This window comes from Cryptomeria japonica, chromosome 9 (genome assembly GCF_030272615.1).
Source record: "Cryptomeria japonica chromosome 9, Sugi_1.0, whole genome shotgun sequence".
Taxonomy (NCBI): domain Eukaryota; kingdom Viridiplantae; phylum Streptophyta; class Pinopsida; order Cupressales; family Cupressaceae; genus Cryptomeria; species Cryptomeria japonica.
This window is the reverse complement of record NC_081413.1, coordinates 320,667,294-320,739,382: the sequence shown is the minus strand read 5'-3', so window position 1 is coordinate 320,739,382 and position 72,089 is coordinate 320,667,294. Positions and strand designations below refer to the sequence as shown.

At 35.7% G+C, this 72,089-nt stretch overlaps 1 protein-coding gene across 2 annotated transcripts; it reads left to right on the top strand.

Moving 5' to 3' along the window:
- The first annotated feature begins 22,337 nt into the window (after window positions 1–22,337).
- LOC131029748 (ultraviolet-B receptor UVR8) lies at window positions 22,338–64,271 on the top strand. Of its 2 annotated transcripts, XM_057960392.2 has the most exons (9): window positions 22,471–22,606; window positions 51,036–51,080; window positions 52,086–52,279; window positions 52,471–52,518; window positions 60,526–60,598; window positions 61,017–61,188; window positions 62,888–63,319; window positions 63,466–63,657; window positions 63,752–64,271. In XM_057960392.2, the coding sequence occupies exons 2-9, from the start codon at window positions 51,074–51,076 to the stop codon at window positions 63,834–63,836; spliced, it is 1,203 nt and encodes a 400-aa protein (XP_057816375.2). In that variant the 5' UTR covers window positions 22,471–22,606; window positions 51,036–51,073; the 3' UTR covers window positions 63,837–64,271. The 2 variants fall into 2 exon arrangements, with proteins under 2 accessions (XP_057816374.2, XP_057816375.2); XM_057960391.2 differs by lacking the exon at window positions 51,036–51,080 and having other exon boundaries at window positions 22,338–22,606.
- The last annotated feature ends 7,818 nt before the right edge of the window (window positions 64,272–72,089 follow it).

Genomic DNA, 72,089 nt, shown 5'->3' with positions numbered 1-72,089 from the left:
TGGTAATAGAAAGTTTTTGCAAAATTCTAAACTCATGAAATTGTATCAGCCATTTTGCAAAATTAATGAAAATTACTCCAGAGTTGTCTCCTTATTTGTGTTTTTGTGTCATATGAATTGAATGTTAAGGATTGTTCAATTTGTCTTTACAATTTAAATGTGAATGTCTAACATGTTTACAGGCTTCTTTCAAGGAAAGGATTAAATTCTGTAGTCATATTACTATGATGTGAAAATGAAAATAAGCTATGTATAAGTAGAATTATTGGTGTATTTCTAATAAATGTTTGTCATGCATGAATGTTGAGATTAAATGGTGTGAACTGTGTTTGGTTTCATGAATACACGTCCTCTGTCAATTGACTCCTATTACCCTTGGATTTAAGCACCAATCCTTTGTGAAGTTTATTTGATTTTACCAACCATCCTTTCATCATCAATCATTTTACATTTCTATGTTTGTAGGAGTAGGACTAGGTTAAAATTCATTCACAATCCAACTAAATACTGAAAATAACTATGGATGTAGCCAATCTCGAGTTAAATGTAAGATCCATGGTTAGATTTATTGAGAAATATCTGCTATGCCACAATATTTGTTTGTTATTGTCTTGCTTTGTTAAAATTGTGTAGGTTTACCCACCTTGGTCTAGCAAAGCCAAAAGTGCAGTTGACTGATCAGTCTTTGGTTGTCAAGTCATGTAAGTTGGCCACTTATCCAACTATTTGTTGATAGAAGATAGGGTAATTCTTAGAAATAGTTGGGTAATCAGTTGGAAACACAACACAACACAACAACTCAAGTTTCCAACATAACAATGATTCAATGGTGTCAAAATGATAGATCTTCAATTATAATCAATGGTCAGAGTGTAGTTTCTGGATTCGATTGTGTGTACTATTTTTGACTCTCTTCATCCTGATGATGGATCATGGAGTGTGATCTAAAACACCTTTAATTTAATGCAAAAATCTTACACACAATCGAATCCAGAAACTACACTTTGAACATGATGGATCGTGGAAATCTCTTAGAATTGATATAATCAATGGTACGTGGAACAAATAATATAAAATGAAAATATTAAAACATTAATGATTCTAAAATTGAATAAAATGATACTATACAAGAAGGCATTGCAAGTAATGAATTATAAATTATATCTAGACTTCGTGGTCACATTATGCCGATTTTTGAGATAGACGTGTTGGGTAAGAGATATATACATAAAGAGACAAATATGTTGAATTAATTTGAAGATGAACGATACATAAATCAATCTATAAATTTCATTACCATCATGAAATGTAGTGCTTTCCTCATTCATAATGATTTGTCACAATTTGTGAAATATAAAAAACTTGGCAATAAATATGAAAAAGTAATTAACATTATCATGTCAGACTACTAGAAAAACAAAAATCAAAATCCCTTGTTTGTGATAACTTAAGGGGCAACAAGAATAGATAAATCATATGTGATAGGTGCTATAATCGAAGCCCTTTACAATGCTTCTATCCCAACTCGATCTCCTCTAATTCTACTTTCACCAATTGGAGTTACAATATTCAATATAGGAGCATCAACTATTCACTCAAAATCAAGAGTCCCAATAAGAGATTTTAAAGAATGGAGGGAATGAGACAAATAATTTTCATAGAGGAAATGACACACGTTGGATATATTTTAATTGATGAGATGGGTTTTATTAGTGAAAAATTGATTGAGAATATAGATTCTCAACTACGTCAATTATTTCCTAAAAATGCAAATCAAATCTTTGTAGGTATGTTTTTCATTTAAATGACAATCAACATATTTTTTACCTTTAACAAATTTACTTCATATATAGTTCATTTTCATGATTATGATATATAAATCTTTTTTTTTTTTAATATGCTTGGTAAAAATTTTAACGTGATCAGTAATATTGGCATGACATGCCCTTCGGCTCCATGTGAAACACTTTTGACCCAGAGCTATGAACCGGCGAGGCCACGAATGGGGGACCTCATTGTCACACTTCACTTGATCAAACCTGCAAGCTCAATGTCCCAACAAAAGCACAAGGTATGTGAGCTCAGTGGCTCATAAAGGATTTGAACCTTGGTGGTCGCTTCACCAACAAAGTGTTTGAACCACGACACTACACGTCCAAAGACATGATATATAAATCTCAATACAATTAATAGTTAAGAATTATTTTCAGGAATATCTATGATCTTGGTTGAAGATCCTAGACAATTACCTCCAATTAATGTTAAACCACCATATCAAAATGAAGGAAGAGGTACAAGTTATTATGAGAATAATTCAACGCCATGGTCAATTTAGATCACATTTTCAAGCACAATGGAGAAAATAAAATCCAGCAAAATTTTTGTCAACTTCTAACAAATATAAAAGATGAAAACCCTACGATTGATGAATGGATATTGCTAATGACAAGATCTAATACAACAATCAATGAATATTTTGACAACATTGTTCATTTGTTTTTGACAAATGATAATATCCATAGATATAGTTCAAGAAAAAATTACACTCATTAAAAAATCTTTTTGCATGAAGCATTACGACAAGAATTGGAAGTGTTATTGCCACAAATGGAGGTATGGATGATGAATTCAATATGGACTTATTATTATGTAAGAGTGAAAGGATTATGTTACCATCAAACCTTGAGCAAAAGTAGGTCTTTTAAATGGAGCTCCAAAACATATTCAAAAAATTGTATATAGACCTAGAAATGGATGACCTCAACCACCAACATACACATTAGTTCAATTTGACACTTACCCAAGAATTTCATTTGATGATTAGCATCCATTTGTTAGTTTCAATAACAATAATACAAAGAAGTGGTTCCATACCCATTGAGATTGGCTTCAACATTAACAAGACATAAATCTAAGGTTTGAATCTTCAAAAGGTCACTATTGATATAGGAGCATCTCAAAGAATATGATTGCCATTCGTGGCAATTTCTAATGTAAAGTGTCTACAAGGACTAAGAATTATTCCACCATTCACATATACAAATATGAAAAAGTGAAGAACAACAAACAAATTGCTCAAAGCTTTAGATAACAATTAATGTAAAAAATATACTTGTGAATTCAATGCAATTATCATTTTTAAACACACTACCAAGATTGTCACAAATATTAAGAATTAAGTGGTCAAGTCAAGTTTATTCTACTTACTAAAACATCCCAAAAAAAATTTCTCCAAAAACTGCAAATAAATTATATAATTATAATATCATGAAATTTTATTCTCATTTTTAGTACCCGTTGTAGGCAATACTATTGCATTCACTGAAGTGCTTTAATCAATTAGTTTGCACCAATCAAAAGTGATTATTATTTTTGCTTTAAAAAGAAACTTGGATTTTGTAAAGTTGACATTTATATTTTTAAATTTAAGATATTATAAAAATTATTTATCTACATTATGATTGGTTTAAAAAAATTGGTGTTATAGGAGCAATTTTTTAGGAATAATAATTTTTTTAGGTTTTTTTTGGATTTCTTTCTATTTTAAAAACTGAAATGTCTGTTTTAAATATTTTTTTCATTTTTTATTATTTATAATATTGTAAATAAAATATTTTTTCTAAAGAGACATATAAATTTTAATAATTCTTTTTTATTTGAAAATATAGACAATAAAACTAATTATAAGGACTTGATTTAGTTTAAATTAAATTAAATTAAATACAAATATTTATATTATAAAAATAAACATAATTATTATATGTATTCTTATAATTATATTGTATATATTTTTTGAAATCATTCTATTTTTTAATACTTTTTGAAAATCAAATTTTTTTAATCATTTTAATATATACAAAATAATTTAATAACTTTTAATCATTAATTTAAATATTTTTCATTAGGTTATTCAAAAAATGTTTATTTTCAATTTTATAATTATTAATAGTTATTTTATTAAAACCAATTATAATTAATATTACATAAATATAAAAAATAATATAATATTACACTACAAATTAATAATTAAATTTGAGATTAATTTTATTATTATTATTATTTTATCGATAAAAAGATCGAGGCTAAAGAATTTTATTAATTTTAAAAAATAGATAGAATTACATTTACACCTCCATTCGGTGTGGGCACTGGTAGGAAAGAATGGAGGGAAGAAAACCTCCGGTCTAGCCCAGATCCCTCAAGGATTAGAAAAAATTAAGAATGTGATACAAAATGGAGATACAAGATCACAAAAGGAACTTGTCCAAAATAATGAAGATTGTCTATATAAATCCTCTATGTAAAGTTGAGCATCAGATTGCCCATTTCTTGGGGTGATGCTGCCATTTGTGGGTGACAATTCTTGCTATTCCTAAAACACAGGGTTAAGCATGCTCTGCTCCATATGCTGCACAAAATCTTGAGAAAATCTCTCACCAAAATGTTAGGAAAAGGAAAATCGAACAAGTCAACTTATACAATATATCATACCTGCCTGAATGGTTACCCTGTTAGGATACACAACTCAAAATATTAGTCTAAAAAAATCTCCAAAAATATAATGCAAGAGTGATTACCCATCGGAGAGCATAAAATCAATAAATATTAACGAGGCAAATTTCATAAGTATTCCTGCAAAGAGATCGCGGGGAGCTACCATCTTAAAGAATATACATAGGTTAACAAGATTACGAAGCTAAGTTAAAGCAACCTAGAGACATTAAAGCCTGAAAGCTTCTTAAGAACAAAACAAGAGACAAAACATCAAGAATATAGGGGACCAGAAAGGTAAAATAGAGACGAGGATAGCTAGGTAAGTGTTAGTCCTAAAAGAAAGCAATATCTACATAAATAATAATACCTATATATCCGTGATCACATATATCTAGGAGTGAGATATGCCAACACGTTTATATACCTATGCTCATTAATGTAAGGTATTGCCTCCTTCTAGTCTTAAAGCTTATCCTAGCAGAGCGATGATGAACTTCAGAAAAGACTCATCGAAGACAGTAATTCCATCGACAAAAGATAACGAGGAGAGCGAAGATGGTTTTCATCGACAGGAAAAGGTCTTCGAGGAGATAATACCATCGGTGTAACATAAAAAGGGCTCACCGAAAGGAAAGTTCTCATCGAAAGAATAATGTCGATCAGAAAAAAGGAAGCTACATCGATAAAGATATCAATGAGGAAATAGGTATCGAGGACGCTAAAAGGCATGCCTCCGATACACATGGTTTCACCGATGTGCCTTTATTGGTGGAAGATGATAAGGGAGGATAAAGAAAGGCTTCGGTGAGACAATAGATCCATTCATCGACAAGGCATGATGATTTCGATGGAAGAAGTGTTTCAGTGGAAAAAAGGTCATCGAAGCCCAAGGTTTCTTCGACATAAAAACCCAATGGATATCAAATAGGTATCGGTGAGGAAACAACCATAGTGACCGAATACAGTATTTCAATGAAAGAAGGATTATCTGTGAAGTTAAATCATAAAAGCCCCCTATTGTTAAAAGAAATTGTCATTTTCATTAATACCATGGTAGCCCACAAGTCATCAAGTGGGTGTAATAGCATCCTATTTAAGATATTCGGGTTCAAATAATATCAATGAGATCCAACGATGTCTCATCGCTATAGAAGGGCCATCGAAGAAAGGAAGCACTGATGAACTTCAGAAAAGACTCATTGAAGACAATAATTCCATCGACAAAAGATATCGAGGAAAGCGGAGATGGTTTTTATCGATGGGAAAAGGTCTTCGAGGAGATAGTACCATCGATGTAACATAATCACTGAAATGAATGTTCTCATCGAAAGAATAAAGTCAATCAGACAAAAGGAAGCTACATCGATAAAAGATATCGATGAGGAAATAGGTTTCGAGGAAGCGAAAAGGCATGCCTCCAATACACATGGTTTCACCGATGTGACTTTATCGGTGAAGGATGATAAGGGAGGATGATAATATCGATGAGACGCAACGATGTCTTCATCGATATAGAAGGGTCATCGAAGAAAGGAAGCGTCGATGAACTTCAGAAAAGACTCATCAAAGACAAAAATTCCATCGACAAAAGATATCGAGGAAAGCGGAGATGGTTTTCATCGACGGGAAAAGGTCTACGAGGAGATAATACCATCGGTGTAACTTCTCACCGAAATGAATGTTCTCATCAAAAGAATAATGTCGATCAGACAAAAGGAGGCTACCTCAATAAAAGATATCGATGAGGAAATAGGTTTCGAGGAGGCTAAAAGGCATGCCTCTGATATGCATGGTTTCACCGATGTGACATTATCAGTGGAAGATGATAAGGGAAGATAAAGAAAGGCTTTGGTGAGACAATAGATCCATTCACCGATAGGGCATGATGATTTCGATGGAAGAAGTGTTTCGATGGAGAAAATAAAGGAGGTCACCAAAGCCCGTGGTTTCTTCGACATAAAAACCCACTGGATATCAGATAGGTATCGGTGAGGAAATAACCACAGTGACCAAACACAGTATTTCGATGAAAGAAGGAGTATCTGTGGAGTTAAATTATAAAATCCCCCTATTGTTAAAAGAATTATCATTTTCATTAATACCATGGTAGCCCACAAGTCATCAAGCGGGTGTAATAGCATCCTATTTAAGATATCCAGGTTCAAATAATATCGATGAGACCCAATGATGTCTCATCGATATAGAAGGGCCATCGAAGAAAGGAAGCATCAATGAACTTCATAAAAGACTCATCAAGGATAGAAATTCCATCAACAAAAGATATCGAGGAAAGCGGAGATGGTTTTCATCGACGGGAAGGTCTACGAGGAGATAATACCATCGGTGTAACATAAAAAGGACTCACCAAAAGGAATGTTCTCATCGAAAAAAAAATGTCGATCGGAGAAAAGAAGGCTACATCGATAAAAGATTTCAATGAGGAAATAGGTTTTAAGGAGGCAAAAAGGCATGCCTCTGATATGCATGGTTTCACCGATGCGACTTTATTAGTGGAAGATGATAAGGGAAGAAAAAGAAAGGCTTCGGTGAGACAATAGAGTCATTCACTGATAGGGCATGATGATTTCGATGGGAGAAGTGTTTCGGTGGAGAAAATAAAGGAGGTCATCGAAGCCCGCGGTTTCTTCAACATAAAAACCCAATGGATATCAGATAGGTATTGGTGAGGAAACAACCATAGTGACCGAATATAGTATTTCGATGAAAGAAGGATTATCTGTGAAGTTAAATTATAAAAGCCCCCTATTGTTAAAATAAATTATCATTTTCATTAATACCATGGTAGCCCACAAGTCATCAAGCGAGTGTAATAGCATCCTATTTAAGATATTCGGGTTCAAATAATATCGATGAGACCCAACGACATCTCATCAATATAGAAGGGCCATCGAAGAAAGGAAGCGCTGATGAACTTGAGAAAAGACTCATCGAAGACATTAATTCCATCAACAAAAGATATCAAGGAAAGCGGAGATGGTTTTTATTGACTGGAAAAGGTCTTCGAGGAGATAGTACCCTCGATGTAACATAAAAAGGACTCACCGAAAGGAATGTTCTCATCGAAATAATAAAGTTGATCAGACAAAAGGAAGCTACATCGATAAAATATATCGATGAGGAAATAGGTTTCGAGGAAGCGAAAAGGCATGCCTCTGATACGCATGGTTTCACCGATGCGACTTTATCAGTGGAGGATGATAAGGGAGGATAAAGAAAGGCTTCAGTGAGACAATAAATCCATTCACCGACAGGGCATGATGATTTCAATGGAAGAAGTGTTTCGGTGGAAAAAATAAAGGAGGTCACTGAAGCCTGAGGTTTCTTCGACATCAAACCCAATGGATAATAGATAGGTATCGGTGAGGAAACAACCATAGTGACCGAATACATTATTTTGATGAAAGAAGGATACATGCATTGAGAGTGCTTATCTGTCCCAGATAATTCATGAAAGGGTCCTGGGCCGCAAGAATGTGAGATAAAACCTGCATGTGTGTGTGTGTGTGTGTGTGTGTGTGTGTGTGTGTGTGTGTGTGTGTGTGTGTGTGTGTGTGTGTGTGTGTGTGTGTGTGTGTGTGTGTGTGTGTGTGTGTGTGTGTGTGTGTGTGTGTGTGTGTGTGTGTGTGTGTGTGTGTACCGATGAGAGGCTGAATATGAGGATGGATGACTGAATCAAGGTGAGGGTCTGATAATGAAAGTTCAGATAATTATATACAAAAATATTAGATGAGGGGACTCTCCTTGGGCTAAAGGATGGAAGACTAAATGGGTATGAAGGAGAGGAATAAAATCTATGATTGAGATTTGTGTTTTAATGATTATATCCAACCATGGATTGAGCCTAACTACCTGAATTAAAGTCTGGGAGAACAAATATATGGGCATATTTAAACTGAATGTTTGTCTGAGTATCTATACATAAATACAGGAGCAGGAAGAGGAATAAATAAGGGGGTTAAAACAGAGTCTGGGCAAGAGAAACATAAGGGGATGAGAGGAGAAACATGCTAACGACCACTTAGGACACGAAAACAAAAGAGGGGTTGCCTTAAGGTGGCACAGATAGGAGATTGATGTCATCGACTCCCAAGTTGGCCAACTTGTCCGCTCTTTTATTTCCCTCCCTATAAATATGATTGACTGTGAACCTATCAAAATCTCTGCATACGTCAAGAGCTTTTGATAGCAAAGTATGTAGTCTCCAATTAGGCATACTACCTTTCCTCAGAGCATTGACAATTATAGCCGAATCTCCTTCAATTTCCAAGTTCTTAACTCCTAGTTTCCTACATAAATGCAGACCCTCCACCAGGGCCATAAGTTTCGCCCAATTGTTGGTGTTGATGCCAACCGGAGAGGCAAGGGTTGCTAGTTCCTTGCCTTCCCAATTATGAACAACACATCTTATCCCTACTTGCCCTGGGTTGCCACAGGATGCCCCATCAAAGTTTAGCTTCACCCAACCTTCACCTGGGGGCTGCCATCTGCATGCATCCCTTGATCGAAGACTTGTAATAGGACCATCTCCTACAAAGGGAGGAAAGGATAAGCCTTCCCATCATTTTTCATCTTTTCATCCCAATAAGTGTTAGAGGCATTCTTCAATGTGCCTGATGACAGTCAGTTGTTAATGAGCTCAATGTCACTAATCTCTAGGACATTGTTGATCACTTTCCCTAAGGAGGGGTCTATGTTGAACATAAAAACTGTAGACTTGGCCAGATTCACCTCTTGAACCGAGGCTAGCATATTCCTTTGAAGGCGCTCACTTCCCTTACACTTCCCTGCCCAAAAAGCATCGTGTCGTCGACAAATTGCTGGTGGGTAAAGGGAGGGAGGCCGTTGGTAATGGGGATTCCTTGGATCCAACCTTCCTCTTTGGCCTTAGAGATGGATCTACCTAGGGCTTCAACCATGATGATGAAGAGGAAGGGGGACATAGGATCTTCTTGCCTGAGCCCTCTTGAGCTGGTGAAGAAACCTTCTGGGGAACCATTAACCAAGACCGAGAATTTGGGGGTGGATATACATTCAAAGATTAGGTTGATCCAGGATTTGGAAAATCCAAAGGCCTCCAAGCATTTGCATAGGAAGCACCAATCAACTTTGTCGTAAGCTTTGCTTATATCTAATTTGACTAGCATACTTGGGGCCCTGTTGAGCTGGACCGAATGAATGGCCTCTTGGGCTATAATAACCCCATCATAGATTGATCTATCTACTACGAAGCCAGTTTGTTCTTCACTAATGATAATGGGGAGAAGATTCTAGAGTCTAGCTGCTAGGATTTTGGTTAAGAGTTTTTACAGAGTGTTGCAATTGGTCTGAAGTCATTAAAGCTTTTAGGATTCTCTTTTTTGGGGATGAGAGCTAAGAAGGTATTGTTGATTTCTTTGAGAATCTTAGCAGAGTTCCTAATACCTTCTAAGGCATTCGTGATCTCTATCCCCATAAAACCCCAACATTTTTGGAAAAAGCTAGTGGGAAAGCCATCCGGGCCTGAGGCCTTGTCAGGATTCATCTTCATAAGGATATATTTAACCACCACCTCAGAGAATTTATTTGCCAGGATTTTGTTGTGGTCATCGTTAATGAGTTTTGGAAGATTATTGATAATATTGAGTTGGCCTTTGAGGTTGGAACCTTCAATATTGTTTAAGATTTTATCAAAAAACCTTGTTGCCTTGGAGGCAACATCATCCGATTCAGACAGGATGGAACCCTGGCAATTCTTAATTTTAAAATTCGATTGACCCATCGCCTCTGCTTAGTAATATTGTGGAAAAACTTAGTATTTCGGTCCCCATCACTCAACCAAGTCTCCCTCGATTTTTGTTTCCAAAAGATCTCTTCATTTGAGAGTGTCTTTTCATACTCAAAGAGTAGAGCCTTTTCTTTGAGGAAGAGATGTGCATCCATCCCCTTCTCAAGAACCTCAATGTTAACATTCTTAAGATCATTTTCTATGAGGAGTTTTTTTATCGAAAATATTTCCAAAATTAGTCATGTTCCATTCTAAGAGCTTCTTTTTGATAAGCTTTAACTTGCTTGTGATAATAAACATCTTCAAACCAGAGAAAACAGAGCTTCTCCACCAGTTCTCAATTAAGTTAAAAAAGTTATCATCTCTGAACCACATGCTCTCAAATTTGAAGGGACATTTTTTCGGGGAGTGGTCAGATAATAAGATTAGTTGGAGTGGGAAATGGTCAGATCCTGCTAAAGGGAGGGGTTCTGCATTCAGGGTAAAGTTAAGCTTCAAGAGCCCTCCATGGATAAAGAACCTATCTAGTTTCTCAACAATGTTATAGAAACCAAGCCTTCTGTTGTTCCAGGTGAAGGCATTATCTATCGTCTAGATTTCCAACAGGGAGTTCCTATTGATCCAATGATTGAAATCTATAGCCACTGGAGGAAGTTTGTTGCTACCTCCTCTTTTGTCTGCTACCTTAGTGATAGCATTGAAATCTCCCCAATGATGCATACATCATTTGGGAAACTTCCAAGGAAAGACTCCAATTCCACCCACACCCTAGCCTTATCCCTATTTTGGATAGGACCGTAAACGTTAATCAATTTGAATCTTAGGTTATTTTTATAACTAACTACTTCTCCTCCCATCCAATTTTGCTTAATCTCTATAGGTGTAAACGAGATGAATCTAGAGTCCCAAATGATGGCTAAGCCCCCTGAGGCCCCTGTTGCAGGGGAGTGCTTTAGCTGTCTAACACCTAGTTTTTTCTCAAAAAGGGCTATATCAGAGGAGTTCATTTTGGTTTCTTGGATTAACATTATATCTAATTTAGAATGAGAGATGCAGTGCTTTAAGATGTGTTGTTTGTTAGGGGCATTTAGACCCCTAACATTCCAAGTTATGATTTTTATGGCTCTGTGGGGAGGAACTTCCCCTCCCCTGCATTAAAAAGAGTAGATATTTTAGACTGACCCTTGGATTCTCCATCTTTTGATCTTAGTTCAGCAAGGGATCTCCTACCTCTTCTCTTACTGTGTTTAGCACAGTCAGGAGAGTCTTTGCATCTATCAGAGCTGAGAATGCCTACAATATTTGGGTTATCATTTTCTAAGTTATCTAATGCTACAAAGAGTTCATTTGTTTCTAAGTTGACTCTAGTAACATCCACTAGATTTTTGACAAGGAGATCCCTTTGTCTTTCCAACTCCTCATCATCACATATTTCATCAACCAATAGGTCCATGAGGTCATTTACTACTTCTTCCCCTACAAAATTGGCAATGATTTTAACTTCCCTAGCCACTCGATCATTCTCAGATTCTACAATTGGATCAGAAACAACCTTTAGAGATGGAGGGAAAACCCCTGTCTCCTCAAAGCCCTCCATACTTGAGACTAGAGAGATTGGTTGACCCTATAAGGATGCCAATCCTAGATTCGGGGAAAGCCTATCCAGCTCTGCTGATTGCTCAGAGGCAATTAGTTCCATTAAAGGGGGAGACCCCAAGGGACTCAGCCTCTCTGGTGGAATGAGAGAGCTAGATGATGACAAATTTGTCAGGCCGAGCTACTCTTTCTAGGGGATAACCTCATTGATTTCACCATCTTCTAGATCTCGATCCCCTAGAAGAGAGTCAGCTATAGGTGAATTTATAGTTAGTAGTGAAGGAAGAGGGGAGCGAGAGGGCTTAATAGGGGAGCTATGAGGATATAGGTTAGAGGTAAGATGATTAGGGTTAATATCAATCTTATAGCCCTCTAGGGTAAAACCCCCTCCTTCCACGAATCTGAATGGAGTGCCATTAGACTTGAGCGATGATACAGGGAAAGGTTTCTTGGAGGGGATCTTCCTTGGCATAGAATCTTTGAAAGGACCATTATAAAAGGGTAATTCTAGGGTTAAACAAGATTTATCACATTTCAGATTTATAGGCTCTAAAGATTTAATGTTAATATTCATTTTAACAATTAAGAGTTGGTTAAAGAAGCTTAGGGCTGATTTTTTGACTTCTACAAATTTACCTATTTTGTTGCCTATTATTCTTAAAAAGTCATTATTGCATAATTCTACAGGGAATTTATCAAGTGAAATTTCTCTATTAACCATGCAGGAATTGAGTTGAGATGGGAGAAAGAGAGGTTGCCATTCCCAGCAATCAAACCCTAGACCTTTAAATTTTAATATATCCTCATTAAGAAATGAATTTCCAAGATTTTGATTACCACATTCAATAGCTAAGAAATTATCAGGAAGGATGTCAATTTTTACCTGGTTATTGAAGGAGGATGACACCCAGTTAGCAATTTGTTTCGACGAGATCCCCCAGCCTTTCCACCGAGCAAAGATCATTCTATCGCTGCGATGCATTTGATACCTAGCCTGAGTATAATTATCAATTTCAATGACCAACCTGTTAGGAGTAGCTGGGGAATTTGAAGGTAGATTCGACATAGGGTGCTTAATTTCCTTAGAATTGTGACGGCCAGAGGTTTCCATATCCTCTGATAATTTGCCCAGGGATTTTCGTGGAGGAATGTAGCGAGCAAAGGAACTCTTTGGCTGGTTAGGTTTTACAAAACTCTCCTCCCGGCAATGATTGGAAATCCTTTTGAGGTCGTTTGGTTGCCCTAATGCCCTTCTACAGCTAACCAAATGCCAATCTTGATCCCAGCCTTTGTAAAGAGGAGGGGGAGCCCTAGCCACATTAACCAAAGAGTATTTTGTTTTGCAAAGAAGGCCTCTTGATTGCGGGTCCATGAAATGACCCTACCAAGATCCTCAGTCTCGGAGTTATTAGCCAAAACAACGAATTGATTAGCAGAACCTCTATAATTTCCCCACGGCGGATAAGAGCACTCAAAAGAAGATGTCGATGCATTGCATCTCTTTTTCGCATGCAGAGACATATTTTTTCGCTTCATCATACACAGATTAATTTTATTATTACAATTATAATTGTAATTTTTTAAAATTAAATAAAGATTATACTTTAAGAAAAATATATTTTTCATTATAAAATGTGTATTGTGTTATAATCATTATGCCAAAACCATTCCCTATATGAAGTGAACCACCTACTTATTGAAATCAATGGTTCATTAAAAAATGTGTATTATATTATAATCATTATGCCAAAGCCATTCCCTATATGAATTGAACCAAAAACATTCTTCTTCTCGATTTTGAACCATTGATTTCAAAAGTAGGTGGTTCAATTCATAAAAATATGCATTTTAATATTATCTAATGATGCATAAAAAGCTATATTTTATTATTATCTAATTTTAATCAAAATATCTTTTAATATTATTTATTTTATTAGAATATTCTATCTTTTTTAAGTTTAAAAAATAAAATAAAAAATATAGAAAAAGAAAGAATCAACTTTATTTAATTCTATTTTTTCTTTTTTTTTCGATAAGTGTAAAATTATTTTAATTATTTATGTCTTTTTATAATAATTAATTTAATCTATAATTATTTCTTATTAAAATTTTAATTATGCTTCTTTCATATTTTGGTTTATCTGGAAGCTTAGAAATGAGGAAAAATTCCAAGGTACTGATAGGACTCTTACTGGGTTTTTTAAGAAACTCGCACGTTATAAAATTGTTGTGCAGGTATGTTTTTTGATGAATGTTGAGAGGGAGAAGCTGTTGTGTTTCCTCAGGGATGGTCAGGCAACCATGTTCATATATGAGATGAAGGATGGCTTTGAATGGGCTAGAATTGTAGAGAACCAGACTGCATTCGATGAGGCTCTAAAGAAACTGATCAAGGAACTTAGGGACAACAGAGGTCCCTACTTTGATAAGCTCGAAATGTTTACCCAGGTCCTGGAGTGGAAGAAGGTGGTGTGGATGGAAGGGCCACAAGGATGGACAACATGGATGGAAAACCAGGATGAGATTTTGCAATAGGTGTCAAGTAGCCTCTAGTTGATGTATATGGTTCACTGTATATACTCTCTCTCTCGTAACTCTTTTTTTTTGTAGTAGGTTGTCTTTGTTCAATCGGATAATCCCACTGGTTAATGGGTGAGGCTTTGCCTCCCATCCTCGTTTTTGTATAAACTCTCCTTATTTTGGTCTCTCAATATTTAATATAAAAAAAAAATTAATTATGATAAATAGTTATATTTTAAATTAAAATCTTTTTTTTATTAGTATTTTCTTTTGATAAGAATATCTTTTAATATTATCTTTTTTTTTATTAGATATTCTATTTTTTATTATCTATTCTAATTCTTCCACTTCTTTTAAGGATTAATTATTTTATTAAGTTCAAATTATATTTTAATTATTTGTGATTTTTTATGGAATTACAAATAATAATTAAAAGATATTAGAATTTATACATTTTGTCTTACTAAAAAATTATTATTATAGAGTAATAATATTTGAACTTTATTCTAATTTATATAATAAAATAAATTTCAACTTAACACCTAAATTAAATGTTTAGAGGGAGAGAGCAAAAATGAGCAACTAATTTTTTATTACTCATTTCATGCTAATAATTTAAGGATAAAATATGTCCTTGGGGAGTTATGCTGATGTTAGCATGTCATTTGATTATTATCTCCATCTCCATCTCCATCTCCATCTCTTTCCCTCATCTATATCTCCTTACCTCTCCTTATATCTCTCTCTTTTCCCCTTCTATCCTTCCCACTCTATCTATCTCTCCCTCTCTCTCTCCCCCTCTCGTTCCCTCTTTTTATATCTCTCGACTTCTATATCATCTCTCTTGCTCTCCCCACTCTCCGTCTATTTGTATATCTTTCTCCCTCTTTATATCTATCTTTATATCTCTTTTACTCACACACGCATTCTCTCTTTCTCCCCCATTATCTTTATATCCATATCTCTCTCACTCACACAAACACACACTCCATGCTATTTCTCCCTCCCTATCTCTATTCTATCTCACTATCTCTATATCTTATTCACTCCTTTTCTTCCATCTCTCTATATCTCTCTCTACCTCTCCATATATCACTTCCTATATCTTTATCTTTCTATCTCTCTATCTCCCCTTCTCTAATTCTCACACTCTTTCTATCTCTATTTATCCCTCTCCCCCTTTTTCTCTCCTTTCATCTCTCTATCTTTCTTACCCCCTTAATATTTTAGAAATTATATTTACCAACCATCTCTAACAATCCATCTCTCCCTCATTCTCCCTCTTTTTGGATCTCTATATCATTATCTCATTTCCTCTCTATATCTATCTCTCCCTATCACTTCTTTCATCTATCCCTCTATCTCTATCTCCCTCTATCACTATATCTGTCACTCTATCTATATATCACTTCCTATCTATATCTTTATCTTTTTATATCTTCATCTCTCTCCAACTCTTTATTTTTCTCTTCCATATCTATATATTCCTCTCCCCTCTCTCTCTGTCTCTTTCACATCGCTCTCCATCTCTCCATTTTCCTATCCCCATTCTCCATCTCTATCTTCGACTCCATCTATATATCCATCTTCTTCTTTATCTATATATATCTCTATATCTATCTCTTTACCCATCTCTCTCTCTCTCTCTTACCCCTCTATATATACCTCTTTCTAGCCCTATCTCAATCTCTCTCACACGCTCACCCTATTGCAAACATAACATGAGCTTGTTTCTAATAAAAATTGATTATCTTCTCAATTCAAAGGTTTCATTTCAGTTATGATTGAGTCCTTGCAAGTGGATGCATAGTTGATTTTAAGCTATCACCTCTCAATTAAGTCCTTTGTTGCACAAACAACATCATGGCCACAAATTGACCTCATGAACTACACAAATATATCCAAAAAATAGACCAAATTTCCCCAATTGACCTTCCACACCTCCTTAGCATACCTATTGCACACCAAAGTGCAATTGCTAGTTTGTATTATTTTATTAAAATAAGAGTTGCAGTTAATATTACATAAATATAATTATTCTAGTATAATTTTAAATTAACAATGATTCAAAATTATAATGATTAAAAATTCAAACAAGTATTTTTATTATAATTTAAAAATATAATAATTAAAAATTAGAACAAATAGTTTTAATACAATTCTATGACAGGCCACTACATGACACTTGTTATAATTATAATTATATAAATTTTTAAAATTAAATTAGGATTATGCTTTTAAGAAAAATATATATTTCAATATTATAACTATTTATATTATTTTATTAAAATAAGAGTTATAGTAAATATTACATAATATAATTATACTAATATAATTTTAAAATAACAACAATTCAAAATTAGAATAAATATTTTAATTATAATATTATGATGACAAGTACTCGCCACTACGTGGCACTTATTTTTCTTTGTAATAGTTTTACATTAAAGAAAGTTAATTCAAATTTAAATTTCATGTTTCTTGTGTTTTGAATACTTGATTTGTGTCCTTCAAATATGAAAGTATTTTAAATACAAACAACCAATGTCTTTAGATTAAATGTTAAATAACAATTGCATTTCAATAAACAAGAGACACGTTGCGTCATGTTCCTGTCGTTGTTGTAATAATGAGGATTAGTTTGAGGATTTAATAGGAGGAGAATTTGGATTAGTTTTAGAGTAAATATTAAAGAAATAATTATGTAAATAACAAAATAATTTTAAATACATTATTGTAGATAGAAAATCTTCATGGATTTAAAAGATTTAACAAAATATAAAAAGAGCTATAGAAGTTTGAAATTTTTGAGAAATACTTGTTTGAATTGCAATTTAATAAAATCATCTCAAATAATTATACAAAGTTAGGCTTATGAATAGTCTCATAAATACAAATACTAAGTTTGCATTGAACATGGTTTGACATAGAAAATAGTAGTGGATGCTCTTTTAATATGAAAATTCAATTGTCATATTACTCTAAAAAAATGTTGTTACTAAAGTGAGTAGGATTTTGTTTTAATTTGAAAATTTGGTTGTGGTGTTACTCTTAAAAATAGTTAATCTAGAGTTATAAGTTGAGATAGTAAATTTGAATTAATTATTTAGAAGAAAATCATAATATAAAACTAACTTGATAGAATTTTAAAACTTGTAATCAATTCTATACATAAAATTCGAACTTCTTTGAAGAATAAATAAATAAATGATACATCTTTCAAATTAAAAATAATTAGCCATACCTTTAAGCATCTATAATTTCTTCAAATACAATTTGTTATGTTCTCTATTTAAAACCCAAACATAATGATCAGAGAAGATGATACTAAAAATCAACATGGATCCTTCATAATATGTAATAAAAGTATCTTTGAAAAAAATTTGAACCAGGCAGAAATTCCCTTAACAATATTATTAAATGTGACAAATTTTAATTCCTTCAATAAACAGTTCTTAGAGACAATGTTAGGAAAACACGTAAAAAGTCTACATGGCCACATGGTATCTTGCTGATATATGAATACATTGTGTGTCCATATAATAAAATGACACTTGACAATGTAGAAAACCAACTCAAAATATCTCAAATCCACCATTTCTATAATCATAAAATCTAGCAAGTTGACCTGCTTTCACTCGGACATTTCCTTATGTAGATTCAAAACTAATAAATTCCAATTCACCCACTTCATTCACATTTTTTGAAAAATCTTCAAATCTTAGCATTCATAAAACTTAATAATGGTTGCACCTTCCATTAGTTCAAAATTCTAAAATGATAAAAGAAAGTGAAAATGGACTAGAAGAGGAAGAGGAGGAGCCTCTGCCATTGTTGGCTTCGAATCATGTCTCTCCGCTCTGCATATCTATGGTGGAATAAATGGAATTCTATAAAAAAGTTTGCAGTCTGTGGCCATCAAAAGACCAGGGACCTTCAACTCTGGTGCAGCTTGGTAAAATCCTTTTCTTCATTACAATTCTGTTTTGGTAACCTCTGTCTTTCTCAATTACAATATCTTCAATAGATATAGTACTCTTTGTAGTATAGCTGTGGTATATTTGTTAATACAAATTCCTACAACTCACTCCTTTCTTGGACATTAAACATCATAAACATTTGTACATGCACTAAAAACAAATTATTTAAAGCTTTGAGTATATTTCTTTTGTATGTAGGATTAAGCATATAATCCAAGTATGAGATTTCAACTGGCCATGGCCTATGGTAATGGTAGCACAGGGTAATTATTTCATTTGGCGCTAGAACTCTGAGATATCCATATTGTGGCATTTACTCAGAAGAAAAGACCTCAATTATTCTTTTGTGGGTCAAATGTTTAAATGCTATTTGGCTCAAAGTCTCAAAGATACGATTCCTTATAAAAATTCATTAGTATCATTATAATCTACCCTTTCATGAATATTTCCAACTTTACTAATCATATCAATTGTCTTTATGCAATTGAATCTATTCCATGAAACTAACCTCAATAAGTGAAATCTGTTTGTATAAACTAAATGGAAACTATGAAATAGATCTAATATTGAAATAGAAACAAAATACAAACTCGTATAATTTGATTGCTTTTCTAGAAACAATGTGCAATAAAAGTACATGGAAAAACAAATAATGTGATTTTTCAAGAAAAATGTTAACTTGTTGCTCAAATTAATGTACGAACTTATGATTTTAGAAAATTTCAACACATGTTGATCATCAAGGGGAAGGGCAGACATACAATCCATTGGTTTTTATGACAAAAGATATAGAAAAGAATCAAATTGGTAAGTGTAAATCGGTTATCAAAATTTTGTAAGTCCTCAATTGGTCCACCTGGAATGGTTGATCGCAATACTAGAAGATAGCCTACAGAGGAAGCAGGGGATGATGTACAAAAGTTCATCACATTTAACAATTTTTTTTTACAAATTTTAATTGAAAAAATAAAGAAAATCTTCATACAAGTAAATGAAAAAAAATCCAGAACAAATTTAGCTAAAAATATCACTTTTTCCCAAAAGAATTAGACTATGGCAAATGGAAAATCTTCCAAACAAATCTAACAGTAACGACTTTGAAAAATCATAAGAATTTAACTAAAACATATTACGGTATCCCACAATCGAATCCACAAAATCCTTGGTGTATCCTTGGGGAATTCAATACTCGACTATAAGTGTAAGAAAATCATTTGTACCACTGCGCCAAATTCTGGTTCTTGTTAGTCAACTGCAACAACATCTGACATATTCTTCCCGCGATTGCCACTCTGAGAAACAACCGTAGCCATACCATTAGTTTTTTTTGTGGGGGCAGGCCTCAGACACATGAAAGACCATAAATTTAATTTCAGCAAACTGAAAATCTAAATTACTGTTTAAAAACTAAAAACCATTGGCTACTGACTTTGTAAAATAAATTTAGCACTGAAGTAGTGGCTTGAAACCAAAAAAAAATCAAAACTATGCATCTGATCAATGGAAATATATAACAAAGAGTAGAAATTAAAATTTGTACTACTTGTGATCATCACTGACTAGAAAAAATCCGTAAGCTGCAGAGGAAGCTTCATGCAATGGTGGTTGCTATTTTTGCAGAAAAAGGCTATTAAATTATAACACAACAAAAGAGCTCATTTGTGGAAGCCCCAGATTTGTCCAAATTTGCTCAAACAACTGGTTACATCCCATTGGATCCGTCTGCCCCAGCATTAAAGAAGAAGATAAGATTTTTGACTTTGTAGGATCTTTCCAAATTTCCTTTTCCCAGTGGAACTATTGATACTATAGAAATAAATAAAAATTTTCAAATAAAAGGAAAAATAATCATTTTTATCATGACTGTAGCAAGTATAAGCCCATAGGAAAGGAAATAAATAATTTTGATAAAATTATGAAAATGTAAAAATAATAGTGTAGCTAGGGAATCAGAAATCATCAAAGCAAATCAATATTAGCCATAACTCAATCACAAAAGCTCAAAGGCAATGATCAATCCTAATTACATCCAATAGAGACATGAAAGCAAAACATTCAAGATTAAAAACTAAGCAAACCAAATGCAGATCTGAATATCTCCTTCATGTGGCTCCATTGTCCTTCTTTCTTCTTCAAATAGCTTTGTTTGTGGATCTCACCTACAAGTGCATACACATGCGATGAAAGCAAGTAGACAAGATAGTAGCGCAAGAATACTCGAAGCGTGATTGATTCGACAAAGTAGTAATTCGAAAAAGTGATTAGTTGGGATTGAAGAAAATCATCCAATTTATAGACAAATTGGAGAAAATATCAAATTAGCATGAATAGATTCGAATGGAAATTGCAAATCAAGAATGTCAATTATGACAAATTATGACAAATTTGCACTTTCTATGCAAAATTGATTGATTGATAATTTATGACAAAATTATGACAACTTTCTATGTCAAATTTGATTGATTGTCAATTATGACAAATTATGACAAATTGAAATGTCATTCCCATGAAATTAGGAGGAAAATAGGAGAGAATTGAAAAAATAGATGGAATAGAAATTAGGAAATTAGGAATTAGAAATTGATGAAAATTAGGAAATTAGGAATTAGGTGAATTAATTAATAATTTTTCATTTATTAATTAATTCACAAAGAGGGAATTTAAAAAATTAGGTAAATTAATTAATAATTTGTCATTTATTAATTAATTCACAAAAAGAGGAATAATTAGTTAGCCAATTAAATAAACATTTAATTGTGACTCGAAGACTTAGGATAAATAAATAATTTATTAATCCTAGAGGGGGAAATGTCAAACAGGGTTAAATGAATAAAATCATGAAACCCTAAAAGATGAATGAGAAAATGCAAGGATGACAATTAAGTCTTGACAAAGGATAATTGATATCGATTCGATTTGATCATGATTCTGACTTGATAAAAGATCAATGTTGACAAACGATTTGATTAATAAATGTGCCAATTGACGAGGAACAATGACTAATTGATCCAAATTGACACAATTGAGAAAAATGAAGATTGATGACAAATTGATCGCAAAAATGACAAAATTGACAAGGACAAAGATCGATGACAAAATAGATTGCAAAACGACAAGATTGAAAATGTCAACGATCGATGACAAATCGATCACAAGACAACAAGATTGATGACAAATTGATCAAAAGACAAGGATCGATGACAAATCGATTGCAAGTTAATAAGATTGAAAACGACAACGATTGATGACAAATCGATCGCATGATGACAAGATTGATAAGAGGACAAAACCCTAATTAGGATTGACGATGTCCAAAATGATGACAAATGAGCACGCACATTGATGCGATAGGATAAGATTGACCAAAATCATGACTGAAGATTGTTGTCGACAAGACCAAATTCGAAAGTGAGACAAATGAAGAATGCAGAAGAAGGACTCGATGCTCGCAAATGATAAAGACCAAGTGCGCAACATAGAAGAAATGTTAATGCGACGCAAAAACCTAAAATAAGGCAATGCGCCAATGTTAAAGTATGACTCCACAAGCGTTGACCATTTTTAGGTGTCTACAAATAGAACTATAGAAATAAAATAATTTTTTAAAAATTCAATGATATGATTGGACAACTAAAAGAAATAAATTGCATCTAATGGATGCATTAGTATTCCTCGTAGGAACTAAAAATAGATTTCAATCAAAGATATCTTTCGATATACTTTATAAAGACAAGTATGCTAGTGATATTACAACAACAACTTGATTTTAGTCCAATAAAACTTCCAAGTTTTTAGATCAATCAAACTAAAAGCTAAATATAATAACCAATCAGATCATTAATATTAAATTTTAAAAAAAAATTAATTAAAAAATTACCTCTTTTCTACACCTCATTGTCGTGTTGCTTGTAAAGTTGACCACATCCTCCACTACTATAAAAGAAGGGTATAAGCTCTTCCCGGGGTCATAAGTGAAATTGTGTTTTGGGGCAAGTGAGGTGTAAGTAGAAGGATCGATTGTGCAGGAAAATGAGGTGGGAGGAAGCCAGCACACCGGCGAAGAGTGCACTTTATGTATGGGGATACAACGATTGTGGGCAGACAGCTCGGAGGGCGAGTCGGCGCTACACCAGGATTCCAAAGAGTGTTGAAGATTTGTTGTGGGTGGACATTGCATGCGGCCGCCAGCACACTGCAGCCGTGGCCTCTGATGGCTCATTGTTTACTTGGGGTTTGTTTGCACTTACATTGCCACTGTTTTTTTGTTTGTTTGTTTGTTTGTTTTTGTTTTTAATTTCTTATTTTACTTGTTGAGCTTGCGAGAATAGGTTTTCCAATACGAACCCTACCGTTTATTACAACATATGAACCCAATTACCGTCTAGAAAGCTTGCAGCTGGGATTCGCACTTGTCTCTAGGGTCCAGGTGATTATGATTGCTATAGAATTACATATAATTAGGATACCTCCAGCGCCGCAAATGGCTGAGCGCGCTGATAGCCCAAAGACATACTTTGTGCTTGCCGGGACAAGAGGGTTTTTCTCGTCGTTACACAAATTTTCAAGTAGTGGCAAAACTGTAAGTTTCCAAGTGGCGAATGTCCAGAATAACTAAAGTGGATCGACTCTTAGAGCCCTTTCACGAGAAATTTCGAGTCTAAAGATAAAATCCAAAATACCAAAAAATAGAGATAATAACCTTCATTTTCATGACAACAATCTCATTTGTAGTACTGAAAGTCTTTTGCCTTGCTTTTTTGTTGAGTCAGGCTCGGCTTGGGTATCGATCTTGCCAAGCCAAATACAAGCACAACATTTTTACCATGTGCCCTACCTGGTTGGGTGTTTGTCTTGAACAAAGATTTATGCTGGGTTTTAAAACTTGTGATTCGGTAAAACTTTGACAGATCCAATTTTGACTTGGACTTCAACGACGTGGTTAATTAAAACGTATTTAAATTCATTAACTCACAAAATTCGGCAAGAATAACGAATAATTGCCAAAAACTCGACAAAACTCAACCTAGTTGATAATGAGTGAGTTTCGCGGCCATATTTGTGATTTGCAAGTACTTGTGATTATGCGAGGTTTGGGCCTGTTTTAGGACTATGGGTTTATGAATTAGCTCATAAACCAAACACGTAACTCTTGGTTGCAAAGAATCATAAAAAACCTAGCAAAACTTAGCCAAGGTGATAAAGAGCGAGTTTCTTGGTCATCTTTGTGAATTGCAAGTACTTGGTGATTTATGTGAGGTTTGGGCCAGTTTTAAAGATTACAGGTGTGTGAATTAGCTCATAAACCAAACACTTAATTCTTTAAGTAAAATTGGGCCAGTGAAGGGGACGTGTTGTGGAGGTTTGGGAGTGTTGTGGGAGTTTTGCTAGGGTGGGGAGAGAACCCCAATTTATAAAATATGAGAGACCCTGGGGAGAGAACCCCAATTTATAAAATATGAGAGACCCTGGGGAGAGAACCCCAATTTATAAAATATGAGAGACCCTCTTTGTTCGGAAAAGTGAGGGAGATGTCTTGGGGATAGCGAACAAAGATGGAACCTTTCCCACATGAAATAAAGTTGACATCTGCTATATGCCTTTGACATCTTTTTGACAATTACCATAAAAAAATAAGTCAATAAAAATATTTAAAAGAAGAAAAAGGCCTACCAGGACCTTATGCCTTAATGTAACTCGTGAAGTTTGACTCTATTTCATTTTGCATTTCCAATAATAAAGGGAAAAGCAAAAAGAGGAAGAGGATTTGCAGCAAGTGGCTCAACCATATTTCCTAGGTAGGTTGAGTTTTCATTATTTGTTTAAAGTTCTCAACTTTTATGATTGCCATTTTTTGGTTTGTTTGTTCAATACATTGAACCAATGTAATTTATTCAATACATTGAACTAACTTGTGCATTGGTTGTGTGTAAAATTAAATACAATGTTACCAACTTCCGCATATACCTTGGGTAGTTCCGTATCAGGTATGGATCTCAATTTGAATAAGCCCTAGGAATAGTTTGGTGAATCCGAGATGTACCTAGGTAGAATTCAAAGGTCTAAGGCATATTTGGATTAACCCTTGTTTAGCATTTGAGAATCTTTATAGGTAGAATGAGCAGTGCATCTCCCTTCATTCGACTTGTCGGTCTTCCTTGAAATTAAACAAGTAGTGCACATTTCTAGATCCATGCACGATTATAATCTTCTTGACAATAGTTATATGGATGAATTGTTGTGCTGCATATATACAAGTTTTGAGCTACAAAGGCTACTCCTTGTTCAAGGGGTATATCTATGGGTAGTGATATGGTTGTTGATAGATAAGTTAGAGGTAGGCATTCTAAAGCCTACTTTGTCTTAGTATTTTATGTGGGGATATGATGCATTTAACAATCCATATACTTTAAAGGCTTAGTCAATATAATCTTGCCTTGTTTATTTGTCTTTCTATTGCTGAATTTTGTCTTGAAGATTATACCAACAGCTAAACAATAAAGAGCATTTATCAATGTTTGATTGTCAATTATTTTATGTATTAAATTTTATATATTTTGTGCAAATTATGGCTTTTTTATATTTAATATTATACATATATTATATGGTCATGCTTGGTTGTACTCAACTTGGGTAAAAGAAAATTGGTACTTGAATCCAAACCTGAACTAGCAACACAAGTTCAACAATCAGATATTTTATTTTTCATTTTTCACATTATATCTTTTGTTTTTGTTATAAATATTTTTTTGTTTTCCCATGAAACATGTCTTTTTTTTATCTTACACTTGAAATGGGCAAAAAAATCACTTTTTGTTTTTGTTTTTGTCTTAAATATTTTTTTGTTTTCCCCTTTATTAGGTTATCTTTTATTGTACACTTGAAATGGGGAAAAAAACAACTTTTTTTTTGTTTGCACTTTAAATGAGTTAAAAAAAATTGTTTTTTTTTAATAATTTTTTACTCCCAAGTGCTTTACTTTGATTATCCTTTTAAGATGTTGGCCTAATGTGCCAAGGGACCATACAACAAGAAATACAAACAAGACACAATTTGGGGGAGGGTGGTGGCATTGAGAATGCGACATTCACACCCTTGAATGGAAGGGAGATTACAATAGTTGACACACCCCATATACATATGATTTGCAAAGGGGCTGGGCTTTGCACAAGCTCCCACTTGTTGAGCTGAATGAAATAATTTGATTGTGTAATGGGGAAATCTCTACCCAATTTGCTAGTGGCTTTTTTGCTATCACTTATAGACATGTTTGTACAATTCTTGTAGTTCCAAATTTTAAAGTGAAAGTAATGGAGTTGAAGGGAAAAAGAAAGGCCAAAGGTTTAGCTTTAACCCCAACTACACTTTTTTTCAACATGAAGACTTGAGAGGTGATGGATGTATTAATACTAGAGGACTAGGTGTTGTTGCAACATTTGCACCCTAGAATTGAAGGGCAAATTGCTAGAGTCAATACACAACTACGTATATTTTGGAAATGGGTTGGGCTTTGTAGTAAGCTCATATGAGGAGAGGGCTGAAATAATTTGGTCGTGTAATAGGGAAATCTCTACACTATATGCAAGTGGCATTTTTGCTTCGACTTTAAGGCATGTATTTATAGTTCTTGTAGTGTCGACTTCCAAGGTGAGTGCAGTGGAATTGAAAGAAAGAAGAAAGTCCACAAGTATGGCTTCAATCTCAATTGTACATTTGTTCAACACGAAGGTTCAAGAGGTGATTGATGTGTTAGGAGAAGAGGACCGGGTGTTGTTGTGTACATTACCATGTTATAGGTTAAGGGGCAAGTATTTGATATTTGTAATATTGTAAAATAATGTGCCCTTATGGAAAAGGGCTCCCATTGGGACAGAATCTTGAGATTCCATTGTTGGCACTCTTCACCATATGCCATTAGTATTGTAAGAAGTCACAAAATATAGGGGGTCATTAGGTGGACTTGGACTAGCATTTTTGATCCACTATTTATAGTTGTGTTGAAAAGTCATGTAAGTGTAAGAAGTGCCTCATGTTGGATTGCTCGGGAGTTGTACTTGGACCTATTTGTCATATCGGTCAAACTAGTCAATTGGGAGTTACATTCTATGTTCGGAGGCGTAACTCTTAGAGTTGGGGTGCATGGGTTGAATTTGGACCACCTTGAGTTATTTTTGGCTCATAGTTTTGGTAAACCATTCGTGGTTCCTCAAGTTTCATTTGCCTATATATTAAGGGCTTGAGATGGGGATATTATGTCATGTTTTATGTAGAGTTATGTTGTTGGAACTCCTCTACATTTGCAGTGTTGGCCTCATTAGAGCACAAAGACCTTGATGTTGTACTGTAATCTTTGTTAATGATTAATACATTGAGTTTGATGCTTTGGAGGTTGGATTTTTCCTTTATGAGAGATTTCCTAGGGTACATCTAGAATCACATTGTGTTGTGGTGGTTCTATTATCTTCTAATTTCTTCTATTCTTGTTCTCATTGAAGTGTTGTTACTATTTTGAAGCTTTGTTGAAATTAGGTAGATGAAAAAACTTCTTTTATTCTCCCCATTGGATTAAGTAGGATTTAGTGCATATTTTGCTTCAGTTTGTATCAATCCTAACTAACTTGTTAAATCTAGGGAGGAGTTGGGCTTTTTTGTATTAATATTGGCTTGTGTTGGAGTTTTGAAGTTGATCTTATGTTTTAGGAAACATATATGGCAAACACTTCTAGAATGGAGGTGGAGAAATTTAATGGAACAAACTTTGAGCTTTGCAAGTTCAAGATGGAGGATCTCCTTGTTGATAGAGATTTGTGGGTAGTAGTTTTTGGACAAAAGTCCTTTGACATGAAAGACGAAGGTTTGGGTAGCGATTGATTGAAAGGCAAGGAGAAAAGTTAGGCTTTGCCTTACAAATTCAATTCTTTTGAATGTATTAGGGGGAAACACCATTAGGAGCCTTTGGAAGAAGTTACAAATTTGTACTAGACAAATTCTTTTTTTGACAAGCTCTTTTGTGGATGAAGTTTTACTCTTTGAGGATAAGTGATGGGGATTTTGTGATAAATTACTTGATTGCATTCAACATTGTGTTGAGTCAATTAGCATTTGTGGATGTGAAAATGAACAAGGAGGATCAATACATAACCCTTTTATGTTCTTTGCCTAATTTGTGGGATAGCATGGCAATGACAATAGTAGCACTATCTCAAAGCTAAAGCTTGATGAGGTGATTGGTGCATTAGTCTTTGAAGATGTGAGGTAGAAAACATTAGAATCGATTAAAAATCCTTAGATTGTTAGTAGTTGTGAGGGAATTTGTCTTTCAGTTATTTTAGTGGTTCTTCAATTTGTGCTATCATTGTTGTTGGTCGTTTTTCAAATGCATAACAAGTCTAGGATTACTCATTGTTATCAATATGTGCAACACAATGTTGTGATTGATGTCAACTCAATATGTGTTGTTATTGATGTCAACTTGTGATCATTGGTGAAGTTGAAGAGACATACAAATATTGTGTGGTGGGACATTTGAGAGAGATGGTTTGACATGTACTTAACATGATTGAAGGCAGTTTAAAGAATCACTAGTTGTATGCATGGCGGTATATCAGTTTGGATAGTTGGTAATTATATGGCAAGGCATTGCTACATATGTGTTATGCTTTGGTTGTGAGATGCAATTGCATTTGTTGATGGCTTCATGTTCAAGGAGGTAGTTCGTTAATATTTGGGTCAGATTTATACTTGCTTGATGAAGGAAATTTGTCTAAGGCATGAGCAATGCACCTTTCTATGTTTGGTAGTTAGTTTTTTTGGTTTGCACCTTGGCGCATTGCGCATTGCATTTTCTAGCTATGCGGTTCTGGAGTTCAGTTTGGCAGTGTGAAAAATGACTATTTCTTGAATTTCAATTCATATACATGTCTACAACAAAAGTTATAAGGGTTTCACTCACCGGACTATAATTGAACAGTGTAATGAGTCTCAATTGACTCACTAGAATGCTACACATTCTTCCATGGTGATTGGTATGCTTGTGTGGATTTGGGAACATGTTTAGGAAGGTATAAGGATTCAGTGATATGTGTTTTAGGTGAATTGGTGCTTTGCAGTGCTATATCTTATATGTTGAAGTGTCACAAACTATCTAGGTTGCCTTGTTTCTACTTGTTCAGTGAGTTTATTCTTTTGCGCCAACACTTGGTGTTTGATTTCTTTAGGAGATGATTGTAGAGAGGGTGCAGATGGTCTGCATTGTCCTCATATTGGTCTGCATGATGATTTTGGTTTCTCCTTGATGATGTAAAGGCTAATAGATGACAGTTCTGACAATGGTGTTGATATTTGGGCCAACAGGTTGAGTTCCCACAATTGCGGTTGATCTTGACCTACTTTAATTGCTTTGAAGGATGTGATAAGATGTGTTTGAGGTTCAACTATGCCTTCGGTTGATCCACAACCTAATTTTGATGTGCGATATATATGTTTGGAGTCGACCTATCTTGGGTAACATTTCATTTGATAGGTCTTATTTAAGCCGACCTAATTGATGTGATGAAGTGTTGCGAAAGATGTATTCGGATGAATAGATCTTTTGTGAATTGAGTGAATTGTGATAATATATGTGAAATAATTTGGTGATGTATCAATTGAGTATGAAGTGTGTGGAATCGATGTGACAGAGTAACAATGCTACAAAAGGGGCTGCACCGTCAGCATGTGTCAGATGCTTACTCTACAACAATTTATGTTTGTATCTTCCTTGCAATATTCATGTATCTTGCCTTGAGGCAGTGAGTCTCAGCGTGCAAGTCCCTTGTATCTTACCATAAGGTAGAGATCCTCAATTTGCAAGTCCATCGGGGAGCAATGAGCTTCCTTGGGAGTGTGCCTAAAACAAACATTGTAAATTTCTGTTTCATATAGTTTGAGTTGACTCTCATCGTGGTTTTTCCCTCCTTGGGTTTTCCATGTCAAACTCTTGGTGTTCTTGTGTGGTGAATACTTTGTTTCTATTCTTTCCTTTTGCATTCGGTTGTTTTCAACACTCACTTTATCTCCTTTTAAAGTAAGCACGAGGACCCTCAAAGATTCTAGCATACTTTCCCTCTATAGTTGCAAGAGTGATCACCAAATAGGGTAAACATAGACAAATTGGTAGACCTTTAGCTGTCCACATCACCAACACAATCAAAATCCATGAATTGTCACATATCTACTATCCTACTCAAAGTTTGTCATCCCCAACAAAAAATACAACACTCTAATGTGTCTTTAAGACACTTGAAGATCCTCTACACTATAATCCAATCCAATGCTCCTAGCTGTACACATCACCAACACAATCAAAATCCATGAATTGTCACATATCAACTATCCTATTCAAAGTTTGTCATCCCCAACAAAAAATACAACACTCTAATGTGTCTTTAAGACACTTGAAGATCCTCTACACTACAATCCAATGCTCCTAGCTCGAATTGGACTTTTAGGACACCCATTGCTTGTGAAATGTTTATTTTGAAATTAATGAATGCTTGCATGTTTGCAAAGTAACAAGATGAACCAACGATATTATTTATTCAACAATGCATAGTATGATTAATACATTTCAATGTCTAGCTTAACAAAGCCATATTCCCATATAATCAACTTACTCAACCAAGTAACCACAAACTTTCTTTTAATTTACTAACATGTTTAGTTATTGACCTAACAACTTGACATTATTCTATAAACTACAGATGTAATAATTCCAAATTCCAAACCCCCCTCCCCCTCGTATTACATCACTCTAAACAAGGGGCTGGACAAACACAACCTAAATAAATACCACGTGAAGTAGGACATACATACAACTCACTAAGCATGACAAATTAACTAGGACCCACCTGATTGAACATTTCAATGGATGCCTCAGCTATCCATTAATACTTATGAATCAAAATATACCGAACTATTCGCAAGTATAACACTTCTATTGCAAATCAAGAGATTCACTTTCTATAAGTACACCACTTCACATGTGAATTGAGACATATTTGCTATCCACAATGCTACACTCCATCTATGAATCAAGACATACTCACTATCCACAATTATAATGGTCTCCTTGTGAACCAAGACATACTCCATATCCACAACAACAATTCACCTATAGATTGAGACACATTGCATATCTACATGTACAATACTTTATCAATAGATCAATACTTCACATTCACAAGTACAAATTGAGACACACTCCATGTGCAACACTACACCAATAGACCAATACTTCGCATCCACAATTACAAGTACAAGGAAAATATCTTCCATCCCCCTTGCTCCAAAGGGGTATTAATGCCTTTTTCCTATGGGTCCTCCATACCTTCTTAGATATAAACCTTGGCATGTAGCATGCAAAGTCTAGGAGCTTCAAAATCACAAGCATGAGGTGACAAAATAAAAGTTCTCATTTGGAAGTTGTCAAGTTCTTGTTAGGATAAGTTGTCATCATCCTTGTAAAATCTACATCATTGTATTAATATCTCAATTATATGTTGTAGATGCATTCATAAGGAAGGGGTTAAGGGGTAATTGTAATTTAATTATTCCTTGTTTCTTTTTCCCTCATGTGGACACTTAGGAAGGGGGTGAAAGACAAAATTATAAAGATAAAAATGGTGAGTATTGAACTTCCCATGTTCAGAGTCTAGGAAAGAGAGTTAAAGGAGGGAATGAGAATGTTGTTTCACATTCCAAAGAAGGAAAACCAATGGCCAAGGCATGGGGAATTGAAGAGGCAAATTTGGGTGCCCATTTTGGGCCCTTAAGGCTTCTCCACTTCTCTATATATTAGGGTTCTTGAATGGTGTAATGTATGAGGTGATTTAGAAGTACGTAAAAGGTGCCAGAATTGGGAGTAGAAGGAATATTGTTGTATATATCTCATGTATTTGAAGATTAATACAATCTTGGCCTCTTTCTTGTGGAGTTTTTATATGGCCGATTTTTGCTAGTCTCCATTAATGGTATTCTACAAGTAAGCTCCTTTTAGATGAATGGTTCTTCGTGATCATAAGGGTTTAATTTCAGATTTGCAATCAGTTTTTCAGATTTCTATTTGTGGTGTCCACCTTTATTGTAACATTTGGTATTAGAGCGTGGTCAATTGTGGTGCTTGTGGGTGGAACGAGAAGGTTTTTTGTACTACAATTAGATTTCTGGTGATTCTGTTTTGCAGATTTATGAGTGGAAGCCATGGCTACATCAACTTCATGGTTGGATTTGGAGAAATGCAATGGTACCAAGAATGAGTTATGGAAACTAAAAATGGAGGACCTTTTGGAGGAGAGAGACCAATGGATGGTTGTTAGAAATGAGAAGAAGCCCACTACAATCAATCAAGATGAATGGGAAAAAATGGATAAGAAGGCTTGGGGCACAATCTAGTTATGCCTTGCTGATTCCATTCTCTTGAATGTATCAAAAGAGAAGACTACATATGCCTTGTGGAAAAGGTTGGGTGAGTTATATTAGGCTAAAAGTTTGGTAAATAAGCTTGATTTAAAAAGAAAATTATTTTTCTCTCAAGATGAGAGAAGGTGATTTAGTAGTTGAGCATTTGAATTATCAATTTGATTTTGAGTTAACTTGCCTCTATAGATGTAAATTTCGCTTTGTCCTTTGCTTGAGTCATGGGAGAATATATTTCTTGCATTTAGAGCTAACTTGATAGATCATCCCAAGACGGACAACCTTGTTGCTACTTTGCTTTTAGAAGAAATAAGGAAGAAATCTAGTTTGGATGCAAGCAAGGATGCTTTTCATGTTTAGGGGAAGGCCTTAAGAAAGAGAGTCAAAGGGAGATAATAACGCGCCTAAAAACAAATCCAAGGGCCATTCTAAAACTCTTGGATTGAACAGAGTTAAATGTTGTAATTATGGAAAGAGAGGGCATGTAAAGCAAGACTCCAAAAATAAGAAAAAGAATTGGTACTTTTCTACAAAAAATTCTGATTAAAATGACGAGGCTTTAATCATTTCATGTAATAATGTTTCTAATGAAATCTGGTTGATTGTTGTAGGATGCTCATACCATATTACTCTGCATAAGGAGTGGTTCTCTTCGTATTAGGCATATGATGGTGGAGAGGTTTATCTTGGTGATAACAATGCATATCCCATTAATTGAGGGAAGGTAAAGTTTTGGTTCAGTGGTGGGAGAACGAAATCTTCGTTTGATGTCTTACACGTTCTTGGATTAGCAAGCAATTTAGTTTCAGTTTCAAAGTTAAATTATTTAGGAATGAAAGTGACATTTGATGAAGATGGTTGCAAGATAGTGAGGAGGAATTTGGTGGTAGCAATGGGGTAAAGGACAAGGACTCTATTTAGGTTGAATGCCTCTACAATTAGTAACTCCTCTGGCATTATAGGATGGGACATATTTCTAAAAAATTATTAAAAACTTCAATGAATAACAAATTCGTTGATGGTTTATCATGATTTGATGAGTATTCTAGCCTTTGTGAGAACCGTGTTTTTGGTAAACAAAATAGGTCATTGTTTCCTAATAGAAAATATGAAGTAATGAGAAAATTAGAAATCATTCATTCAGATGTGTTTGGTTTGGTATATGTTGAGTCTATTGGTAAATCTTGGTATTATGCGACCTTTATTGATGATGGCTCATAAATCTGAAGTGTCTGCTAAGTTAAAGAATTTGAAGACTTAGTGGAAAAACAAGCAGATTGTAAAATAAAGGGGTGTTGAGATCTAATAATGAAGGTGTATACTGCTCTTAGTATTTTGATAATTTTTGTAAGCATGTACTACTTTGTATAATTAGGCAAAGTACTACTTTGTATACACTTGAGCAAAATGGTGTGGGAAAGAGGATGAGCTTAACCCTAATGGAAAGAGCTAGAAGTATGTTAAGTGGTAGACAATTGGACATATGCTTTAGGGCAAAATCTGTTTGTACAGCTTGTTACATGGTTAACATATCTCCTTGCATGACTTTTGATAAAACTCCTTATGAGACGTGGATAGGTAAAAAGCCACTTGTTACTTTTTTTAAGGGTCTTTGGTTGTGATGCTTATGTTCATGTGCCAAAGGAAAAGTGGTCTAAGTTGGATCCAAAAGCACAAAAATTGCATTTTCATGGGATATGGTGAGAATATAAAAGGTTACAAGGTTTTTGAGTCCACTAATCAAATCAATTATTTTTTCTAGATATGTTATTTTGGGGAATTTAGAGCTGTTCTTGTACTTGAACAACCAAAGGAAAAGACTATATGTAAAACAATGCACTTTGAATTGAAGTAAGAAGATGCACATGTTGAAGAACAAGAACATGAGGAAGAGGATGGAGGAAAGAAGTGGATTCGAGTGGGAGATCTCAACAAATTGAAGATGTAAAACTTGAAGAAGAAAATGTTGAACAAGAAGCAGAATCCCATAGTCCACCCTTGAGAAGATCCTCAAGGCAATGGAATCCAAAAGGCAATGGAATCCAATTGACAGATATAGACCACCAAATTTTCCTTGTGTATTTGCTTTTCTTGGTATTGATGTTGAACCAAGGTCCTATAGGGAAGCTATTCTTTTAGAAGAAAGTGAGTCTTGAAAGGAAGCTATGAAAGAGGAGATCATGGATCTAGATTTATGTGCCACCCAAGATCTTGATCCTTTTCCCAAGGGAGGAGTAGATAGTTCATTAGAGAGGTACAAGGCGAAACTAGTGGGCAAGGGTTTTCGAGAGAGGGGGAGTTGATTTTGGTGAGATTTTCTCTCTTGTTGCTAAATTGTCTTCGAATAGATTTCTCTTATCCATTACTGCAGCATATGATCTCGAGGTAAAGCAAATGAATGTCAAAATTGAATTCTTACGTGGGATCTTGAATAGGAAATATTTATGCAATAGCCAAAGGGTTTTGAAGTAAAAGGAAAGGAACATCTAGTATGCAAGTTTAAAAGGTCTCTTTATGGTTTGAACAATCACCTCGAATGTGGTATAAAAAGTTTGATTCATTTGTGATGAAATTGGGCTTCATTAGAAGTCAGGAAGGTCATCGTGTATATTTTAAATGTGTTGATGAACAGATACTAATCATTGCCTTATATGTGGATGATATGTTGTTTTTCTCTACAACAAAAGGAATGGTTAGCAAGCTTAAAGCTCAAATTTCAGGTGTTTTCTAGATGAAGGATTTGGGGGCAACCAATTACATACTTGGAATGGAAATCAAGATGGATAGAGGTAAGATAAAGTTTTGGTTGATACAGAGCAAGTATGTTGAGATTAATATACGCAGATTCAATATGTATGATTGTAAAACTAGCGAATATCTCTTTACATGTAGGCACGAAGCTTACATTAGACGTGTTCCTAAATTGAGGATGATTTTGAGGACACGACTTATGTGCTCTATGATAGTGTGGTTGGTAGCGTGATGTATGGAATGGTGTATGCACTAGGCCAGATATTGCTTAAGCATTGGGAGTTGTAAGCAGGTTTATGTCTAATCCACAAAGAGAACATTGGAATTATGTCAAAAGGGTGTTAAGATATTTGCAAGGTATTCTTGATCATTGTTTGGTTTGTTTTTTGTTCTAATCGTGTTAAGATGTTGGAGACACAAGGCTATGTTGATGCAGATTCGACCAATGGTTTTGACACTCAGAGATCCACTAGTGGCTATGTATTTACTTCGTTTGGTGGTGTAGTGAGTTGAATGAGCAAGATGCAACCCATGGTTGCTTGGTCCTATTGTGACCTAATCACACATCACCCCATCCTAGATAGGGGCCCCCCTTTGCTTTTTGGCCCTTTTGGTCGTTTGGCTTTCGTTTTTGTGTGTGTTAGTGGCAATCTCTTCAATCTCTCCGCGTTGCAGGTGTTTGAGAGTCAGTTGAGGTTAATCTGCTTCTCTGTCAAGCAAATTCTGCGAGTTCTAGGGCCTGTTTTGTCCTTTTTCTAGGGTTTTGCTTTCTGTCCTAGATTTTAGGGGTTCCTGTTAGGGTTTTGGAAAAACTAAGCATATGACTGGAGTCAGGACCCTTCAGGGGACCTCCTAGCAAAATTTGAGCCCAAACGGAGTAACTTTCTATTTTTAGAAAGTCCCTATTTTTTAGGGATTTTTTCGAGTCCCAGAATGTCGCCATTTTGCCAAAAATCAAACTTACTATTTTTAGTAATTTCTATTTTTAGTAAGTCATCCTGCGCCCTGTCTTGGGCTCTAACTCTCACATTTTGGAAAGTTTCTATTTTGGGAAAGTCTATTTGTGGCAGGATCAGGGTAGCAGGCAACAAAGAGTCAACATGCACAATCACTTCTAAATCTGGAAAGTTGAAAGTAGACAAGCAGGGGTCTAAAATGGCTAAATCTGAAGAATCATCCCTGAAATGGAAGGTCAAAAATATTCAAAGTTTGGAAGTCGTTCACAAGCAGGAAATTCCGCCTCTCCACGGATAGAGTGAAAATGTGCCCAGGTCAAGCCTGGGGCGCTGAAACCAAGGAAGCATTCACAACTACAATTTTCCACCTCTCCATGGACAGGGTGAAAATGCGCCCAGGTCAAGCCTGGGGCGCTGAAACCAAGGAAGCATTCACAACTACAATTTTCCACCTCTTCATGGACAAGGTGAAAATGCGCCCAGGTCAGGCCTGGGGTGCTAAAACCAAGAATGCATTCACAACTACAATTTTCCACCTCTCCATGGACAAGGTGAAAATGCGCCCAGGTCAGGCCTGGGGCACTAAAACCAAGAATGCATTCACAACTCCAATTTTCCGCCTCTCCATGGACAGGGCAAAAATGCGCCCAAGTTAGGCCTGGGGCGCTAAAACCAAGATTGCATTCACAACTCCAATTTTCCGCCTCTCCATGGACAGGGCAAAAATGCGCCCAAGTCAGGCCTGGGGCGCTAAAACCAAGAATGCATTCAAAACTCCAATTTTCCGCCTCTCCACGGACAGAGCAAAAATGCCCCCAGGTCAGGCCTGGGGTGCTGAAATCAAGAAGGCATTCACAAGTGGAAAATTCATGAATCCTTGGCGTGGTAAAATTTCACCCAAGCAAAAAATTTGAAATTTTGCCTAAGGCACGTAATCCAAGGAGTCAAGGAAGGTTAAAAAACAGAAATTCCCCTCGGACGAATTTTCAATTATGCTATTTTTTAGACATCAAATCTTGGCCAAACATGGAAATTTTTATAGATTCTGAATCAGGACGAAATTCCTCATCCAATGAACTTGACTCCTAAAATTTAGGAAGATCCCTAAAAAATAGGGATATGGAGAAAGGTCGGGAAAGTTCCTTCGACGACACGAGATGACAAGTTAGAGTTGAATTGAGCAAATCCCGAGAAAGATCCTGCAATCTCCCTCCAAAATTGGAAAGAACAGAATCAACGAGTTGGCAAGAGGAATCTTCCAAAGTATGACGCATGACTGGGAGCATTTAAGGAAGGTTCTAAATTCGAACTCACATGCATGGGAAACTGCCTTGCATGTCGTAATAATTAAGGAAAGTATGATGCGCCATAAATGCAGTTACTTATTTGATACCTCTTGAGAATTGCATATAAGTAGGAAATAACATTTCATTTTTCACGTGCGAGATTCAGGAAAGAAAGAGTGAAGAAGTGAAAAGTTTTCTATACTGTCTCTATTTCATCATTTTGAAATATTCCCAGGATGGCGGAACCTAGCAGGATAGCTAATATCTCTAGGCAAGCAATGATCAAAGCAGAGACGAAGGGTTTTCTTCCCCATTCTCGGTTGAATTCAAGATGGGAAGAGATCAGTGACACCAACTTCGGCACGTTCAACTGGGCTGCGTTCAAGATAAGAATGTTCGAGACTGCAGGACACAATCCATCTCCGACAGCTATCAAGATTGTGAGAAGCGAAATAGTTGCAGCCGTTGGCTTTCCTCCCGCCATTCAATCCCAAGATCTAGTCTTGGAATGTGCAGCACGTTACAATCTAGAGCGGAAGACGATCTCAATGCCAGACGACAAGTTACTGGCAACATTGACTCCAGAGGCGATTGGTGAAGCCTTCGGAATCCCTTCACATTACTCCATGACATACAGGACCAGCAGCAGAGCCCAAGCAGTCTATGAAGCAGGCCCCACCAGGTGCGCTGATTTGATCAACAAGCAATGGTTGCTGAAACCTAGAGTGCACGTTTCCAAGATGCCCAAGACTCACAATCTTCGAGTTCAAGCAGGAATATGTGGACATGATAAAAATGCTGAGCAGAGTAATGGGATGCTCGCGGTGAACTTCGAGCCTTGGATGTTCTTCTACATTGGCGAGATCATGAATTCTAATACATTGATTGACTGGGCCAGATCAATCAGCCATTACTTGCACGAACAATTGAAGAACCTGCAGGAGAAAAAGTCTCAGTCCTTCTTCATGAGTTCCTATCTGTTCTATATGCTGGCATGAAGGGGTGGATTCGATGGGCCACCAGCAAGAGGAATCATGGGCTCCGGGCCAGCTCAGCTAAAGGTGCATGAATGTTATCCTCAGCTACATCTCCACAACGTGAATTCCTACAAGTTGGCAAATGACACCTTCACCATGTATTTGACACGACTTATGCAAAATAAGCCGCACATGAGGTTGTCTCCGCAAGCAAGTGCTTTGGTCCAGAAATATGGCGTTGTGTTCCTGCAGTTCCCCAAGTTCACCTACATCAGGACACAGGGTTTCTCCTTCCAATCTTACAAATTGCCTAGATATCCGTCAGATAAGCTTATATTGCTCGAGCTCATGAGGCAATTGACTGCCTATGACCAGCTGCAGAAGAAGAAGAAGAAGAAGCAGTCTATTGAATTTCCAGTTGTCTTGGGGGATTTCATGGAGATATGCCTAGGATTGGAGGCCGTTGAAAGTGCAGCAAGCGAGTTGGTATTCTGCCGACTACCATTTTACACTTCCAGGGCCCAATATGATCCTTACAGCCAGATCAGGAAAGTTGCCGGTGTCAAATTCATACACAGATTTCACTTGGAGGATTACTGGGTTGGTGCCGAGGATGACTTTGAGGTTCGGAGAAGAATGCACTCCAGACCGCCCCTCGACATTATCAGAATAAGTGAGATCCATCAGGTGCCAGACTAGGTGAAGGAAGACTCAGATTTGATGCAACCCGAATTCGAGAGGATAAAAGATCAACCTATCCTATTGCCAGATTGGTCGGAGCCGGAGGTAGATGATTTGAACATTTTGGCTAGGCCAGTGCTAAAATTCACTAAGCACCGGATTGACAGGCAGACAAGAAAGTTGGTTGAAAACCATGTCCCTCTGACATACCAGTTGATGGGAAATCTGGATTCTCATAGCAAGGCAACTGAAGACTCTTCACAGGGTCCGGCAGGAAGAGAGGCCCGGATAGAGAAAGGAAAAAGTGCCCCAAAGAGGCCAAGGATAACAAAGACGAAGGATGCTCAACAGGAAATCCCGCGCGTGGTTCAGCAGGAAGCCCAGCAGGAGGAGCCTCCACAAAAGAGAATGAGGACAGGAAGGGAACATTCACCAGTCAGCTCCGCGAGTGTACAAGAAGTAGAAATGTTCCCACATCCCGCAGGACCACTTCTAGGAAATGTTCCAGCACCTGATATACTCAGCATCAATGCTTCACAGGGCTGCCATCAGCCAAGAAGTTAGAGGCAAGAGGTTTCCCTACGCCTAGAAGAGGTTCGCCAGGATAATTTCATATAGACTATCCCTGGCGAAATAGAAGAGGAATCTCAAGAACAGGTGCATGCAGGGGAGTATAGGCATTCCATCCCCGCGCTAGATTGGTTGGTAGGTAGATTGGGGAATGAAGCAAGAGGGGAGCCCAATCCTGCTCAGGAATTAGAAGAATTATTGAAGAGGATGGATCAACCACCGGAAAGGAAGGCCCCCCGGAAGTTTTCCAAGGTGGTCAGGGAAGAATCTGGAGCCTGGACCTTGCACATTGCTGAACCTGCTGTGGATAGGGATAGGAGTGAGATTAAGCAGGAAGATTACGTCATCAGACAGGTGGATCTCGACCATGCTTCCACCGGTCAAGTAATGGGAGATTTCGACAATTCTTCCTTTGCCATGAAGGAGAAATTGCTGAAAACAAAAGCAAAGTACAAGCGGCTGAAGGAGGAAAACGAACTTCTATGCGAGTATGTCAGGAGTTTCAAGAAACCCCTCAGGGAAGCAGGTCCTTCAGCCACTCCCCCTCCCTTCCTTCCTAAGGAAGTAATTGACGATGCGGAACTTACAAAGGCAATGGCACAAAATTCCTGAGAATGGATAGAGGATGTTTATGTTGAGGCAGGGAAATTTGTAGAAGATCTAGCTCAGCTCCATTCAAGGTTCGTGGCCCTTCTAAGTAGATTGGAAACGGCGGAAGAACTATGGGAAGACGTTGATGTCTACCAAGACTTAACCATTTCCCGACTCAGGGCTCTGATGAGGATTCCAAGGCAAACACTGGTAGACGGGAAAGTAATCCAGGAGAATGAAGCCTACGACTTTAACCGATGGTTCTATGCCATATGTTCAGGGAAAAACACCCTTGATAAATTCAACATTGATTCCGTCACCTTGAAGGAATCCATCAGAGGGATACAGGAAGAAATCCTCAGTGCCATGCAAGCTTTATTTTCAAGAAAACTCAGCGACGGGGGAATAACAGTGAATTCTTTGAAATCCCAGTTGCATGATTTCTTCTTCGTCGGTTCGTTTCCCAAAGAACATTTTGCAAATGTTTCTTCATTCTTCGGTATGATGAAGAAAACACAGGAAGCCATGGCGGATTGGGAAAGTTTCTTTTCTAGAAGTGAAGAGGAGATTGCCTTGATGGAATTCAACATCAAGAATGTGCCAAGTGTCTCCATCGGAGAATTGGAAGCCATCGTCGGTAGGTTCATTACTTACGCCATTAATGAGCAAGATAATGGCCGTCCTTTTTTGGATGAAAGTCTTTTGACTGAACCATGATGGCGTATTTATGGCTAAAGGGAACAATTGACTAGGCGCGGGACTGGTCAACGCATGCCACCACAGGATAAGGGAATCTTCTTGCATGTCGTCCCCTCATAATGGTTTTATGACGGATTCTTTTTGCATGTCGCCGTCACTTGAAGGGTGATGGGTATTTATGACGACGTCAGTTATATTCCGAGCATGATCATCATCAGGGGCGCTATTTTGGGCCCTTTTAAATTTATTGTAAGTGGGCATAGTGGGTTAGTTAATGCAGATTCCCACCTTGTTGCATTATGTGTGGAGAATCTTTTGGGCAAACCCTAATTAGGGTTTTGCATGTAATCTTGGTTGAGACCTATATAAGGGGGTGACCCCCTCATTTGTAAGGGGGAGAGACTATAGTCAGAGATTGTTGCTAAGAGTTTTTGAAGCAAACACTTAATACATTGTTCGATTGTTGGTGTGTTCTTGTGTTGTTTCGGAACTCACATGGTCTCGTTCTCTTCATAGATTAGATTTGTTTTCATGCAATTAGATGAACTGGATTTGATAGGATCGCTTGTTGCCAAATTCCTGCTCATACTTTTGGTGTGCAGCTGATTGTTGCATGCCGTGCAAAGTTAGTCTGAGCCTCGTTATAAGTGTATGTTCAACTTCGATTGTTAGAAGAGATTGTTCTATCTGATGGTTTCTTTTGACGATTTGAAAATCTTTAGCACTCCCCCTGAAGATTGCACCGCCTTCGTGTAAGTTGTGATTTGCTGGCAAAGCGAAGCGCGGTTGGATTTTGCACAAGTTTATCCCGTCTCCTTGTTCCTAGGATTAGATTACCTTTAGTTTAGTTTCCCTCTACCCTATTCCTATTTACTTTCTGCATATTTCATAATCCGAAAATCTAAAACTTAGAGCTTCATTGCAAATCATCCGCGTCAATAAATTCTCGAGCTTGCATAGATTTCTTCAACATACGTAAGGCCCCTTGGATTACCAGCAATCACATCGGCCAACTGAGTCACATCCGTAGCATAAAAGGAACCTTGGAGTCGGTTGTCTGTTTCTCCTACTATATCAGCATGCAATCGTACTTTGATCAAGAGAGAGTGAAGTGACCGTTGGGCAACTTTATTCTGTGTTGGACGCCGTCATTAAAAAACACGTCAACAGGTCCACTATGGAAGTAGAGTATTAGTGGCTACACATGCCTTCAAGGAGTCAGTTTGGTTACAAAGGTTGTATGAAGGTATTGGGTTTGATTGTAGGACTATTCAAATTGGACGTGACAGTCAAAGTGCAGTTTGTTTGACAAAGAATCCATTGTATCATTCTCGCACAAAGCATGTGGATGTTTAATACCATTTTGTTTTAGAAACAATTGAAAATGGACAGGTAGTGCTGAAGAAGTTGGACACCAAATAAAATGTTGTAGATTCATTCACCAAGCCTATTAGCATATAAAAGTTTTGTTGGTGCAGAGAGGCCATGGGCCTCGTTCCTAGTACATGATTTTTTTGTATTTCTATGGATGTATTTACAATGTATGATGTCAAGAGGGAGAATGTTAGGATAAGGGGCTATCATCCTTGTAAATCCTATGTAATTGTATTAATATCCCAATCATATGTTGTAGATGTGTTCATAAGGAAAGGGGTTAAGGGTTATTTGTACTTTATTTATTCCTTGTTTCTTTTTCTTTCATGTGGATGATTAGGAAGGGGGTGAAGACAAAATAATAAAGACAAAAAAGGTGAGTGTTGAACTTCCCATGTTTGGCGCCTAGGAAAGAGAGTTAAAGGAGGGACCAAAGAGGGTTCACCAATGGACAAGGCATGGGGTATTGAAGAGGCAGATTTGGGTGCTCATTCAGGCTCTTTAGGCTTCTCTACATCTCTATATATTGTGGTTCTTGGATGGTGTAATGTATGAGGTGGTTTAGAAGTACACAAAAGCTGCTAGAATTGGGAGTAGAAAGAAGATTGTTGTATATATCTTATATATTTGAAGTTTAATACAATTTTGGCCTCTTTTGTGTGTAGTTTTTCCCTTAAGGGTTTTCTCCATGTAATTCTGGGGTTGTGTTGATTCTATGAGACTGGCTGATGCTTATATGGATGGTTTTTATCATAGTCTCCATTAATGGTATTCTACAATTAAGTTTCTTTTGGATGAATGGTTTTTCATGATCATAAGGGTTTAATTTCAGACTGGCTATCAGATTTCTATTTGTGGTGTTTACCTTTATTCCTAACAATTCAACAAAAATTGCACCTTATTACAATGATACTCAAAAGTCAGAAAAGAGATTCTAGAACAAAAAACTAGTACTTTCAAGAGGATCTGAATTGATTAGCAAAAGAGGCAAGGGAAGCAAAAGTATTTATAGGTTGTGAATGACAAGCAAGAGAGCTTGGATCATTGGCTGCAATAGTAGGACCAATGCTTTCAAGGATATGCAAGCCCTCAAACTATAAGACACGAGGATGGTTTGGAGGGCATCAATTAGAGAAGAATGGTTACTGCCGCCCTCAAGGGTGGCAACTTAATCTTTAGAGGATTTCCAGGCGGGAAGCTAGTTTTTGATGCTTTTCAAGTTCCATCTTGCTAAGTTTCATGATCAAGTGAAAGGAGATATATCTTTAGGTCAGAAAATAAGGAAGAGACACGCTTGGGTTTAAGCAAGCACTATAGTGGAGGGGTTGGAAGGTGGAGTGGGGGTGAGGCGACACAAACTACATGAAAAGGAAAATCAGATAAATGAATAGTTTGAGAAGAGGAGGATAAGATTTTGTTTTTGTTTTTCCAAATGTAGCGGAAGAGGAAAGTGTGTTTTGTATTTGTTTTCAAATGTTGCTGCAATAAGAGATTTTTTATTTTTGTGTTTAATATAAGGTAGCTTTATAAGAATAGTTCAGGTTCACCAAAATGTGAGGTGTATTTTAAACCGTGTAGTTTAATTGACCTTAGTGTATTGCTAAACCAACAAGCTTGTTTACTATTTAGGAAAATTAAAAGGATAAGCATAAGGTGACAATAATAGATTGCTGATCTAACAATACTAGAAATGGGTTTTAATCAGCATACACTAACTAGAGTACTTAAATGAAAAGAGGGTAGAAGGTGCATCTCTGATTTGATGGTTGGAGTTGGAGTTGGCAGAAGTGATTGAAGGCTAGAAAAATGGCATCTAGATGTTTTGGAACGTAATTTAGATTGCATGTTTATGATAGACAACAGAAAATGGTATGTTTGTGGTGGTGATCTTGTGCAAAATGAATCACTGTATAGAAACAGAAAAATTGGCCTATGGAAGCAAAATTGAGAATCTGTGGTCATGATCAACCTTCTATGATATTGACCTGTACATTGCAGCAGTGACCTTTGATTTCAGGAACTTCAATCTTTCTGGTCTATTTGTTTAGTTTGTTGATTGCTAAGTGCTTGCAAACTTCTGATCAAATCGTCTTGCATAATGATATGGGGTTCAATAGCTGTAGGGAAGATAAGAAAAAATGTTATGATTGCTAGGGAATTTGTCTCAAATTTATTCCGAAATGGTATGTTTCAAGCTCCATGTGGTAGCAAATAAAAGGTTGGGTTGTGTGCTTACCTAGTTGTAATGATGCAGAATAAATGTAAATGTTTAACAGATTTTAAGTCCTACAAGCTTCTATAGGTGTGTGTTTTGGTGCTTCTTGTATGGAAGAGGATATCTGAAATAGAAGATTCGAAATCCTACTAGCTTGTCAAGATGCTAGGGATGGAGTGAGGCTGTAAATTTTGGACAATGGATAAAGCTATGGAAATTATAGTGGCCATGGAAGAATAGCTAAAAGTTGCAGAGAGCTCACTTGAAATGGAAGAAAGAGTTTTATAATACTCACTGGAAGGAGAATAGCCGAAAATTGGAGTTCAAATGATAGAGAGGGAATTCCACAGTATCTGTAGAAAGATTGAATGTGATAATAAATATTATGTTGGCATGATTGGCATAACTGATGCAGATGAAGAATGGTGATTGAACCGGTAAAGGACTGTTTGTGATGACATTGTGATGAAGAGATTGAGATTGCATGATCGGATGACTTTGATTAGTTATTTGTGTTTCATTGATGGCAACTGATGTTTACTATGTTGTATTTTGTCATCTAAGTTTTTTTGGTCTATCGGAAATGCCTTACCGATATTATAGACAGTGAATTGGGAATTAGGACCTTAACCGGTAAATGAGGAATGTTTTGATCTGATCTGGCGATTGGTGATGATTGAAGTGTTGCGGTTTGGAATTTGATCGGCACTAAATGGGTCTTTAGAAACAAGTTGAATGAAGAAGGCAAGGTTGTGAGGAATAAAGCAAGGTTGGTATGCAAAGGCTATGCACAAGAAGAAGGAGAAGACTATGGAGAAATCTTTGCACCGGTGGCGAGATTGGAAGGAGTAAGAATGTTACTTGCTTATGCTGCATATAAAGGATTTAAGGTCTACCAGATGGATGTTAAATCAACTTTTCTTAATGGCATCCTTGAGGAAGAAGTGTACATCGAACAACCAGATGGATTTGCTTTAACTGAGGATAAAGATATGGTTTGTAAGTTGCATAAGGCACTGTATGGATTGAAGCAGGCACCGAGGGCATGGTTTGAAAGATTGCTGCACACCTGATCAAGATAGGATTCCAGTGCACAAGTGAGGAGAGTAACATATATCTTAAGACTGATGGAGACAGAGTGTTGATAGCTGAAGTATTTGTAGATGATATAATTTTTGGAGGTGATGATGATTTATGTATGGCATTTGTTGAGGAGATGAAGAAAGAATTTGAAATGTCTCTTATTGGTGAGATTAAGTTTTTCATTGGGTTGCAGGTCCAGCAATTGGATGGTGGAATATTTATCTATTAGAGTAAGTATGTAAAGGAAGTGTTGAAACATTTGGCAGGGAGGATTGTAAACTAGTTGGTACTTTGATGGTGACAGGATGTAAATTGTCTAAACAAGATGATTCACCCTCTGTTGATGAAAAAGAATACAGGTCCATGATTGGTAAGTTGCATTTTGTTGTTCATAGTAGGCCTGATATTGCACATGCTGTTGGTTTGGTTGCTAGATTTCAAAAGGATCCCAAGGAGACTCACTTGGTAGCGGTGAAAAGGATATTCCGGTACTTGAAAGGTACAATAGATTATGGTTTATGGTATCCTTATAAAAATGATTTTTCTTTGGAAGTGTTTACTGATGTAGATTGGGCAAGCAATGTTGATGACCGAAAAAGCACTATCGGTGGAGCTTTTCTTCTTGGAGGTAGATTGGTTGCTTGGACAAGTAAGAAGCAAACATGTGTATCACAGTCAACAACAGAGGTAGAGTATGTTGCAACATCAATGAATTGCACGCAGGCAATCTGGATGAGACATGCATTAGAAGGTTTTAAACTTGATATGTCTGAACGGGTAACTATTTATTGTGACAATACAAGTGCTATTAATATTTCAAAAAATCCTGTGTTTCATGCAAGGACAAAGCACATAGAATTGAAATATCACTTTTTGAGGGAGAGTATAGGAAAAACAAGTCAGAATGGAGTATGTGACAAGCAAAGAGCAGCTTGCAGACATTTTTACTAAACCATTGCCAAAGACTACCTTTGAGTACCTCAGAGATAAATTAGGGGTCAGACCCCTACTCAAGAAAAAGTAGGATGCAGGAGATGCATCAATTCAGTGGGCTTACTGAATATTTTTCACTGAGGATTGATGAAATGGTGGCTACTCCACAGGGGGAGCAGCTTAGATGAGATTTGATGATCGACAATGCATATGCACCTTTGGCATTGCTGTCAAAGGGGGAGAAGAAATATATTAGCCTAAGGAGGAGAAGATGTGTAACAGAAAGGGGGAGAAGAAATGAAGCTTCAGTTCCAGGTGAAGAAGAACTGAGAGAACCGACAGAAGAGTGAAGTACAACAGAGAAGTTTTAGAACTGAGCATCATGATTTTAGTTGAATATGTTGGAGTTTATGTTGGTGTTGCCATCAATGCCAAAGGGGGAGAATGCTGGCATCATTGGCATAACTGATGCAGATGAAAAATGGTGATTGAATTGGTAAAGGATTGTTTGTGATGACATTGTGATGAAGAGATTGAGATTGCACGATCAGATGACTTTGATCAGTTATTTGTGTTGTCATTGATGGCAACTGATGTTTACTATGTTGTATTTTGTCATCTGAGTCTTTTTGGTCTACTGGAAATGCCTTACTGGTATTATAGACAGTGAACTGGGAATTAGGACCTTAACTAGTAAACGAGGAATGTTTTGATCTGATCTGGCGATTGGTGATGATTGAAGTGTTGTGGTTTGGAATGTGAGCTTGTATCATTGTAATATGTATATGACCGAAACCGCATCATGTTTTGGTTATCGGAAATCATGTTTATGATTTCTGTTGTATTTTTGCTAGGGTTTAAGAAGGGTTTAGAGATTGGTAAAGAATTCTCTTAACCGGTAATGATTTTTGGTTTGACGGTGATCTACATCAAGTTCAAATGGTGGTGATGACGTGGCACTAACCGCGTGAAGTGTTTGAAAGATGTTTTGGCACGTTTGGAGAGCGAATTTCTTGGGAATATGCAAAGTGCTTAGCAAAGTGTTCTAAGGGTTTGACTTTGTATCAGATCGAGATGCGATGATCTTTCAACGGTTGTAATTGATTTGTAATTGATTGTAATGATCCATATGATGATCAATGATGATTTGTAATGAGTTGTAAAAGATCCGTGATGATCTATGTTGTAATTCATAGGGTTTTGTAATCGACTAAGTTGAAAAAGTTATTTATGTCAGTACAGTTGATGTTTGTAGTGTCGGTGGTTTTGAGAAAAGTGTGAAGCCAAACCAGAGTATGAGATCTGCCAAAGAGTAGCAGATTTGGAGCTTAATTGGATCTGATCAAGCAAGCAGTTAAGTGCTGTACCCAAATCATTCACTGTTGTTCTCTAACAATTGCAACAGTCAAAATCCCTTAACCGGGTAGGTCCTAACAGGCCTCACATTGTAAATCCCTTAACCAGGTAGCTCAACATCTGAGTGTTAAATCCTCTTGCGAGGTTGATCCTAACAGGTCAAAGCTCCTAATAGGGCTCATCATCTAAATCCCTTAACCGAGTGACTCCTAATAGGGTCTGCTCCTAACAGGGCATCATTGTAGGCTTCTAATCGGGCTAGGCTCCTAACAGGGCGCATTCCGAAAGAGTGCACAATTTATGTGGGTACCAATTCCCATCGTGGTTTTTCCCTATTTGGGATTCCACGCGAAAAACACAGTGTTCATATGGTGAATGTTTTTATGTGCTGTTATGTTTTACTTTCAGTTTATGCATATTGATGAAGACTTGATGAGCTGTTTTGATAAACCGGTTTAACAATTGGTTATTAGTGATTACCGGTAATGGTAAAGAGTTTATTACTGGTTTATGTTTTATTTGAAGAAGTTTTATAAGTTCAAGTTTTAAGTTTGATAATATTGTTAATCCCTCACCCCCCCGCTCTCAGTATTAATCGGATCCTCTAAGATTAACATATTAGTATGCTGTTTTTCTAAAATTTGCACACCTATTAGCCATTCAAAATGCTAAATTGCCATTAGAAGTGATTTTTAATGTTTTTTAAACAGCGCAGTGCACATGGACTCTACCGTAATCATGTTAGTGACTGTGGTCACTATTTTGATTGTATTACGGTTACTGACTAGGTGGACATAAGTTTTTCAAGAAGTTATGAAATAGTTAGAAATAGATACTTAATTGGGTTAGGTCCACATGACAATTTGGCTAAGGGTTCGAGGCTCGAGAATTGGCTAAATGAATTCTAAAACATACTAAAGGATTGGACACTAACATTGGTGTGCAAGATAGAGTGGAAATTGAGGCGATTTTTACTCTACATAATGGTACTATTTATATTGCATGCGTAGTAAAAGGTCACAAAACAATAAAAATCTAGCTTGTTCTATTCAAGATATCAACAACTCAAAAGATTTAGGTAGCAACGACCACCACCAACTTCCTGGGGTAAATCTGACAGCATAAACCTGCTTCTAAAAAACCTTCATACAATCTCCAAACATAGCGTTGGATTTACAGCCAAAATATATCTTCAATTCATGGAACATGAGCACTCTAATTCATGCAATAAAGCAAGGTATGCAAAAACCTCTTCCCCAAAATAGCATGCTTTAAATAAAAACTTGACTAGCAAGTAAACTCAATTCCAACAAAACAAGGAATTGACATATTATATAATAATGTTTTCCTAAGTGTGCCCAACTTTTAACTGAATTAAGTGTGAGTTACAATGTTCGTAAAGGCTTGCAAGGTGTAGAACACACACCTCACATAACAACATACTCTCGATTTCTAGTACCATGTTCTTAGGTATAGAACACTATCTCAAGTTCCCCTACCTCTCAACCAGTCAACCATGTGGAATCCAATTCCTTTTGTACTCTATATGCTGAACATGGGCCTAGGGAAAGGATTTTAAAATTTTAAGTCATCAAGAAACCAAAAAATATGTTTGATAAGCTCATGAAAAAGCATGTTATAAATGCTTACCCTTAATTGATAACTAATCTACAAAAAGGTTTATAGATTACCTTGAATTATCATTCAATTCATTATGATATTGATACTTTTCTTTTAGGTTTCTTCATAACTGACTGTCTTATTGTAAACGATCCTTGGATTATCCTGAACTAAGATACAAACCTGTCAATTTGTGAACTTGAGTTTTAGGGTTTAAAATTTTAAATTAACCCGGGGCCAACTGACTATGATAAAGGATTCTTTTATTATTCGTGGAGCAATTCAAAACTGATCAAATGGATGGTTAGTTTGATCAAATGTGATTCTGATTATATACAATTCTTTCAAACTTGCTTGGCATGCCCAGGTTTTAAATGTGAAGTTTTCAGTTTTTTACTGTCTCCAATTACTACTAGCATTTGACTTTAATTCTTAAAGCAATAGTGAATGTGTTTGGGTAAAAAATGCATTCAAAATTCAAATACGTGGCTTATTAAAGTTGGTTTGTTATATCCTGGATGAGTAAAGGCACTTTTGATCACTTTTCCTATGCAAGGCACGGGCCGAGTTTAGTTGATTTGTGATTGACTTGGATATTCCAATGCAGTACTTTTTAACATAGATTGAGAAATCTCCTTTTTGCTGATTCAATGCAAATTGCTACTGAAATCAACGCACAAAACAATGAAATTTGATTTTTGTTATATTTATAGGCTGCTGCCATCTGTAAAATTTATTCAATTTACATTTTACACATACCCAAACACATGCCTACAATGCTATAAATCAGATTTCGCACCCTTAGATGCTTCAAATGTGATTCTACCTAGCCACATATTCAATGGTGTAGCAAAAGAAATATGCCGATGCCTAAGTTGTATGTGACTGTTTTTTACATCCACTTGCTGTTGGAACAAGGAACTATGCTTGCAATCAACTTAACACATAATTATAATGTTTTCCTTTATTTTAATCGTCTTGAAAGAAGCCAATTTAAATTGAGCAAACAAGTAACACAAAACAACTTCATACACAAAGAGGGACACAAGGTAGCTAGGAGCAACCCAATGGGAGAAAGCTGTAAAAACATTGGGGCTTTTCCTCATTACATCAACTGAAATCAGCGAGATTGCAAGTCAGTTTTCTCTGGAGAGATCAAGAACTCTGTGGGTTACACATCTCTGCAATACTTCCTCCTCCTTGCTGCGCTTCTAAACTTAAAATACTTCATCTCATCTTCCTTACTTGATAGGAACGTGTCCAGCATTTCTTTATGCCAATTGATTTTACTCTAGCTGAAAATAATGCCATTTGGAAGTCCCCAGTTGGCATATTTATGCACAATTTGGATGAATCAAACAGTTGATTCAGGACAACAATCAAAAGGATAACCAATCAATCTTCTTAACTTTCTCACCATTGTCTTATTTGACAAATTCAATGGTGTCATATTTGCTGGACATGAGCTTGACTCAACTGTGTTAGTTTGTATCTTGTTTATAGGTAAAATATTTCTTGATCGAGTTGTCTTGCTTTTCCTATTTCTTCAGAATGGAAGGACTGAATGTTCTGTACATGCCTGCAAAAATCTGTTTTCATGTTCTTACAGAGTCTTCATCATTTGTAGTGTGAGTGCACTAGAGTTTGGTTGTCTTTATGGTCATAAAAACCATGGAATTGTTTTACAAATGAATTCATTTGTTTCAGCTGATCTATTTTGGATCCGTAGTCATTGTCAAATTCTAATGGTGGCATACATTGTTTTCTTTTGCTAAGCTAGTAGTCTTTTGTTCTGAGATATTTCCACTATCCGTTCTTCTGTTTGAGCATTGCATATAGTAAAAGAATGCAACAGTAATTCATTCTTTTTGTTAAACAGTGAGCAAGAGTGTGCTTCATGTTGAAAGGTGAAGGTTTCTTGATTTGGAACTACCTTCTGGAATAGTGTATTGTTCTTGTATTCTTAGTTTGATTTCACAAGATTTCTGTACCTACATCATATACTTTTGCTAGGCATACCATTAGCTCTTGCAAGATAAAGGAATTTATATCTGGTGGATCATGGGTCTTTGTGTTCAAAAAGTATAAACTGATATTATTCTTTATTTTTTTTCAGTTGACTGCTCTTAGCACATTCAAGATGCAGATGCCCACATGACTGGTAATGGTAGATTTTGGACCTATGTTCAAATTTTAATAAATATAAGATGAAGGAGCTTTATGATTAGTATGCATTCCAAATAAGTTCATTATTATTAGGTTACTTCTCCAGTATGTCCAGGGCTAAGAGAGGTCTCATGTTGAAAGCTCTTGAAGTTCTTATCAAGAGAGATGGGTTACACATGGTCAACTAGATGGTAGCCCATGGAGACAAATTACTTAATCTTCATTTAGTAGTGTCAATCTAATGTCTAAATTCTCAGTTTTTAGGCCAAGTGCATCAAATCATTACGTAGTGCATAGGTTTGTCTAAATTCTCAGTTTTTAGGCCAAGTGTATCAAATCATTATGTATTGCATAGGTTGTTCTTACAACGCAGATATGTGAGGGTTTTCTGGATTCAAACATGAGTTTATGTTATTAAAATTTGTAGCCTCATTAATTAGCTCATCATTAGGCAAAGCACCAGTGGTGTTTGGAGCCTCACTAATGGGCTTATCAACAGGAAAGATGCTCATTAGGGAGGCTATGAATGTCACTGGTGTTTTCCCTCACAATGCATTACTAAGGCTCTTAAGGTTGGAAACAAAAAATCTTATGCAGTTGAATCCAGAAATCCCTCTTGCAATCATTCATTGGTATTCTAAAAGTTTTAAGTAGGTTATGATGTAGGTTACAAGCGTCAAGAACAAAGCCTATGATACAAATTTCAAACTGTTGATGATAGGGCAGTGGTTTGTATGTTTACATCTAGAGCAATTGTTTAGAAGGATGTCAAATAATTTCTCAAAAAGGTTAATACGATCGTAAATTACTATGAAATGATGTTAATATTCTGAGCAATAACATATTGTGACCATCATACACAAACATGCTAGCTAGGCTAAATGCTTGGAGGATTCATTGCTTTGGACAAGTGATTTTGTTGTAATATACTCCAGATTGATTTTCTTGACGCATTTGTATTGTGGTAATGCCTTAAATGTTTCTCTACTCTTAATTGCAGGTTCTAATGTGTATGGTCAATTAGGAGATGGAAGTGAGGAGGACAGCAAAACTCCTAAAAAGGTGGATGCCTTAAAAACAGAATTTGTGAAGTCAGTGGCTTGTGGTGCTCATTGCACCGCTGCGATTGCAGAACTTCGCAATAAAAATAACGAGACTCATTCTAGTAGGCTTTGGGTGTGGGGAGAGAACCAGGTACTTATGAATTTGATCTTAATTTTTCAAGTTTCATTAACTTCCTTTTAGCCATCCTTTTACACCATATCCAGTTTTCATTTTGTTTTTGTTGATGATACATTCTCAATTAGTTGTATTTCTTGTTACAGTCTCAGATACAAATTGTATCTTCTGTTTGTAACTGAAGAATACAATTTCTCATCATGCAGGGATCAAACTACCCACGTCTTTTCTGGGGAGCTTTTTCTCCAAATACAGTATGTTCTAGTGACTTTTAAACAACAAATTGTATACATTACTTACGATCCATACTGATGGGAAGTTCACTTTAAATAATTGTAAAGCTAATTAAACTGAATCATATGTGCACATTTCTAATGTATTCTTTGCACATTGAGATTATTTGATCTTTACTATGTTCGTGTCAATCCACATGCTTAAGTGCTAACACGAACACACTTTACTACACCAAGGATTTTTTTCAATGCTTATAAGGAAACCAAAAAAGAATAATGAAACTATATTCTGTAATCCCACTTTCATGGAAGGTAATAAATTACAGTCTAGTTATGATTTTATAGGATTGTAATCACATAAACATGATTATTGTTGGTGACTGGAGTTGCACCCACAAAAACCAAGTTCTTTTAACTAGAATTTGCTATTTGAAAATTGGATTACAAAGTGCGCATCTACTCATTTTAATATTAAGTACTAAGGAGTAAGGATGATCTATACCACAATAGATATCAAAGCTAGAAGTCTTACATTATTTGTAAGCTTCTGTGAAGACTTAAATGTCAATGATAATGAGTAATCAGAATACTTGCCAAGCAACTTGATGCAACTTACGCTTTGTGTTGCATCTAGCTATCAGAGGCATCCACTTTTCTGAATTTTATTGTTATTTTAGAAGCACAATTAATGAAACAATCAGAACACTAATGAAATGTAAGATGGTTGCCAGCTAACCCACAATAATATCCTATGAAGCTAAACTAAACCTGCTGATGGGTCCTCAAAATGGCCATATTTCTGTACATATTCATAAGTCCCCCTCCCTATTTTTTACCTGAAACTGCCTATAACCGTTGAAATGAACTTATATATTTGATATAAACACAATTGCTTAGGTACTATACTTATTTGTTTATGATCGAATTTCATAGCTTTTTAAGATGAAATAGGTAGAATCATAGTCTATGTTTGGAATGAGTTTTCTTTTGGTGTCAACAATGTATCCAAATCATCAGCTCTTGCATACAAAATATATTATTGTACACCAAAGGGATGTTTTAAAGTTTTTTGGTACATTTTCCGTCTGTAGAGAGGAAATTCAGGAAGGTTGACTTGTGCATAGCAGAGTACGCTGTTATAGCAGACTAGGGACAAGTTTACTAGTGTTATCTAAAGAGAACAAATTCTCTGTTCACATTTGTATATCATCACATTTATGTTGGGAAAAAGCTGTCATCACTCTTCCTCTAGAGTTTAGAAGAGGATTGTGCCACATAAATTTGGTCTCTCTAATGTTTGTGATTTTTTTCCTCCAATTTCCTTGTATCTTATTTCCATTATTATGCTGTAGTGAAGAAGTGGTGATCGTTAGAACTTAGAGCACTAAATTTAATAAGTTAATTTTTTTTTGCAGTAGTTGCAGCATGCTTTTAAACAAGCATTCATGTATTTGAAGAATCTGTGGTGAGTTGTTTCAGTTATAAGTTGAGAAATTACCTATGTTCCATAGTGTTTCTGGGACAGGGATGGCAGGAAAGGAGGGAACGCATTTCCAGTACCACAGGAAATAAAAGGTCCTTTTTTGGGGGATGGTATGGGACAGCAATTTTATAAAAGGGAAAATTTAAGAATTTAAATAATTCATATTATAAGACATTCATCATATTCAATATAGAACCATATTCCATGACATTAGAGTTGAATTGAGAATTCAAATGAGATTCAGCACACAAATCAACAAAATTTCATTGTTTCTGTTGCCAAAGTGCATATATAACAAGTACAACAAAAGGCCCATCAGAGGCAACTTTAATCCTCAACCTAGAAACCAGTGTAGTATATTTTCCTTCGTGAGACAGTTAGCTGATATCCACTGTTGTAAACAGCCTGTAAATTACAGTCATCAAGTAGAAAACAGTGAAGGTTTGCTATTCTTCCCTAAAATCGACCGGAAGACATCAAAGTGAGCAGCATTTTTCCTTCCCATAACCGCAACATCAAATAGGTATTCTTTTGACAAACAACAAATGGTAGGCTTCAGTTTAAATGGTTGAATCAGAGAGCTTCAAGATTAATTCATTCATATCAATACAGGTAAAATTTGGTTTATTCTTTGCAATAGCAGATAATCAAAATAAATTGTGACCCAAACAAACTTTTTGTTAAGAAAAACAGGGGTAGAACAGAGCAATATTAACCTGCAGCAAATTAAACGGAGAAAAAATACCGAACACACAGACAGCACAATTTGCAGCATCTACAGGAACGCAGGTTTCTCCTTGTATTAGTTAATTGTAGCAATATAATTAAATACAGTTCAGTATCTCTAAAAGATACTCATTCCTCGTATATTATACTCTGCATCCACCAATACATATCTATGCAAGACATGTTTAAGGGCAAATGAATGTGACCACCTCCCTTCCCTCTTCTGAACCATGAGAGATGTAACACCAGAAAATGGAGTGGTGAACTTCACATCCAAACAATCTCCTTCTTGAAGTCCGATCATGTTGCACATGACCATACTTGGAGATGCCACTTGCTTTTCAAAGCTCATTGTCACATTTTTCTGAGGCAAATAGAAGCTCAGCATAGCTCCAGCTTCTATTTTGAAACAACTTTAGTAAATGCATTTGCAGGATTTAGATTAGTATGCATCTTCGCCATCTTTATCTTACCCAGTTCAAGGACACTTTGAATAAAATGACATTGAAGTTCTGTGCTTTGTCCATGAATGAAAGGCTGGATTTTTTGCCAAGTGAATTGCACTTTTGCTGTCACTGTACAAACTGAAATCTATTTGTCTACTATAGAAGCTAATAACTGTTGCAACCACATGTTCTTAGCTCCTTCAGTGATTGCAATATTCTTTGCTTCCATGGTGGAGAGAGCTAGCTCCTACAATCTAGAAATCCAGCTGATTGCTGCCCCTCCAAAAGTAACCACATACCCAATGGTAGATTGTTATTTATCCAAGACACCAACCATGTCTGAGTCAACATATCTTTGTAATTGTGCATCATGTCATCTAAACCTTAATACATGATTTGATGCGCCCTTCAAATATCTTGGAATCCATTTTACTGTCTGCCAATGAATTTGTTCTAGATTACTCATATACCTGTTGACCACTCCTATTGCATGAGCAATGGCGAGTCTTGTGCAGATCATAGCATACATAAGGCTCCCAACAGCAGAGGAGTAAGGCACTTATTCCATGTATTCTTTTTCTTTCTGTGTCTTAGGACACAACTCAAAAGATAATTTGAAATGATTAATGAGATGTGTACTCACAGCCTTAGCATTCTTCATGCTAAACCTATTCAGTACCTTTTCAATTTTTTTTTCCTGTGACAATTTTATTTCCTCCAAATTATCTTTGATAATTTTCATTCCAAGGATTTGCTTTGTAGCACCCAAATCCCTCAGTTATTATTTTTTTGCCAACTATTCTTTTAGTTGGCTAACTACAACAATGCTAGTTTCTGTCACTAGCATATCATCAACATACAATAACAACACAATTCACCATTCTCCAAAGTCATATAATACGCACAAGGGCAGATTCACATCTAGTAAAATTTTGGTTAGCCATAAATGAATCAAATTTTAAATACCATTTTCTAGGAGCTTGTTTCAACCCATGCAAACTTTGATTCACTTTTAAACCAAATCCTTCCTACCTTCTACCTCAAAGTCTTCTGGTTGTTTCATGTACGATTCTTCCTTCAAATCATCATGAAGAAAGGCTGTGTTGACATCAAGTTGCTCCAATTCAAGATTGTAAACAACTGCCATATCCAACATGGCTTTGATAGAGGTCATTTTCACAACTGGATAATTTTTTTTTGGTGAAATCAACACCCTTCTACTAATCATAATGTTTGACCACCAATGTAGCTCTATATCTTTTCTTCCCACCTATTCCCATCTTATTTTCAATGCTTTCCTATTAAGATGAAGGGACACCAAATCTATGTATGATTTGCCATCAAAGTTCCAATCTTATTTCTCATAGCTTGCATCGATTATTTGTTTTCTTCATCTTCACAAGCTTTTTCAAACCGAGTAGGTTCAATTTCATTGCACAGCAGCAAATGTGAATGGAATCATTATATTTTGTTGAAGGCCTGCACTCCCTATAGACCTTCAAACTTTGAGAAATCAATTCCTATGGAGTACCCTCCTCATGAATACCAGTGGGATGATCTTGCTCTTCATTATCATGGAGATTTGGGGGTTGAACTTGTGGTTGTATCTATGGATGAACTTGTATGTGGCTGATTTACAATCTCCTTTTGTTTGAACATACTCCCATTTGTGATGTCTTCTAATGGAATATACTCTTTTTTTGGTATGCCTTGTTCTTTAATTTGCCATTACCTTTTCAATGAAGATCACATCTTTACTTTGTATGAATTGCTTGATAACTGGATCCCACAACCTGTAACCATTTTTTTAATATCCATATCCAATGAAGATACACCTTTTAGACTTCACATCAAGCTTTGTTCCTTTTCCTTGTGGGATATGAACAAAAGCTTCACACCTGAAATCTTCTTACCCAACCACTTCTCTTCTGGAACTCCAAAATCCAAGTGAGAGGATGGTCCTTTATTAATCAAGTACACTGCTCTATTTACAACCTCAACCCAAAACTGTTTTCCAAATCCAGCATTTGAGAGCATGCTCTTTGCAAAATGGCTCTATTTAATCTTTCTGTTGCACCATTCTCTCGTGGTGTAAGAGGAACTATTGTAATTCGTTGAATGCCATTCTTTGCACAATACTTATCAAATTCTTTAAAACAATACTCACCTTCGTTAGCAGTTTTTAAACATTTAATTTTACAACTGGTCTGGTTATTTACAAGTGCTTCGAAATTTTTAAACATACTGAAAACTTTAATCTTTTTTTAACACATAAACCCAAACCTTCCTAGTGCAATCATCTAATCAAGTAAATTTGACCCACTAATAGATGGTACCTCAAAGGGGCCAGAGACAACCAAATGCACTAATTCTAATAGTCGTGACTTCTCATATTTCTTGGTAGAGAATCCTCTGCTTTCCATATATACAATGCTCGCACAACACCTCAATCTACCAATTTCAGAGCATTTTTGCTCATGTGACCAAGCCTCTTATGCCAAATCTTTGTTCCGCTGGCTAAAACTGCCATTGCAACTCCCACTTTTGTTTGATCCTCTAGCACATACAAAGTACTATATTTGTTTCCTCTAGCAATCACCAAAACCCCTTTTGTTCCCTTGCATACACTAGACTCAACAGTGATACTACATCCTTGAGCATCCAATTGCCCAACTGCAATCAAATTTCTTTTGAGTTGGGAGACATTTCTAACATCCTTTTGTAGCCAACTATTGACATTCTTCAATTTTAGTAAAGCATCTCCCTTGCCAATGATTTCGCAAATCTCATCATTACTGAGGTAAACTTTGCCAAAGTTGCTGGTTTGATAATTTTTAAAATACTCCTTGCGTGATGTAGCATGAAACGATGCTCCTACGCCAAGCAACCAAACATCTGCAGTAGCTTCTGCTATAGACAAAACAAGAACACTTGCATCTTCTTCATGAGCTGCATTTGCCTCATTTTTTTTGATTGCTTTTGGACTGTTTTGTTTTTCAATGACTAGCAATTTTTCGTCATGTGACCTTTACTGCAATACCAACAGTTGACTTTTCTGCCTTTAGACTTTGATCTTTCGCTATGATTATTCTTCCCTCATTCTTGTGATCTGCCTTTGTTGCCAGTTACCAAAACATCTCTTGATGAGGTTCCTTGATTTTTCCTTAACATGTCCTCACTGAGAAGAACCCTAACAGCATCATCAAATTTTGGCGTGCTTCCCTTCTTACTAGATACCGAGTTGCTAACAACCATAACAACTCCTTCCCAACGATCAGGTAAGAAACCCAACAACAAGATAGCCTAGACCAAAATTCGTTCAAATGATTCATTGATTGATCAAGGTGTTGAATTCGTTCAAATGATCTTTGACATTACTGGCTTCATTTTTTAAATTGTACATTTTTCGTCTGAAATACTTCGTTTGAAGCAGAGGCCATCTCATACACGTCTGATAGATGACCCATAATCCTTTTGCTGTTTTCTCTGTTGCAACATTAAATAAGACATTGCTGGATAAAAAGGAATAATTGTTGCCATTGCCTTCAACCCAATTTTTTGTAGTTTTCCTTTGACATTCCGGCTGGTTTTTTCAATTTTCTTTCCAGCGTGATTGAAAGATCTTTTTAGGTTAATAGAGCTTCAAGCTGTAATTTCCACATCCCAAAATTCTGTCCAGAGAATTTCTGAATCCTCCATTTGTCTGCATCCTCCATTTCTTTGGCTCACCATCGTCTACACTGCAAAAAAATGTGCAGGATACTTCCTATGGCGTGTGTAGGATTTTAACAAGGAATCTGCTCATTTTCCCCTGTTCTGATACCAATTGTTAAGAAGAACAAGGGCAGAACAGAGCAATATTAACCTGCAGAAAATTAAGCAGAGAAAAAATATCAAACACACTGAGACAGAAGAATTTATGTGGCTAACCACATTGGCTACGTCCACGGGAAAGGTGGTCTCTTGTTGTATTAGTTAATTGCAGCAATACAAGATAATACAGTTAAGTATCTCTAAAAGATGCTCATTCTTCATATATTATAATAAGCATCCACTGATACATATGAAGTGACCGCAGCCCTTCCCTCTTCTCATCAATGGGAGATCTAATGTCAGCAAAAAGGGTTGCACTTCACATCTGAACACTTTTTGTTGTGAGTTTCATTGTGTCTGTTTGAAACACTTTTTAATATCAATAAAGGTTTTGTTTTCAGTATCCCCCAAATATTTCAGCTGTATTCTGGTTTGTTTTAATAATTAAAATATCAATACCTTATATATCAGTTTCAAGTTTCAGCTATAGATTTCAATAACACAGGATTCCAGAAATGTTATTCACTAGTATCTCGAAGCCCCTCTACTTTTATTTTCCTCTACTTTTATTTTTTGGTTTTATGGGGGGGCCTGACTTCCCTCAAGATGGCAGCAGATGTTTCTTAGGCATCATTGTGCCCCTGAAATGTTGGGGATGGGGATGCATTCCTGTGTAACACAGGCAATTACAGCTTACTCCCTGCTTCCTTTGACCAAATCCCATTGAAGATTATCAGAAGATTCAATTTGCTTTCTTGTATCGTAAAGAGCCTTTTCTTTGTTTAAGATTCCACTGTTGATTTTGAATATATGTATTTGATTGTATGAATGTTAGGTTCCATTTTCTTCTACAATAGCTTCAGCCGTAATCTACCACTTTAAGTACACATTACTTCCATAAAATTGCAACACTGGGATTACTTGGCCTGTAAAGCAACATGTATACCTTTCAAATGATACCTGGTTATGCAGTAATAATTGCATGCCTTGATTACAGTGATTAATTGTTAAACTATTATTATTAATGAAACATTTTATCATTGTAAATATCCAATACTGTAAAGTGACGAGATGGAGGAATTGGAACTACCATTCAGTATACTTTCTTTTTGTAGTTGTATAACAATATGTTGTTTCTTGTATGTTCAAAGCTTTTGGTTTTTTGGTGTTTACTCATTGCATAATATTAAAATTCCTATGTTTTAAATACATGTGTTGACCCAGGGATCCCCTGAAATAATCCAGATACCTGGTTAGAAATCCCTTCCTTCCCACACATCCATGTCTGGGAAACTCTATTTAACATTTATTATGTCTATAAAAGACAAAGATGTCTTAAGCATCCTTCGCATAAAGTTTTTAGAACCTAGGAAGAAAGTGAATCTGTATTTCTGTAACTCATTCACCTATTACCAGATGTAACTTAGTATTTTTGATATTATTGTGTTAATTGTAAATCATTGAATACATTCGAAAACAGTCTTTCTTAAACTTCTCTCTGCAAGAATTATATTTCTTTGGGATCAATAAATATGATAATATCATTATATGTACTTGCAGATAATCACCCAAGTTGCTTGTGGTGCAACACATGTGGCAGCTAAATCAGAGGAGGGTGCACTGCAGACCTGGGGTGAAGCTTTTAGAGCCTTGGTGTCTTACGTTATTTTTATACCTTGATTTTTAATGGGCATTTATACTTTTCTTGTAATTTGGTTGATATGATATATTTTTGTTTGTTGGAAAATTTTCAAAATCAGAAGCAAATATTCTTAAATTGTAAAAAATATTTCTGGAAGGATATGATAATTAACCTAGGTAGAGGATGTTTACTTAAGGAAAGTTAAACATCCCAATTACTTTGGAAATTGAATTGTGGGACGGATCACCAAGTTTGATAAATTACAGTACTAATAATATTATAGTAAGGTTCTAACAATAGTATATGAGAAACTGACATAGTCGGGCGATTCACTTTGAAGAAGTGACAAAAGCATGAACGAGTTCTTTTCTTGTTAATGTCACTATACATGTTTGTTTTTACAAACCAGGCTACAATGAATATGGTCAACTCGGGAGAGGGTTTTCTTGTGAGGGACTACAAGGTGCTCGAATTGTAAATACATTTTTGAAGTTCCTTGATGAAGCCCCTGAAAATGTGAAGGTTACCCAAGTTGCTTGTGGGGAGTATCATACGGCAGCCATTGCAGACAATGGTGATGTGTAAGTTCAAATTTCAGTATATTTCAACCTCATGTCCTCTTGAAAGTTTCAGTAGGAGAGATGTCTACTTGGTACATGAATATGAAAGGGAATTCGGGAAATCGTCAAAGTTTCTCTTTTTTAATTCAGTTTTCCAAAGATTCTTGCAAGAAATGGCTTATTCCCTCTGTGGTCAGTTACTTCCTGTAAACTGGGAAATCATGTATTTGTTTTGTGTGGTCACTGGTCTGTTAACCTTGGGAACAAATTTTCATTGTTTTTGGTGGTTTTAAACAGGTCTCCGTGGAATCTAGAATTTTATGGTTTGCAATATGGTCTAGTTTATATTCAGTTTGTCACGTTTACATAGTTTCTGTTCCATATCAAAATGCATATCAGGAAACTTATCATGGTAGTTTCTAAGTCATGTCTGTAGTGCATATGGATCCAGCTTATACAGATGGCATAATTATGACAAATTTGGGAATTGCAAAAATGAAAATTTAAGTTCTGTAAGTTTACTTATTAGAAATCAAATAGCTGTAAGGCAAAGTTATTTTTTTCTCCACTGACAATGTTTTTATTACATTAACACCCAGACTGCAGTTCGGACAGTTGGGAAGTAGATTCCATTACTATCAAAATTTTCATGGAGCGAGGAAAGGTGTATTATATCACCATTAATTTGCACTATTGATGACCTGGGTGCTATGAATTTGAAGATAATGGCTCCACAATTAAATTATAATATTATGCAAACTATGGCTTGTGTAGAAAATAGAGCATTTGACACCAAAATTTACTTCACATTCAAAATATGGGATCGGGCATGACCAGTTCAGATATACCAAACAAGGATACAATTTTTAGACAGGAACTCTCAAATATGACTTTTTAGATGATTAAAATAAAGTGTTGTTGAATTAGTTAAATATACCAGTGAGTTTGTAAAATATGTGAAATGGGATTTGAAGTTGAACAGCTCAGTTAGTCTGTTTCGTGTATTTTAGGCGTTCCATTTTGTTTGTAACTTTGTATTGACAGGTGATTTATACGTGGACTTTCTAAATAAAAAATAATATTTAGTTCTTTTGGTCTTGCAATATGAATGGGTGTGTTCGTCTGTTTATGTTTATGCGTGTAAGTGCATGCATTTGTGTGTTCGCAGTAAGTCTACATGCACGAATGGGTATAGGTGGGTGTATGTGCATGTGAGTCAGTTTCTCTAGGTGCAATTTGAGGCCTCCTTCATTTATGGTCATAAATTTACCCAGATTTTAGACAAGATAATAGTTTAAATTTTATACTTTTCTATATTGGATTGCATGGTCTCATTCTTTGCTACTATATAAATCATGTGTGCCATTTTTTACTTTTGAATTGAAATGATTGGAAGCTCTTTTTGATGACTTGGCGCTTACAATCACAATTCTGATTGTGAAGTGACCATTCAGAAACGTCCAAAACCAATGAGGTGATTTGCTTAACTCATTTGCAGTTATTTATTTAACTGAGCAAACTATTACATTCCATGGATAATGAATGGCTCAGTTTACTCCACTTCCAATTCAGAGACAACAGATATTCAGCTTAACGAACTTTCTAAATCATTCTCTCTATTGTTTTTTTGGTTTCTTCGGTCAAAGTAAATGCTTACACTGCTTCGTAAATGCCATTCTTCATTTCTTCCTGGACTCTAATTTGTCCTTGTGGGCTACAGTTATACATGGGGGCTGGGACACATGGGTCAATTAGGGCATCGCTCTCTTCACTCTGGAAACAAAGAATTATTGCCTCGGCGGGTTGTTAGCTTGGAGGGTATATCAGTCAAGGATATTGCTTGTGGTGGTATCCACGCATGTGCTGTCACTGTTAAAGGAGCGTTGTATGCATGGGGTGGTGGGCAGGCAGGTCAACTGGGGTTGGGTCCTCATAATGGTTTCCTTTCATGCTTAGCTAATGAAGCGGAAATGTTTTTGCGGAAGATCCCAATGCTGGTGCTACCTATGGGAGTCCAGCTTGTCACATGTGGTCATTCACATACACTGGTCTCTATGAAAGATGGAAGGATTCTTGGATGGGGTTATAACAGTTACGGACAGGCAGCCACTGATAAGACTACATATGCATGGTATCCATCTTCTGTTGATTGGTAAGTTGGTATGTTGACTGGAATTGAAGTCCATCATCTATGTTGATTGTTGTAAGCACCGTGACAGCTTCATTATATAATAAAATTTGCACATATTCTGAGCGGTGCCTTGTTCAATAAGAAACATCTTATTTTGTTTATCACAGGTGCATTGGAGAAGTGCACAGGTTGGCTGCTGGAGGAGGTCATTCAGCTGTGTTGACACATGCATATTCTTTAAAGGAGCTATGTGAGTTCAAACTTGCAGATAATGTCACCTTATCAAGTGCACCGGAGATTAAAGAGATTGCGTCAAGGACTGGATCTGATGCATTGGCCCGGCTTTGTGAAAGATTCAGGTAGTCTTTTAGCTGACGTCTTCCCATTTATAAAGTTGCATAGAGATGATAAAAGATTGAAGATTTTTAGAACTCCAATGTGTTAATTTTGCAGGGAGCAGCAACTTAGTGGAGGTGATCATTCATACGATGATGAAGAGGATGGGCATGATAGATCTCCCAAGAAGCCAAACTGTTAACTTTGCAAATACGTAATGCAGAGATAGTCCTGTTTTATATCCCATATATTTGAGGCAGAAAGTTGGGAGGTTTTGTCTACATTTGCCATGAACTTACTGGGATTATCTGCACCTCGGTATGTGTCTTAAGACTTTTGACGTTGCTCTATTGTAAAATGATATAGAAGTATTTATCCATGTCATTCATTGGTCTAGTCTAAAAACTGGAGAGATTTTGCGGGACTTGCGAGCCACTATGGGTCGCAAGTATCTCGCTAGAAACTCGGAAGGCGAGGACTTGTTGAGTTTTGCACAGAAAAACTCACCAGTTCGTACAAGCAGCTCTTTTTTTCTCCATTTTTTCTAAATTCATTTGCATTTTTCTTGCTATACATTCTTTACATTTAACAGTATTATTATTGATATTTAAATTAATCATATATAATATTTTGCCTAGTTTTTTTGTCGGCTTCCAAGATGAAAGAAAAACTAGTGTATTTTGGTTTTGTTATTTCTACTAGTAGACTAGAGATGAGTCTAAAGAAATTTAAGGGTATTGTAGAATGACCTACACTAGTAGGTATTCGAAAGGTTAGACGTTTTTATGCTTTAACAAAAATCTAGAGGAAGTCTATGAGGAATTTCAGTGGACTATATGCCCCTATCATTGATGCTATTAAAGTTGATAAAAGAGTTTAGATGGACCATTTTAGTGAATAGAAGTTTTGAGCTGATGATCAGATGATTGGTTTTGACTTATGACAATATTTTCAACTTGATTGTGATACAAGTGGGAATTGTAACTGAAAAAAATAAGGTCTTTGTATAATTTAGGGAGAAAATGAATAATGTTAAGACAAAATATTTCCATCGATGGTTAGTGATTTTAAATAATTGTGTGAGCATGGAATAAGTAGAGGCATTATTTGTCATGTGAAGGATTTGTTATATATACAATATATAATTAATTATTCTGGCATCTCAATAGTTGAGTCAAAGACATGTCAAATGTTGGTTGAATTTATATAATTAGTCATTTATGTTCAAACATATAATTAATAATTCTAATAGAGTGGCATATCCATTTATTAGAACAATAATTTGTTGTTGATGGAAAAAGAGGGTTGAAGTTGTTGATCTTGATATTGAATAAGTTGTATGGGATTTGTATTGATTTTCTTAAGGTATAGAAAGTATGTATGGTATAAATAAGATTGGACTTAATTTGGATATAATTAATTGATCTAAAATTTGTTGAATTGGTTGATTATTTTGATATTGGGAATGGAAATCATTAGTGGCATAGGTTGAATACGTAGTTGTCATGAAATTTGTGTAAAATTGTAGAATTTGTTAACAAGAACAAAAGCTAAATAATTGGAATGTGAGATAATATCAATTATTGCCTATTGCCTATTGCCTATTTTAGAGATCATGAGATGATGCTAGTTTGGATTTTATATTGGGTTTGTTGAGGATTTGGGAAAGATTTGATTTAGTTTTGTAGTAGTTGATAGAATTTTTTAAAATGACACATTGAATTCCTGGTAAGAAAACTGGTAGATGTGGTTGATTTTTGAGAAAAAATATGAGATTACATGGATTACCTAAGAGTAGTGTTAGAAGTTTGATTTGTCATCCACAAATTGGACATATTGAAGTTGTGAATAGAAGTTTTAGAAACTTGTTAAGGTGTTTATCGAGTGAAAGAGTAAGCATGTGGGGCTTGATATTATTTCAAGCTATTTTTTTTATAATAATTTGGTGGACTAAAGTACATGAAAGATGTTATTTTAACTTGTATATGGGAATAGTCCAAGAAATGTTTTGAAATTGATAGACTTGAACAAGTTGAAAAGATAGAAGAAATGTTTTGAAATTGATAGACTTGAACAAGTTGAAAAGATAGAAGAGCTTTTGGGTGAGTGAGTACAAAAAACAAGATAATCTGATTAAGTGGAGAGGTATATTAGTTGAAGATTTAAAATACATGTTCAAAGTTGAGGCAGCTATATTCTTTTTTTTGCTAAAAGCCTTGTATGCAAGAGAGAGGGGCCCACTCTTAAGTTACTTGGAATGCATGATGCAAGGGTCAATCTCGTATCAACCCCACACACCCACCCACACATATATGTATGTATGTATATACACATGTGTGTATGTGGTTTTTTGAATGCAGGACTCACTTTTCAGTTACTTGAATGGATGATGCAAGAGTGAATCTTAAATGCAATCTTGTATCAAACAAAAATATTTGGATTTAAATATGTTGTAATTTGTAAGCATTTTCAAAATGTTGCTAGCATTTTGCATTATAACATTTACATATATCTCATGATAGTTTCAAAATAGTACTTGGAGGCCTAATCAACAATCATCTAATTGTGTGCCATTGCTTTCATAGCCACTCAACACCAGTTGAACACAATGTCTTTAAGTTCATGTTGAGCATGTCTAGTGCGTTTGATGTTCTATTGTAGTTTGCAATATGTTATCACTGTAATTATTCTTAATTGAACCATGTACTAAACTATTTCAAGCTTAAGCCAAATCAAAAGTCTTGTCTTAAGATATGTTCATGAACAGAGTTGTACATGTTTCAAGGAGATTCACCTAATTCTAAGGTTGACTAAAGGTTCAAACTATTTAATGTGGGCTAATTATCCCCAAAACATGTATATAGGTGATGCGCTACAATTTTTCATTGGTTCACCATTTCTACATCTTTCTTCCTATGAGAAGGTGGCCTATAAAAATCATTATGGGTTAGGTAGCTCGTAAGAATAATGAGAGCTAACAAATAGATAAAGCATAAAACGAAGTGATTTTTAAGATCTTAGAAGATATATGTTGTATTGAAAGGAGTAAACTTGAATTGTATTGAAGACATGTAGCTCATGAAGTAACTCAATTTATAAGTAATAAAATTTGTTTTATTGTGTAAAGTTGGGGATTGATATTGTTTGTTGCATGTTTAGATAGTTTTTAATTAGACCTTCCAAACATGGACCCGTCAATATATAATATTTAGAAGGTAAGGGCCTATATATACATAATTGTAAATACAAATATGAGATTTATCTAGTTTTATACAAAGATTCACATACAATAAATTTGATGTATATGCTAGCTAAAGAATACTGTAAAGTGTATTAGATCCTTGAGATGATGATGTGATGGTAATAAACAAACTCAGCGACAATACAACTCTAATGCCTTCCCTAAGTATCACACTCTAAAAAAAAGGGAAGTGAAAAATGAGGAATAACTAAAATAGGACATAAGGTCAACCTCCTTGAGATAACTGAAAGTTTATTATGTTGAATTAGACCAAGCAAAGTCTCCTTTGTTCACCAAATCTTTCATTGTGCAACCAATTATGACAAAACCTTGATGAACGTCCTCTACTAGCTACAAAGCTCAAAGAATCCTCTCCATTGTGTTATAGATTTAGGAGGTGGCCAGTCTTGGATTGACTTGGTCTTCTCTTGATCTATTTGCACTCCTCAGAAACTAATGATATGCCACAAATATAAATTTGTTATCGATGCCATAGCAAATAGTGAGTAGCACCATAAAATTTAATTTCATCTATATGGCTCAAATGATCATCAAACACTTCACTATAAATAAGCATGTCATCAATGTAATGCCCACCAAAATACCCTAGAGATTAACCAACTAACTAATAAATAGAGAATTTAAAAAAACAAACATTAAACCAATATGCAACAAATAAATCAATAATAATTTAATCTGACTAAACAACTACTAACCATGCACATAATCTACTTTAAGCATGATCATAAGAATATAACACGCAAGCAGAAATAAACATCTCATCAATTAACATTCCCTAGGGTATCTCAACACCATTACTTATAATGAATGCTAACAACATCATAGAATACCAACACATTCTAATATCTTCATTAACTCTAACATCCATTCCCTTCCTAATTCAATTACCATTCGTTTCCCTTAGATTAGTTTTAAATCACCAATTCCAAATGTTCCTAATCCCTTTCTCTTAACCATTCAAGATACCATGATTATTTCATTACTAACATCACCTACAACATGTCTGGTTCATTTCCATCATTAAGAATAACCACACATCTCAACATAATACCATATGCATAAGCCATAAGCATAAGATGAGAACATTAAGAGAATGCGTTCCAATATGAAACAAATACCATAATCACTTTTGTAAAAGGGTAATCATCTCATTACATGACATATTCTACAAGAGTATCTATCATCCTCTAACAAGATCACAATATCAATTACATCAAGATACATAGTGTTCAATTTACAATTACAACTATCTTATGAAACCTACTAACATGAATGCCACATGATCATATACAACATTGGCTTACATTCTAACAATGTATACAACAATTTGCTCCAATAATCCAATCATAAGTTGGAGAGATAAAGGATCAACATCCACACACATGAGCATCCAATGAAAACATCTCAATGGAAGAAGACATCAAACCACCCGACCATGTTGAACCAATAAGGAACCACCCCCTGTGCTACAGAGAATGACACAAGGTTCCACATACATTCTAGACCTGGGCTGACACTTAACAACCATAGGACATAATCACAACAACATCCATAAATGAAAACCATAGGACATTATTATTTTGATTAAATGAATCCTAATCACCCAACCCATCTAATTAACTATTAAGGTTATCAATTAATTACACAACAAAACTTTCAATGCGCTTCTGGTGGTCTAGACCCCAAACATCATTACAAGGAACCTCTTGGTAGCCTATTCTCTCTCGACCTTGACCATCACATGAAAGCCCACTCCCCATAACCATGTTTCATGACCTTAGGGTAAACACAAACATAACAACGACAAAGAGACCAATACAAATATATTCCACAAATAACATCCACACAAGGATACATATAGGTATGCAAATACATTCAATAGCCAAAAGCAATGCTGCGAAAACATATAATAAACTAAGAGCCTCATAAAATAATTAAAATTTAGAAGCAAGGCATAATCCCTCTTTCTCAGCCATAATCGATGTAATCCTCTATGACAAGGCAAAAATCATTTGGTTGGAGCCAAAATAATGCATTCCTCCACAACAAGGCAAAAAACATCTTGCTGGAGCTATAACATAATCAAATATCCAATCTGAACAATATAACAACTTGAGGAAATAAAAAAGATACAAAAAGAGCCTTTGGTATAAGATACAAACTCAAAAAGACAACACAAAAGGTCAAAATCGACTCAAAAGTGGAAATACAACAGACTGGCACATTTACAAAATTCAACAACACATTTACAAATAGTTTTAGCGCCCTTATTAATCAGAACAATACATTTACAAAATGAAACATCGCATCGAACCACTAGTTTAGCGCATTCAAGGGGTTGAATAGCGCACATACTTAACTGCACAACACATTTTCACCAATAGACAATGCATATAGGATATAAAATAGCGCATTTAAGATACATGGTAGCACATTTGACCGATACGACAACGCATGTACAAACTTCTACAACGCATTCGCCTAACAGAATAACGCATAAGCATTCCAGTCTAGCACATATGAAATCCAACAACGCTTATGCCCAATATTATAGTGCATTTACCAAATGACTCAAAATACGAAAAATAAAATTCTTGCGACTAAGTATAAAATACATTTAGTTCACAAAACAATGCTGGAACCAACCAATTAGGGACAAAATGTCAAATATAAACCAAGGGACTTATTAAATTATCAAAAGGGTAAATCTACACATAAAACGGTCTTCATAACAACAAAGGTACGATCCTCGATTATACACAATGAGAACCAAATTGCAGAGAATAACAACGAAATCTCCCAAGCTTTGGATATAAAGGGAATACATCAAAACAGTCTCAGACTCAAATAACCACAATCCGAAAAACTGTACAGCCAAACAGTGAACTAAAATCCTTCGCGACAATGAACAAAAATAAAACTCACTCCCTTAAACATTAAACTATAAGAATAAAACTATACAAACATGGTCTAGCCCCAAGTAATCTTATATTTATAAACCAAATGAATAATCTTACAACATTCCCTGAAATTTCTCCTATAGACAATCTTTTACAGGCAAACTTTTCAAAATGAAAATGCAGAGAAAGTGGGATTCCTCGAACTTGGAATATTGAAGTTATGGACAAGGAATTCGATGAAGCACAAATCCAATCCACAATCCAGGCAAACCAAAGCCAATCTCCCAGGAATTGAAAATCAAAATTTTCAACAATACAAAAGTTTTTCCAACAAGCCAACCTCGACAAATTCTCAGAAAACCCAATAAATTAAATTTCATTAAAAAACTATGCAATATCTCCACCAATCAAAATAATAAAAAATATAATATATTATACCTACCATACCCAAATCGAGATAGGAAAATATAAAATAATATTATTTAAATCTCTCAAATCTCTCAACCAGTCATAAAATAGGGTAGGTAGAGTAAATAATAATTTAATAACCCAAGGGGGTAAAAGGAATTAAATAATAAGAATAGTCCAAATAATTAAATAAACCATAAGGGTAATAATATAAACTCCTAATTAAATATTAAATCACCAAACTCAATAATATAAAATCAATAATAATAATAAATAAATAATAAATCCAATAAATTGTAAGCTCAAATAATAAATATTCAAATATCATTAAACCATAAAATAATAATAATATAAAATCATCACCTAAATATAAATCCATGAAATAAACATTAATAAATAATAAATTCCTCAACAATAATAATCACACATTAATATCAAATATTAATGCCATCCATAGATTTAATTTGAATACTTAATAAACTATATGATTTGATTAATTATAAATTTAATTATTAATCAAAACCCCACAAGACAAGCCGACATAGGGTTGGACAACATACCATAAGACACTAACATGACGTCACACACCAAGACACTAATTGACGAGGGTATCAACTTAAGCCTATAGTGTGTAGAAGGAACTCATGTCACCTTCGATCAACTTGCCATTGGGATAAAGACACATCCAGACCTATGAGACCACGTGGAGTCGATGTCTCGTACTTGCAATCCTGCATCCACCAATATCTACGAGACAACATATACAATAGCATATATCATAAATAATCAGACAAGAGAAGATAACTGCAACATCATATCATGCTTGTAATGAGTGATATGACATCGTCTCTATCACGAATATAGTAGTAATATAATCACAACAGTCATATGTTCAACTCGTCCAATATAATTATGCAGTGGGGTTAGTACTAACACGATATCATCGTATCATCATAAGAAATATAATCCATCCATGAATAATGAGTGCCTTTTCCATGATGGATAGGACTCTTTCGTGGACGAACCCTCAAAAACACCTTGTGACCCAATCAAAACATCGATGTATACGATGAGCATTTGCATATTTCTTCTGTCCGTCCCGCACTGCGACCAGATGCTCTCTAATACGAGTCACCTGCTGCTCCATATCTTGCAACATCTTTGATCCCAAGAGCACTCTATCCTCCAAACGATCCCAACTCAAAGGTGTACAACATGGTCTCCCATACAAAGCCTGAAAATGAGACATGCCAATCAAACTATGGTAACCATTGTTATAGGCAAACTCCACCAAATGAAGGTAGTCCTCCCATCAAGACCATTGATCCATAACATACATTCGAAGCATATCCTCTAACACCTAATTAACTCTTTTAGTCTACCTATCTGTCTTTGGATGATATACTGAATTGAAGTTCAACTGGGCTCCTAAATCATGTTGAAGGGAAGTCCACAATGTTGAAGTGAACACTGGATCACTATATAATGTAGTGCAATGAGTAATTCCATGCAATCTCACTATATCCTCCATCAAAATCCGAGCCAATGTTGTTGCTGTGTAGGAAGATCATAATAGTGACCATGATAGCATCATGACAACGAGAAGACATAGGCAATCCAACAATAAAATCCATCAATATGATATCCCATTTCCAATCTGGAACCAGTTTCAACTGCAAAAAACCTATGAGATGTCAATGCTTTGCCTTCATTCGCTGACACTCCAAGCATTGAGACACAAAATCTGCCATATCTTACCTCATATCGGCCCAATGGTATAACCGCCATAGATCTGCATGCATCTTCTTGACACCTGGATGTGCCGAGTAAAGTGCACGATGGGCCTCTGACAAGATCAAAACACGAAGTCCATCCGAAGGTGGAA

What these genes read in the sequence shown, in the direction of transcription:
- LOC131029748 (XM_057960391.2), top strand. Translation starts at nt 22,405, where the DNA reads ATGAGGTGGGAGGAAGCCAGCACACCGGCGAAGAGTGCACTTTATGTA. An exon ending in GGGTGTGGGGAGAGAACCAG is followed by an intron (nt 52,280 to 52,470) that starts GTACTTATGAAT and finishes CTCATCATGCAG; the next exon opens with GGATCAAACTACCCACGTCT. An exon ending in CGGCTTTGTGAAAGATTCAG is followed by an intron (nt 63,658 to 63,751) that starts GTAGTCTTTTAG and finishes TTAATTTTGCAG; the next exon opens with GGAGCAGCAACTTAGTGGAG.